General features: G+C 36.9%; 6 protein-coding genes and 2 pseudogenes across 6 annotated transcripts in view; 1 reads left to right on the forward strand and 7 right to left on the reverse strand.

Moving 5' to 3' along the window:
* Positions 1-3,483: 3,483 nt before the first annotated feature.
* Positions 3,484-10,785, reverse strand: LOC113752273 (psoralen synthase-like). Its single transcript, XM_027296393.1, has 5 exons — positions 10,695-10,785; positions 9,585-9,859; positions 6,024-6,263; positions 3,704-4,091; positions 3,484-3,620 (listed from the first exon to the last, which is right to left on the reverse strand). Exons 1-5 carry the CDS (start codon positions 10,783-10,785, stop codon positions 3,484-3,486), a joined length of 1,131 nt encoding a protein of 376 aa, XP_027152194.1.
* Positions 10,786-11,070: 285 nt separating this feature from the next.
* On the reverse strand, positions 11,071-18,421 carry LOC113752274. Its single transcript, XM_027296394.1, has 6 exons — positions 17,336-18,421; positions 16,817-17,185; positions 14,446-16,252; positions 13,119-13,297; positions 12,990-13,055; positions 11,071-11,229 (listed from the first exon to the last, which is right to left on the reverse strand). The coding sequence occupies exons 1-6, from the start codon at positions 18,419-18,421 to the stop codon at positions 11,071-11,073; spliced, it is 3,666 nt and encodes a 1,221-aa protein (XP_027152195.1).
* Positions 18,422-24,609: 6,188 nt separating this feature from the next.
* LOC113752275 lies at positions 24,610-25,284 on the forward strand. The gene is made up of 2 exons (XM_027296395.1): positions 24,610-24,735; positions 24,904-25,284. Exons 1-2 carry the CDS (start codon positions 24,610-24,612, stop codon positions 25,282-25,284), a joined length of 507 nt encoding a protein of 168 aa, XP_027152196.1.
* A 4,326-nt stretch (positions 25,285-29,610) lies between these two features.
* LOC113753008 lies at positions 29,611-31,897 on the reverse strand (annotated as a pseudogene).
* A 1,693-nt stretch (positions 31,898-33,590) lies between these two features.
* LOC113753009 (cytochrome P450 71A2-like) lies at positions 33,591-37,695 on the reverse strand. Its single transcript, XM_027297080.1, has 2 exons — positions 36,638-37,695; positions 33,591-34,334 (listed from the first exon to the last, which is right to left on the reverse strand). Exons 1-2 carry the CDS (start codon positions 37,550-37,552, stop codon positions 33,723-33,725), a joined length of 1,527 nt encoding a protein of 508 aa, XP_027152881.1. The 5' UTR covers positions 37,553-37,695; the 3' UTR covers positions 33,591-33,722.
* Positions 37,696-47,814: 10,119 nt separating this feature from the next.
* Positions 47,815-49,917, reverse strand: LOC113753007 (annotated as a pseudogene).
* A 10,483-nt stretch (positions 49,918-60,400) lies between these two features.
* LOC113751554 (cytochrome P450 71A3-like) lies at positions 60,401-63,969 on the reverse strand. The gene is made up of 2 exons (XM_027295605.1): positions 62,860-63,969; positions 60,401-61,329 (listed from the first exon to the last, which is right to left on the reverse strand). Exons 1-2 carry the CDS (start codon positions 63,787-63,789, stop codon positions 60,718-60,720), a joined length of 1,542 nt encoding a protein of 513 aa, XP_027151406.1. The 5' UTR covers positions 63,790-63,969; the 3' UTR covers positions 60,401-60,717.
* Positions 63,970-71,976: 8,007 nt separating this feature from the next.
* Positions 71,977-72,089, reverse strand: part of LOC113752276 (cytochrome P450 71A3-like) — a 3,475-nt gene continuing 3,362 nt past the window's right edge. Inside the window, exon 3 of the mRNA XM_027296397.1 lies at positions 71,977-72,089. This exon is cut by the window's right edge and continues 686 nt beyond it. The gene's annotated coding sequence lies outside the window, so the exon portion shown is untranslated.

The raw sequence follows: 72,089 nt of genomic DNA on the forward strand, positions 1-72,089 counted from the left end.
TTCTTCAACTCTAGAAATATTCGAATATAAATTATTACCTCATGAAATGTTTTATCAGGAGCTGATTAAGATGTAATTGGTCTATGTCCATAATACACTGGCTTCGGTAGGTGAGTGTGATGAGATCATCAATGATCTTACCACGTGATTTGAAGATTATAAGTATTATCTATAGTAAATCTGACAATTGTTAGGCCTCTTAAAACTAATGATTAGTCTAAGACCCTATTTGATAACTCAGTTCAGCATTTAAATTTAATGGATTCAAATCTTAATATATTCAAACCGTTGATAACAAAAAATTGAACATTTGAATAATTAAATGACACTGAATTTTTTAGACAAAATTTGCTCCCAAAATTAATTGATAAACTATTCACTTATCACTGAATGTGATATACACTCAAATGTATTATATTTAATATTTAAGAATTCATTAATTTAATAGATTCAGACTTTAAATTTTAGATTTCAGATTTCAGTTTTATCAAACAACTCATTGGATGATCAAAAGATTTTGCTTTTACTTTGTTTTATGGGATAATAACATAAAACTCCCCTAAGGTTTCTCTTAATATCATCTAACACCTCTAAAGTTTTAAAAAATATTACTTACATCCATTTTGTTATTTGTGTTACAAAATTATTGAAAAATCTAAACTGTCCTTTCGCTTGCTAAATAAAAATGCTCTTAAGCCACTTTGTTTATTCCAAGAAAGCCATCACCTAAAAAACAATTTGTAGTAGTACCACTGCATCACAATGCTACAGTCCATAAAATATAAATTTAAAAAACAAAAAAGATATTTACAAAGAAAAACATTAGCATAATTTAACTCTATATGCTCAAAATTAATTTCTTATAAACCATTGTTTATTCCAAGAAAATCATCACCTAAAAACAATCTATAGTAGTACTACCACATCACAATGCTACAGTCCATAAAAATATAAATTTGAAAAGCAAAAAAGATATTTACAAAGAAATACATTAGTGTAATTTAACTCTATATGCTCAAAATTAATTTCTTATAAACCTTAGATTTTCTTCCAACTTATTGTCAATCCATGTCCAAGCCTTTAAATTATACTGATCATTATAAAAATCAATTCAAAATAATCAAAGAAATCATACCCCCACTCTATCACAATCACAAAATTTAAAAGATAAATAAAATTGAATTTACTATTACTTATAAATAAAAAAATCATATAGTCATCCAAAAAAAAAAGAATAAGAAAGAATGTTGGAGAAAGAAGAAATAGAAGAAAGTGACTTGTGTTACCTTTTTTTTAAAATTTTTTGAGCTCCATTTATTTGATATGTGAATTACGTATTGAGAGTTAATCTAGTTTTTTTTTTTTTTTTTTTGCAATTATTAGGGGACATAAGTGATATTTTCAAAACCTTTGGAGTGCCAAGTGATATTAGTAGAAATCTCAAGGAAGATTTTTGATATTATCCCTTGTCATGTTTGTTATACAATAAAATTTCTGCTCCAAAAAGCCATACAGGGCATTTGAAGCTATGCTGTTGCTGAGATGGTATAGTCCCTTGGCCACTCTCTCTGCACTCTTAATATCGGCCCTCCAATATCATAGAGTAATCAAATTATCACAAACCATTCACATTCAAAAAAAAGAAGTTTTGCGGATAAAGCAGTTCCTTGGCGCAACTATGCACCGCAACATCCTATCAGATGAAAGTACAGTTTTCCAAAATCAATCGTAGGGAATTTGGACTGTTATTCCTTCGAAACGAGGGATTTAATTACAAGTGTCCGTTGTTACAAATTTTCAGCTGTTCCCGAATTGGTGCAAATTCTACATCGAACTCAGAGTTATCCTGCAACTCCCATGTACCAATTGCGTAGTCCTATGCTATGAATTGTTGTATAGGCATAATAAGATATAACTCAGAATACAAACCTTTTTTTGAATTATTGATCAGTAGCTTAAATACAATTTGCCAACACTAGATATTTGCTGTCTGGTTATTTGGAGAATAGATCAGTATAAGGTCCACATTTATACTTGAAAAGATAGGTAAAGAAGGCCTCTAACTAGAATGTGGAATAGCTACTGCAAATACAGGATTTTTTCTGTGGTTGGTGAGACCAGTGGCTTCAGACATGTACAAATCGTGTGGTTTAGCTCCATCAGTCCATGCAAAATCAAACTTGTATACCAATTTTGCCAATGCAAGCTCGTTGACAGCCACAACAAAGGTAGTACCAGGGCAACCCCTGCTTCCAGCTCCAAATGGAATCAACTCAGAGTTAAAACCTCGAAAATCGATCGTACTATTCAAGAACCTCTCTGGTTAAAATTCGGCAGGCTGATTCCAAGCAATGGATCTCGTAAAATTGCCCAAGCAATTACCATTACTGCTGCACCTGCTGGTATATCATACACCATTATCCTGACGTGTTTAGTTGATTCTCGACGAATGAAATAATGAGATTGGAGTATGAAGTCGTAAAGTCTCCTTGATCACTGCTTTCAAGTACTCCATTTTGTGTAAATCATCTTCAGTGATTTCCGATTTTCCTTCAGTTAATTGTCTTACCTCAGTTTGCAATTTCTCCAGGCCCCAGAAGTTCAGACATTGGCCACTCCATATTGAATCAGTCCTGCAGCAAACACGTCCTAATCATGGCATTTGAAAAAGAAAAAGGAAATGCTGTTTTATTGAAAAAAAATGACATTCAAAGTTGAAAAACTTATAGGATAAGAAGATAACCCTTATTAACGTCAAACACATCTTTTCTATTTCAAAGTTGACGTGGATTATATGATTGTTTATCTGAAAGTTGAATTGTATACCATAACAAAACAAAACTATAGGGTAGCATAATAATTTATTCTATTTTTTGATACTCTGACATTGATTTTATCTCTCACTTACAATTAAAAAAATCTAAAAAGTGTGTCAAATCATGTCTCTAGTTTAGGTGGGGTGCTTACCTTTTCCTTAGGTGTATAGACTTCAATTTTGAAGGTTCTTGATAATATCAAGGAAAGGTTTATTTCCTTAGCTAAGGGAAATGTTTATTTCCCTCTCCAATATTAATAATATCAAGGTCACTGTAAAGCTTAACTAATACGATTAAAATTAATGACAATTATTTGTTAATTAGTGCAAAGCTTAACTTATACGATTGCTTAGTGCCTTAGTTGTCTTTTGATTTTCTTATTGAGCAATAAGAACGCAAACCAACCTGCTAGTGAAACATGAATTCACGAGTAACACTCTAATATTAAAGTGATAGACCATAAAAATAGTGAGTGTAGGCAACACTAATATCATCACCCAACCACATAGCTACCATCTCAATGTTACATATTTCAGGGAGAATTTCCAAGAGCTACATGCAGGCTAAATATAACAGGCAAGACAATTTACATAAGTTCTCAACTTGATCTTGTAAACCTTGCCCTAGGACATGCTAAACTTCTCTGTTCTCTGTGCCAGGAGAGAAACTAAGGAGAATATGGAGTGGCAACAACAAGTATAGGAAGTTTTCTATGCACATCGATGCCACCAGCTTCAGTCATGTCCATGTCCTCTAGTTTTCCTCCATCAAGCAAGGCAAAGGCAAATTTGCGCCGTAATTTTGCTAATGCAAGTTCATTGATAGCCATGGCAAAGGTCTTACTGGGGCATCCCCTTCAGCCGGCAACAAATGGGATCAACTCAAACTTTGAAAATCTAGACCAACATTCAGAAATCTCTCTGGCTGAAATTCCTCGGGCTTCTCCCAAAGCAAAGGGTCTCTTCCAATTGCCGCCCATGCGTTAACGATTAGTCGTGTTCGAATTGGTATGTCATACCCCATTACGTTGATGTCTCGAGTTGATTCTCGAGGAACTAGAAATGGAACTGGGAAATGAAGCCGCAGAGTTTCCTTAATTACTAGCTTTAAACACTGCATTTTGTCAAAATCATCCTCAGTTATCTCTGATTTTCCTTGGCCTATAGCTCTGACCTCATTTTGCAATTTCTCCATGACCTTGGGGTCTCTTAGAAGCTCTAACATCACCCATTCCATGACTGTATGAGTGGTATCAGTTCCAGCTGCAAACATGTCCTAATCATGCAAAATAGAAGCCAATTGTTAATAAGTTGATGTAAAGTGCAGTTTTATATATTATATGCCTTAAAGAGTGGTGATTTTTACCATGATCACGTGGGATCTTTAATCCAAAGTTGGACTTATATGTGAATAATTATGTATTATAAACTATTAAATAAGGTTAAATTCAATTAAAATAATTAATTATGGTTTGGGTTTTAATATATCTAATAGGATGTAAGCCTTTAATGTGTAGAAATTTAAGGGTAATTTCTATTTCTATGATGGGCTGAAATAGAAATCTAAAAAATAACAGAAAAGTTATCTATAAATAGGGTTATGATCTCTAGATCACACGTGTTCTTATTTGTCGTATTTTTAGTCCCTCAAAATAACTCTTTTCTAATATCCCATCGTTAGAAAAGATTGGTGGCTGTCAAACTACAAAAAATAAAATTTATATGAAGACCTACTCCCAAAATCGAGCGAATATAGTGGTGAGTAGGGTCTCCTCAGGGAACTGGTAGATTTATCACACACAGAGAATTTGGGGGGTTTTAGAAAGGAAGATAAAGAACAAATTAAAGATGTAAGGTTACTGAATTTTCAACTGCAAGAAGTGCAGTAACTACAGAATACAATAAACAATTAATTGATACAACCTAGTTAAGGAGATAATTTCGGCACCGGCACACGCAATTGATCATAGATACCTGAATCAATTCACACGTTCGCAAATAAATTGGTTAAAGCAATTTAACAACTGCCAAACTACCAATCTCTTCTTAATTATATGGTGGTTCACAGATGCTCATAAACCACTCCCTTATAAAATAGACAACCCCAAAGACGCTTGTGGGATTTAATCTATTCACAACTTTAGGAATTAGAGAGACCCGATTCTAATTAACAAACACATGTGGGAGTTCATTTAAACTAGATTAACTATTCCGATGATCCAGATTAAATTACTTGCGAGGCAATGAAATTGTGCCGTTTGCCACTAATTTTAAGACGATCAAGTGATACGCTCCCCCGTCTTAATTGGCAGTATACTATTCAGACAATTGAATAATTGGCCACATTAATCCAATAGATCCAAACAATAATAGCCTATTGAAACAAAAAATAATTAAATACCCACGAACACAGAATTCAAAATAGCGCAAAATAATTAAAAAGATCTCACAATTGTCTGTGCACCGAACTTTGATTATTCCTCAACTAGATAAAGGAGTTTAGCCTTGCCTCATGATGAAGACACAATCCAAAGCTTTAATGTAATTTTTGTTCATGAAAAAAGTAAAGCAACTCGAAATCCCAACTCACGTTAGGAAGAAAAGAAAAAGATGACAAGTCCGTCTACTAGTCGGTTGCTTTTGCTCTTTTAAAGTAATTTCGCTGTCGCCGTCGCCGCTCTTTCCTTATTTTTCTCCTTGAGTTGTTGCCAAAAGAGTCTCTGAAGATGTTTCCTAATCCTACGTAGCTTCAGAACGTATCTCCCAACAGTAGTGGCGGCTTCCAAGAATAAGTCTGCGGTCCGTCCTTTTCACACAACTCTGCGGTCTTTGACATAGGTACGCTTTGGAACGACTAGTCTTCTGGAATTTGGCCTCTTTTCATCACTTTTGACACCAATCATCTGCAACTAACACAAATACCAATTACGAGTAGAAACCCATTACTTTACATAATAAATGGCTAAAATTGAGATCAAATATCATCAAATAAAATACACAATTGTCTCACTATCAAATCCCCCCACACTAAGACAATGCTTGTCCTCAATGGAGTAAAGAAAAATAGAAATAAAAAAGAAAGGAATGGGAGCTTCCTTAAAGGCCAAACAAGTGCACGAAAGCATTATGGGGGAGGAGGGTGAGGCGATTGAAAGCTAATGTGGGCAAAGAAGGCTACCAAATTTTCTATCTAAATAGTAGAACGGACCTGCAAGGCTGCGAGGCAATCATCCAAACGCTCAACTCGGTCGCCCAACTCATGAATGGAATTCTGCAGAGTACAGAATTGGGTGTCCCAAGAGAATGGAGCAGTGGAGAAGGAAGGACCTTCCTGACCAGTCTCTGAGGTGGGCTCAATAAGAGGGACCCGGGGTTGGGGCACACTATCTCCTGGAGGTGTTATCTGATAGGCATCACCCACCTTGCGAATAACACCATTCGCTCCAAACTGTACAGGTCCAAAGGCTCAAGCTCGCGAGCCAAGGTGAGCTTGTGGTCCTTATCAAGGTCCAGCACACCCAAATGGACCGCCAAATGCATGATGAGCGAACCCATAATCAAGGGCTTATGGCGCTTGTGAAGGATGAACTGCAACTGAGAGGCCACCTAACAGCCAAAGTTGACCGGCACCTTATTACGCATACACCAGAGGAAATAGAGAAAATAGAATTCCGCTTTGGCGAGAGTGCCAGAGGAATCCTTCCATCCCGAGAAGTTATAGGCCAGAAACCTGTGAATGACTTTCAGCACTGGATTTTTGAGATACAAGGCCCTAGACTGACTCAGGTCGTAGAACTGAGTGTCTGTGGACCACTCCCTCCATATTTCGATATAGTTGCTCGCAAAGGGTTAAGTGAAGTCACAAGCGCTATTGATATAAGTCCCAGAGGTAAGGGTGTCCTCACTCACAAACCCCAAAATCAAGTTAAACTCATTAATGGAATGCTCTTGTGGGGTACCCCGCAGCCTATATTTGATCACCCCCGGTGTGTCTAAAGCTAGAAAATCAAACTTCTTAAATTGGAAGGTGGTGTAAAATTCATAACAAAGTTACTCATACGAAGGATAGTTAATATCCAGGTATTGATCCCACCAAATGGCAGAAAGCAACTGCTTTACTTCCCTAGCAATGTTCAACTAGTCGAGAGTCGGGGGATGGAAACACTTACATGGGGTGAATGGACGCACCACTAAGGAGCTCAATCATTCCTTCTGCTTCGGGGTGAGATCCTTTAGAGGTTTCTCCCACACCCCAGGAGACAAAGTACTCCTAGACAGTCCTAATTGGGACCTAGTGGGAGGTTGAATCGGGGCCCGCTTCTTCCGAGAGTTGGAACCTGATGCATCAGAAGGGGTGGCTTTTTTTGAAGCCATATAAGGGCAAAGATGTCTATTACACAAGCACAGAGCCGACAAGAAAACACCAAATAGAGAGAAGAGACCACAAATGACAACACCCACAGTCAACGAACAATTGATGGAGAAGAAACAAAGATACCCCACTAGCGTCACCAAGGCAAATAAAAGTGATAAAGGCAGACACGGAACGCTCCCGAAATATAGTCAACAATCAAATTCACCCAATCACAACCAACAAATATCCCCAACCCAATAAGAGGATGAAATTAAACAGGAGAAACTCTATTTTCGAGTCACTAGTTGGAAAAAAGAAGAGTAGATAAGGGTACCACTCTGCAAAGCCGCGGAGATCAGCTACAGCGAGCGGATTCCAGCGACGGTCGGGGCGGCAGTTGGAGATGGCAGCGGCGGATGTCCGTGGGTTGCGTGTAGGAAAGCGAGAGGCAGGGCGGCAAAAGGATGGCGGTGGCACGCTCAAAGATAATGGGTTGCGTTGTGGGTGAGGCGGTAGTGTGCGCGAGGAGGAAGTGAGCAGTGGCGGATGTTGGTAGTGGCGGAGGGCCGCAGTCGCGCTTGAGAGAGAGAATCAGGCAGTGACGGAGCGGCGATAGCATCGACATCAATCGCACAAGAAAGAAAGAGACGCGTACAGTGGCGGCGATGGCGATGGCGACGATGGTATGCTGCGAAAATGGGGGGAACCAGGGAAGACAAAAGGAGAAAAGACAAGAAAAGAAAAGAAAAAAATAGAAAAATAGGGTTTAGAGTGGGTCCAGTCACTTTTTACTTTTGTTGTCGCAATGATTGGAAGGCGCGGGCATGCTCTGGAAGCCGAAGTCATCTGCCTCCCTTGTTGTAACAGGACCAATGCGATTCATTGTGCGGCGTGGGCACGCCTTAGAAGCTTAAGTCTTCTATTCATCAATGTTTAAACGCGCCCATTTGCATTTAACACAATGTGTGAGCACGTCTTGGAAGGGAAAGTCTTCTGCCCAAGAATATTGCCTCTAATCTAAAATTAAACTTCACAGGACATATCCATGACCTGAAATAAAGAATTTCTGTCAATAGGAACCCAAACACCCTAATTTTGAACACATAAATATGAAATAAAAACACAAACATGACTAAAAATTGAAACTTTTGGATTGCCTTCCAAGCAGTGCCTCTATTTAACGTCTGTGGCTAGACCAAAAGTAATTTAACAAATTAATTAGAATAGGGGTCGAGCAAATGGACCTCCTCCATAGTGCCAATTTCTGAAACATCAATAAACGGCTTGAGATGATGACCATTAATCTTAAAACTTTTGCCAGTCTCTAAGTTTCTAATTTCAACTACACCACTAGAAAAAACGTTGGCAATCACATATGGTCCAATCCATCGGGACTGCAACTTACATGGCATGAATTTCAACCGAGAGTTTGTGCGTTCTTTGTAAAATCGTGCATTGTCGCAAGCCTCCAAGCAGATCTTCTCCTACTCTTGAAGTTAGAGCTTTCTTTTCTTGCCGTCTCTATCCGTGTTCAAATTACACTGTTTAACTACTCAAAATGCACAATGTTCAATTGCAACAGGTAAATTACACATCTTATCATAAACCAACCTATATGGAGACATTCCGATTGGTATTTTATACGCCGTGCAATATGCCCACAATATATTATCCAGTCGGGTACTCCAATCCTTGCGATTTTGGTTGATCATTTTCTCCAAAATACTTTTAATCTCGTGATTAGAGACCTCCGCATGCCCCTTGGTCTGCGGGTAGTAGGTAGTACTAACTTGATGGTAAACTCCATACTTACGCATCAATACTTCAATGGTGCGATTGCAGAAATAAGTATCTTGATCACTGATAATCGCTCTTGGCACACCAAACCTACTAAAGATATTGGATTTAAGAAATCTTGCAACGACTCGTGAGTCATTAGTTCGGGTAACCTTTGTTTCTACCCATTTTGATACATAGTCTACTGTTAACATAATAAAAAGAATACCAAAAGAACTGGAAAACGGTCCCATAAAATCCATACTCCAAACATCAAAGATTTCACAAAATAACATAGGAACCTGAGGCATTTCATCTTTGTGGGATAAACTCCTAAACTTTTGGCATTTTTCACATCTTTTTGCAAAACAAGTAAGCATCATGAAACAAGATTTGCCAATAAAAGTCATAATCAAGTATTTTTTGAGCAGTTCTTATAGGACCAAAGTGACCGCCACAAGCATAATTATGACAATGAGTAAGTATAGATTGAATTTTTTCATTTGAAACACATCGACGAATAATCTGGTCAGAGTCTATTTTTCACAAATAGGGCTCATTCCAATTGTAATATCGAGAGTCCAATATTATTTTATCCTTCTTATTCTTACTCATACCACTTGAAAATTTGTGACTAACCAGAAAGTTAACAATATCAGCATAATAGGGTTCCTCACCTCTAAATTGAAACAAGTGTTCGTCTAAAAATATCTCAAATATGGGCACTCTCCCTTCTTCTCGAATCAATCGGCTCAAATGGTCTGCCACTGAATTATCCACCCTCTTTCGATCTTTGATCTCCCAGTCATATTCTTGCAGCAGGAGTATCCAACGAATGAGTCTTGGTTTGGACTCCTTCTTTGCCAAAAGGTATTTCAAGGTTGCATGATCAGAGAAAACTGTTACTTTCGATCCTAATAAATACGATCGAAATTTCTCAAAAGCAAAAATAAGTGCTAAAAGCTCCTTCTCTATGGTGGTGAAGTTGCATTGAGTCGGCGACAATGTTTTTTACGCATAGCAAATGACATGCCTACACTTTTCACTTCGCTGACCGAGCACAGCTCCCACTGCATACTGACTAGCATCACACATAAGCTAGAATAACATGCTCCAGTCCGGAGGTTGAATGATTGGTGTCGTGGTCAACATACTTTTTAGTGTATCAAACGACATTTTACACGTATCTCCAAAATCAAATGGTGCCTCCTTTTGAAGTAGTCGGGACAATGGCTGTGCAATTCATGAGAAATCCTTGATGAATCATTTGTAGAATCCTGCATGCCCAAAAAAACTACGAATCTCCTTGATATTAGTAAGGTAAGGTAAGCTAGTAATCAAATCAACCTTTGCTTTATCAATTTCGATACTCCTAAACGAAATGAACATGACCTAAGACTATACATTCCTTAACCATAAAATGACATTTTTCATAATTAAGAACCAAATTTGTTTCAATGCATCGCTGTAAAACTTTTGTTAAATGATACAAGTATTGATCAAACGAATCACCGTAGACTGTGAAATCATCCAATGAATATGTCAATATAATTTTCAATCATGTCAGAAAAAATACTCATCATGCATCTTTGAAATATTCCTGGAGCATTACACAACTCAAAAGGCATATGGCGATGGGCAAAAGTGCCAAATGGGCAAGTGAAAGTGGTTTTGTGCTGGTCCTCCTGGGTAACAGTGATTTGATAATACCCAGAATAGCCATCAAGGAAGCAAAAAAAAAACACTTACTTGCCAATCGCTCAAGCATCTCATTGATGAATGGTAATGGGAAATGATCCTTCCTTGTGACCGCATTCAACTTCCTGAAGTCTATACACATTCTCCACCCATTTTAGAGTCTCATTGGCACCAACTCATTCTTCCCATTCCGCACAAGTGTAATTCTAATCTTTTTAAGGACGACATGCACTGGACTTACCCACTCGCTATCGGAGATAGGAAAAATAATTCCTAACTCCAATAGTTTGAGAATCTCCTTCATTACCACCTCTTTCATGGCTGGGTTAAGTTTCCTCTAATGTTCCCTTACCGATTTTGCATCTGGTTCAAGTAGAATATGGTGCATGCAAATGGATGGATTTATACCTTTGATATCTGCCAACATCTATCCAATTGCAGGTTTAAATTCTCGCAACACTCTTAAGAGTTTTTCTTCTTGTACTGCTGTCAGATCACTTGCAACGATGACCGACAGAGTGTTATGATCTCTCAGATAAGCATACTTCAAATGCTTTGACAATTCTTTTAATTCCAACTTGGGTGCCTGTTCAACAGAGGGTAAAATTCTCTCATTAGAAATAGGTAATGGTAAAAATAAGTCTACTGACCTGTTGGAAAATGCAGGAAGTGAATGAAGTGATATAATTGCTTCTATGGTATCCCCATCATCTGCTCTTTCCACTTCCTCATTCGTCTTGCTCTATTATAACACAAATTTCAGCTTGTTTTTCACGAGATTCTGTTCAAAATAATCTTGCACAATGGAATTAGTGACACAAACACAATTAACAGACTCAGTATCATCCGGGTATTTCATTGCATCAAAAATGTTAAAAGTGACTGTTTCCCCGTTCAAATTCTACCGATAAGGTACCTTCGTGCACATTTATCTTTGTTCTAACAGTACTCATGAATGGTCTACCTAGAAGAAGTACAGCTGAATTGGCTGAGTTATCATCATTCATGTTAACAATATAGAAATTCGCAGGAAAGATAAACTCATTAACTTTCACTAGAACGTCTTCAACTACACCGTCAAGGTAAACTTTGACCTATCGGTTAATTGAATTATTACCCTTGTATCCTTTAAAGGTCCTAAGTTTAAGGCCCTAATTATGGACAAAGGCATGACATTGATAGATGCCTTTAGATCAAGCATACCTTTTTCTATCCTCTTCTGACCTATGATGCAGGATATAGTGAACATACCTGGATCCTTGCATTTGTGCGACAACTTCTTTGGAAGAACTGCTGACACATTCTCACCTACCTTCACTTTGTCTTGAAAATTCAACTTGTTCCGATTAGCATAGTTATTAAACCCAACTCGACCCGGTGGTCGAACCAGTCAAACCAGTGAATCGGCCATTGGACCGGACCAGATTTCAAAATCACATCGTTTAGGCAAGGGGACCGTTGACTAGTCGACGACCCGGCGGTCCGACCGAATTAAATTGAAAACCCGGCCAATTTTGTCAACAAATCCAATTTTGTGGAAAAATTTTAATGCCTTCTTTGGAATTTGAATCTTAGACCTCTGCCCAACACTACAACATACTTACCACCAGGCTACTTCGAAATATGCTAAGAGAATAGCTTTATTATAATATATAAATATTTTTTTAATTCTATCTTTTTTTTCTCTAAAACAAATATATTGGAATCTTTTAATAAAAACTTATTACCCTCCAAACTCTATAAGTTATAAAATGGATTTCAAAAATAACATATTACATAATTCATTTTAAAGACAAATATTATTTTTAATAATTTTTTACACTTAAAATTCATAAATAAGCTAGATAATTGCACTAAATATAGATAAAATTTTACACTTGAAATTTGGTATTTACTAAATAATTTTATATTTGATTGATTCTTATATGAATTAATTATTTTATAGCAAATTAAATTAAATGAGCTTTTGCTATTGCATTATTTATTCCAATTTATATCATATATCTTATATAAAAAATTATGAAATAAATATTTAAATATATTAAGTAACCCACCGGTTCAACCACTCATCCACCGATTGAATCAGTAACTCGTTGACCCACCTCCTTCGCCGGATTCCTTCCCAAATGGGGTTTAATAACTATGCCGATTAGTACACAATCCCTTCAAAAACTTCGCATATTTAGGCAACTGCCTAATGGCATCAAGCAAAGGGATGTTGATTTTCACTTTCCTAAAGGTATCTAAAATCTCCTTCTCAGACTCCTCTTTCTTGGCTTTAGCCAACTTACCAGGAAAAGGAAGGTTAATATTAAATGTCTTAGGAGCATTTTACTGGTGACTTACCTTTTTCTCTTCACGCTCCCCAGACACTTGTTCATCTTCAACTCCTACTGCTTCCGATTCTGAGGACTGCACCTCCTTGCCACTTTATAGAAGCACTGCACTGACATTCTTCTTTGGATTGGGAATTACCTGAGATGGTAGCTTCCCTTTGTCATTCTCAACGCTGCTCATTGAAGATGCCAGTTGTGACATTTGCGTCTCCAAATTCTGAATGCTAACGCGAGTCTCTTGTTGAAATCTCTGCGAGTCCTCCTGCATTTGACAAGTGCTATTAGCTAGAGATTTGACCATATCTTCAAAGGACATACCTGAATTAAATGCAGATGATTGCTGTACTAGTGGTCTCTGCAGGAATGAACCAAGGGATTGCGGCGTGAGCAGCCGAGGCGGCCGTGGACTGCGGCGAGCTTCGGGCAGCAGCGGCGCGCTGCGGTGGGTGGCGTGCGGTGCGAGACGGCAGCGCGCGCGAAGGAGATGGGCTGGTGGAGCGCGCGGCGGCAGTGATGGAGATCTGCTGGTTGGCAACAGAGGAGGCGTGGGTTGCGACTGATGGTTGCGAATCGAAGAGAGAGGGAGAGAGCTCGCGGCGGGAGCGGAGATGGTGGGAGGGCGGCGCGGCTCTCGGTCGGCGTGCGCAGAGAGAAGGGGAGCAGCGGGGAAGAAAGAAAGAAAAGAGAAAGAGAGAAGAAGAAAGAAAGAAAAGAAGAAAAGAAAGAAAAGAAAAGAAAAAAGAAAAATAGAGAAATTGATGTTTTTTTTTTAAATGTTTCTTTTCTTTTCCTTCCAATTATGAGGCTCTTTGAGCCACGGAAATAAATTTTTTTAAATTTGGAAACTAAAGCTACGGTGATAAGAAATGTTTATTCAAAATTTTTTTTTTTTTTTGAATCCCTACCTTTCCCGCGAACGTGACGCGGGCACGTCATGAGGGCAAGAGAGCTCCCAGAAGTTTCAGAAGTTTCTGATCGTGAGCTTCCTGCACATCTCCACGCGGGCGCGTCATGAGGGCAAGAGAGCTCCCAGAAGTTTCAGAAGTTTCTGATCGTGAGCTTCCTGCACATCACCACGCGGGCACGTCATGACTGAAGGGCACCTATAGATCAGCAAAAACGCAAATTGAAACCCAAAATCAGTCTAATTCAGGGAGAACACATCTAAACTATCACACGAAATTGAACAAACAATGAAAAGGAACAATTGGGTTGCCTCCCAATGAGCGCCTTTCTTTAATGTCTTTGGCTAGACATCGTCCAAAACTTTGCTTAAACTAAGCAAATCGAGTCTTCCAAGTGCACCATCTCCACCCGTTCAATTGGAACCCCTTCATAATACGGCTTGAGACGATGACCATTCACTACAAATTTCTTCTCAGTCTTCAAACTTTGGATCTCTACTGCACCATAATGAAAGACATTAGTCACAACAAAAGGACCAATCCAACGAGAACGTAACTTACCTGGAAATAACTTCAATTTGGAGTGGTACAGGAGAACTTTTTGCCCACACTCGAATGTCCTCCTCGAGATCTGTTGGTCATGAAAAATCTTATTTTTCTCCTTATAAATTACCGCATTCTCATAGGCCTCATTGCGAATCTCCTCCAACTCCTGTAAATCCAATTTCCGTCGGGCACCGGCCTCTTCTAGGTTCATGTTGCATTGCTTTATCGCCCAAAAAGCCTTGTGCTCGAACTCCACTGGAAGATGGCAAGGCTTACCAAATACTAACCTATAGGGAGACATCCCTATAGGCGTCTTGTAAGCGGTCCTGTATGCCCACAAAGCATCTTCCAACCTTGAACTCCAATCTTTCCTATCGGGGCGCACCATTTTCTCCAGAATGGACTTAATCTCCCGGTTTGATACCTCCGCTTGACCATTGGTCTGAGGGTGGTACGATGTCGAGACCCTGTGGAGTACACCATACTTGCGAAACAACGCAGCTATGGTTTTGTTGCAGAAGTGCGTCCCCCTATCACTGACAATGGCTTTTGGCATTCCAAATCGTACAAAAATATTAGACCTAATAAAATCTGCAACTACCTTCGAGTCATTAGTCCGAGTGGCCTTAGCCTCCACCCATTTGGACACATAATCAACTGCCAGCAAAATATACAGAAAACCAAATGAAGTAGGAAAAGGCCCCATGAAATCTATACCCCAGACATAAAAAATGTCTACAAAAATCATCGGGACTTGGGGCATATGATCCCTACGGGTTATATTACCTATCCTTTGACAGCGATCACATGACTTACAAAATACATAGGCATCCTTAAACAATGAAAGCCAATAAAATCCACTTTCTAAAATCTTATGAGCAGTTCTCTTGGGTCCAAAATGACCTCCACAGGCAAAAGTATGACAAAAAGCTAGAATCGATTGGAATTCCATTTCACTTACACATCTCCTCATTACCTGATCTGCACACCTCTTCCACAGGTACGGGTCATCCCAGATAAAATACTTGGCGTCGCTCTTCAATTTATCCCTCTTCGATTTTGGCCAACCTGCAGGAAAATTACCAGTTACCAAATAATTGACCAGGTCAGCATACCAAGGCAATTGAGAATGCAAGGAAAATAAATGCTCTTCAGGGAATGCATCCTTCAATGGCTCATTGTCCTCCCCAACTGGTATGCGACTCAAATGGTCTGCTACTAGATTTTCTGAGCCTTTTTTGTCCCTTATCTCAAGGTCAAATTCCTGTAGTAGCAATATCCACCTGATGAGTCTAGGTTTGGCATTCTTCTTGGTCATTAGGTACCTTAACGCTGCATGATCAGAAAATACAATTACTTTAGCTCCTAACAAATATGACCTGAATTTTTCTAAAGCAAAAATAACCGCAAGAAGCTCCTTCTCAGTGGTGGAATAATTCAACTGGGCTCCATTCAAGGCCCGGGATGCGTAATAGATGACATGAGCCGCCTTTCCTACTCTTTGCCCCAGTACAGCCCCAACAGCATGATCACTGGCATCGCACATGATTTCAAATGGCAAACTCCAATCGGAGGGCTGGATGATTGGGGGTGAAGTCAACAATTCCTTCAGCTTGTCAAAGGCTCTCTCACACTTGTCATTAAACTCGAAGGCTACATCCTTTTGCAAGAGTTGGAACAATGGGGCCCCAATTTTTGAAAAATCCTTGATGAACCTTCGATAAAAACCTGCATGCCCAAGAAAAGAACGCACCTCCCGCACATTTGCGGGGTAAGGTAATGCAGAAATAACGTCTATTTTAGCCTTGTCAACCTCGATGCCCTTAGATGATACAATATGACCCAGGACTATCCCGTGCTCAACCATAAAATGACATTTTTCCCAATTAAGCACGAGATTAGTCTCTATACACCTTATCAGGATCAATTTCAGGTTATCTAGACACGTATCAAACCTATCACCATACACACTGAAATCATCCATGAAAACCTCTATTATTTTCTCAACATACTCAGAAAAGATGCTTACCATACATCTCTGGAACGTTGCAGGTGCATTGCATAATCCAAATGGCATTCGTCTATAGGCAAAGGTCCCGAACGGCCATGTGAAGGTTGTCTTCTCTTGATCCTCTGGTGCAATTGCTATCTGAAAATATCCTGAAAATCCATCCAAAAAGCAATAGTAAGCCCTACAAGCTAGACGTTCAACCATCTGATCAATGAAAGGGAGAGGGAAATGGTCTTTTTTAGTGACGGCATTTAGCCTACGGTAGTCTATACACTGCCTCCATCCAGTGGGCTTGCGTACTGGTACGAGCTCACCCGTTTGGTTGGCTTCTACCGTTACTCCTGTCTTCTTTGGGACTACCTGGACCGGACTCACCCAAGGGCTATCAGATATTGCAAAGATGATCCCCACATCTAGCAATTTTAAAATCTCTTTCTTTACAACTTCCATCATGAGGGGATTAAGCCTCCTTTGAGCCTGCCTAACAGGTTTGACATCCTCTTCTAGTCTAATCCGGTGCATACAGATGGCCGGGCTGATTCCCTTAATGTCAGCAATTGTCCAACCTATCGCCTCTTTATGCTCTCTAAGGACCCGGATCAGTTTCTCCTCCTGGGTTTTTGACAGTGCCGATGAGATAATCACCGGGAGTGTCTCATTATCACCCAGATATGCATATTTCAGGTGCTCTGGTAGAGGTTTCAACTCCAGTACAGGTGCCTGCACCACAGATGGCAATACCCTCTGGTGAGGTTAGGGAGTAAATATAGGTAAGACTTCATATCTTTTCGTGGTGGTCTGCAATGAGTGTAATGCACCTATTGTGCATTTTAGATCTTCACTCCACTCCACCTCAGGAGTTGTTTCCAACTCGAGGTGCTTGGTCAAAGCTACCTCCAACTCATCCCTGCCAACAGTTTCAAATACTTCCTGCACCGCAGGGTCAATAGCACTCACAGAGAAAACTGAGCTAAAGTTGGAGTTTGAGGGATATTTCATAGTATCAAAGATATTAAAGTGCACAATTTCCCCATCAAATTCCATGGATAAGGTACCCTTATTAACATCAATTTTTGTTTGTGCTGTGCTCATAAAGGGTCTACCCAATAACAAAGGTGAGGGATCAGGGGAGTGATCATCATCCATATCAAGTACATAAAAATCAGCTGGAAACACCAAATCATTAACTTTCACCAACACATCTTCAACCAACCCATCAGGATATGCATTAGTGCGGTCAGCTAATTGAATGATTATTCCAGTTTCTTTTAATGGACCTAGCTTTAGAGAAGCATATATAGATTTAGGCATGACATTAATTGATGCTCCCAAGTCCAACATGGCCCTTCTAATCACAGTGTTCCCTATCCTACAGGGGATAGTAAACATACCTGGGTCCCCGCACTTGGGTGGAAACTTTCTCTGCAGGACCGCTGACACATTCTCCCCAACAATAACCCGTTCATCTCCCCTCAATCGCCTTCGGTTGACACACAAGTCCCTTAGGAATTTGGCATATTTTGGTACTTGTTTGATTGCGTCTAAGAGGGGGATGTTTATCTCAACCTTGCGAAAAACCTCCAAAATCTCCTTTTCCTTATCCTGCTTCTTCGATTTTTTCAACCTGCTAGGGAAAGGAGGCAGGTTAGTTTTAGCTGTAATTACTGGGTCAGGAAGTACCTTTGGGTCTGCACCATTGCTGTTCTCCCTTTCAAGCTCATTTTCGATCTTTTCCTCATCCTTATCCTTAGGGATCACAGGTTCAGGCCCCTGAATTTCCTTCCCGCTCCTCAGAGTCATGGCGCTCACATTCTTCGGGTTCAACTCAGGTTGAGATGGCAGCTTCCCTTGGTTCTGGGAATCCAAATGGTTGATTGTTGTGGCCATTTGACTTATCTGATTCCTTATATCCTGCATTTCGGAGTCCGTCCTTTGCTGACTTTGCACCATGGTTGTCATCATTTGTTGATTTTGCGCCATGGTTTGTCATCATTTGTTTCATCATCTCCTCCAAAGATGGACCAGAGCTTGGGGGCGGAGGTGGTCGGGATTGGTATTGCTGCTGGTACCCTGGTGGCTTATTTGGCACAAAGTTAGACTGCCTGTTCGGTGTAAAGTTGGGTTGCCTATTCCCTCAATAACTGAGGTTGGGATGATCTCTCCACCCGGGGTTGTAGGTGCTTGAGTAAGGGTCGTACTGCTTCCTTGGCGCGGCGCGTGGTCAGCCATGTTCACCTGTTCTGCAGTTTCTTCCTGAATCATTGGGCACATGTCTGCAGAGTGACCTATACCAGTGCAAATCCCGCATGCCCTGGCTTGTGATGCATTTCTCACAGCCTGTTGCCTAACAAACGCGGTCAACTCAGTTAGCTGCTGCTGCATGGAGGGTGTCTCTACCTCATTCACCCTGCGTATTGGACAATCCTCTCGCGTACCGAATTGTTGTGAATTCTCTGCCATCCTCTCAATCAACTCCCGTGCTTCTTGAGGGGTTTTGTTCACCAGTGCCCCTCCACTTGCAGCATCAATTATGCTCCTGTCCCCAAAAAGGAGCCCCTCATAAAAATACTGAATGAGCAACTGCTCGCTTATCTGGTGCTGGGGACACTTGTGCAACAAGAAGTTGAACCGTTCCCAATACTCATAGAGTGACTCCCCTGGGTGCTGCTTGATCCCACAAATTTCTTTCCTCAGACTTACAGCCCTGGACGCAGGAAAATATTTATCTAAAAATTTTTTCTTCAATTGGTCCCACGTGGTGATGCTACCTGGTGACAGGTAGTACAGCCAGTCCTTCGCAGAATCTTTCAAGGAGAAGGGAAATGCCCTCATTTTTATCTGCTCTTCTGTAATGCCCGGGGGCTTCATGCTGTTGCACACGACATCAAACTCCTGCAGATGCTTATACGGCTCCTCACCTGGTAAATCATGGAAAGAGGGTAAAAGAGAAATCAAACCAGATTTTAACTCAAATGAAGTGTTTTCACTCAAACTCGGGAAAGTAATGCACAAAGGCTGCTGATTTAAATTAGGGGCAGCCAACTCCCTTAATGTTCGTGCATTAGCCATGGGAATTTCTTCTTGCTCCGAGTCACTCGAAGTGTCACCAAATGAATCTGTTGGTTCAACTCCTGACTCAGGTCTCTGAGATGTAGCACTGGAGTGCTCCTCTCTGAGCTGTCTGGTTTCCTTCCTCGTTCTACGCGCGATCTTCTCTACTTCAGGGTCAAAAATCAAATCACCTGTACGAAAAGATCGAGGCATACACTAGAAGAAAACCAGAAAATTAGGACAAAAAATGAATTTAAAAAGAAACAAATAATAATGCCAGTCCCCGGCAACGGCGCCAAAAATTGACAGGTTGTCAGCCTGTGCAATAATAAAACCTGCTCAAACTAAAAGTAATTTCTGTAGACAGCGGTAAGCAGGGTCGAATCCACAGGGACTGGGAGTAATTGTTCCTTTTCAAACTCACAGTGACAAAGGGGGGTGTTTTTGTGGATAGACAACTAAAAATAATTAAACAATCCAACTAAAAACAAATAATTAACTAGCACAAGTTTAGCAGGAATTAAATCAAGCATAAATAAATTCTAGCCAAGGACGCAACTACTCTGGCACAGTCCAATCATCCGATCATTGATGCAAGAGATGTTTACTTAATGTATTAATAGGCTAGTTATAGTCTGACGACCAATTTTTCCTTAAATTATTGATAACCAAGGTACGACCGTTGATTACCCCTAATCAGCAAATACTCCTAGGTACGACCATAGGAAGTAATTTTCCAATTGCATTAATAACTAGAAAAACCTAGCCCTAATCAATAACACGCTACGAGGATTATTTAAATTAGATCGCACGTTCCCCTAATGTGTAAACACACCAGTTGCCACTAATATTAATCAATCAAACAATTACGGATTTAATTGACTAAATTGGCACGAGATTAATAAATCACATTGAACACCGGGCCCTTGACATCCAATTAATAAAATAATCCCATGAAAATTCAAGCAGACAACGTGCAAATATTAATAAATTAAGGAACACGTGAAAATTAATTAGATCTTACAGATTTTCGGGAGTGCGCCGTCGAGTTGACCCTTGACTAGATGGAAGGCTTAGCCACGCCGCATAATGAAATCACCACACGAATTAATAAATTGCAAAGGCATTGCGTTTTCTATTAGGAAGTAAGGAATAAAAGGTGTTTTTCCCGTTGGGAAATATTGTCGAACACCTGGCGTGTGTCAGAGGCCAGTCAGGAGAAGGAAAGAAAAACTAAAGACTAGGCTAAAAACTAAACTAAAAGATAAACTAAAAACTAGCCATGTCTTCTTTCCCTACGTTCCCTATTTAAGAAACAAAAGAAAGATAGACTAAAGCTATCTAGGTGGTCCCCACACATGTGGACAAAGCCTCCCAAGTACTTCTTGTTCCAAGTCTCTTTTACGTAGCTTTTTTTGAAGAGCCCAAATGACTTATAGCTTTGTGGTCCCCACCAATCCAAGGGCCCAAGGATTGAATCCCTTAGAAGTCTCCATATTCTTCATAAAATCCCTCCTTTTTGGTAGTTTTCTGTTTCATTCCTGAAATTAAGTCCAGATACCAAATATGAGTAGATATCAGCAATTAACACAATATTTATCAGGGGTAAAAGGGGAAATTAATAATAAAATTACTAACAAATTATACCCTATCAGTCTCTGCAGGAATGGTTGTTGAAAGCCTAAGGGATTTGGAGCATAGCTGAAGTTGGGGTGGTTCTGCCACCTCGGATTATATGTGGGCGCATATGGGTCATTTCTCCTTTGGGATGGTCCAGGCAAACCTCCCATGGCACTGGTTTGCTCGTGAGGGTCTTCTTAGAGGGTCGGGCACATATCGGTCGCATGTTCAGGGGCAGCACATATCCCACATGCTTTAGTTGCATGTACTTGCCCTATAGCCATTTGACGAACTAATGTAGTTAGCTCCGTTAATCTATTTGCGAGGTCAGAATGATTTACCTTATTGACCCTTCTAGTCACTGCCTCAAATCTGACTCCAAACTGTTGAGAATTCTCAGCCATGTTCGAGATAAGGCGTTTGGCTTCATCTGTTGTCTTATTTACTAAAGCACTGCCACTCGCTGCATCTACCATACTTCTATCCATGGGTAGCAGTCCCTCGTAAAAATACTAGATCAGCAATTGGTCAGGGATCTGATGGTGCAGGCAACTAGCACACAACTGTTTGAACCGCTTCCAATATTCATAGAGAATTTCTCCATTAGCCTGCCTAACTTCACATATTTCCTTCCTGATGTTGATGGCCCTAGAGACTGGGAAGAACTTCTCAAGGAATTGCCATTTCAATCTTTCCCACGTAGTGATGGACCCCAATGGCAAGTAAAATAACCAGTCCTTAGCCTTGTCTACTAGGAAGAAAGGAAACGCGCGCAGCTTGATTTGTTCTTCCATAACTCCATGAGGTTTCATGGATGAACATACTACATGGAATTCCTTCAAGTGCTTGTGTGAGTTCTCACCTGCAACACCGCGAAAAGTAGGTAACAAATGAATCAATCTTAATTTTAATTCAAAAGCCTACTCAGTGTCAGGATACGTAATGCACAGAGGCTGTTGGTTAACATTTGGGGTTGCAAGTTCCCTCAAAATCCTTTGGGCTACCATTGTTTCGTTGGGTCCAATCAAGTCTGCTTCCAATTCAACGGATGAATCACTTAAGTCAGAATTTTGTTCCAGTCCGAGAAGTATTGCCGCTGAAACTTGTTGCTTTTGCAACTTAGTCTCCCTCCTTGCTGCTTTCTCGATCTCTGGGTCAAATTCGAGTGTTCCTGTACAGGAAGATCGAGGCATAAAACATGGGCTAAACAAAGCCTGTGCAATAAATAACTTCAAACACCAGATCCCTGACAACGGTGCCAAAATTTGGTAGTTGTCAAACTATCAAAAATAAAATTTATATTAAGACCTACTCCCAAAATTGAACGAACATAGTGGTGAGTAGGGTCATCTCCTCAGGAAACTGGTAGATTTATCACACACAGATAATTTGGAGGGTTTTAGAAAGGAAGATAAAAAGAACAAATTAAAGACGTAAGGTTACTGAATTTTCAACTGCAAGAAGTGTAGTAACTACAGAATATAATAAACAATTAATTGACACAATCCAATTAAGGAAATAATTTTGACACCGGCTCACACAATTGATTATAGATACCTGAATTAATTCACACGTTCGCAAATAAATTGGTTAAAACAATTCAACAACCGCCAAACTACTAATCTCTCCTTAATTATATGGTGGTTCAGAGACGCTCGTAAACCACTCCCTTGTAAAATAGACAACCCCAGAGACGCTCGTGAAATTTAATCTATTCACAGTTTTAGGAATTGGAGAGATCCAATTCTAGTTAACAAACACACATGCGGGCTCATTTAGATTAGATTAACTATTCCTACGATACAAATTAAATTACTTGCAAGGCAATGAAATTGTGCCGTTTGTCACTAATTTTAAGACGATCAAATGATACGCACCCCCGTTTTAATTGGCAGTATACTATTCAGACAATTGAATAACTTGCCACATTAATCCAATAGATACAAACACTAATAGCCTATTATAACAAAGAATAATTAAATACCCACGAACGCAGAATTCAAAATAGCGCAAAACAATTAAAAAGATCTCACAATTATCTGTGCACCGGACCGTGATTATTTCTTAACAAGATAAAGGAGTTTAGCCTTGCCTCATCACGAAGACGCAATCCAAAGCTTTAATGTAATTTTTGTTCATGAAAAAAGTAAAGCAACTAATCTAGCAACCTCGAAATCCCAACTCACGTTAGGAAGAAAAGAAAAAGATGACAAGTCCGTGTACTAGTCGGTTGCTTTTGCTCTTTTAAAGTAATTCCGCTGCCACCTCTCTAGCCAATCAAGTGGTTTGTATCTATAAGGGATCCATTTCCTTATTTTTCTCCTTGAGTTGTTGCCAAAAGAGTCTCTGAAGATGTTTCCTAATCTTACGCAGCTTCATAACGTATCTCCCAACAATAGTGGCGGCTTCCAAGGATAAGTCCGTGGTCTGTCTTTTTTACACAACTCTGTGGTCTCTGACGTGGGCACGCTCTAGAATGACTAGTCTTCTAGAATTTGGCCTCTTTTCATCACTTTTGACACTAATCGTTTGCAACTGACACAAATACCAATTACGAGTAGAAACCCATTACTTTGCATAATAAGTGGCTAAAATTGAGACTAAATACCATCAAATAAAATACACAATTGTCTCATAATCAAAGATATCAGAAAGAAATTAAAGAGATCTCTTAAGTGATTAGCGAATACTTGTTGACTTAGAAAATCACTCCAATATCTCTGAGGATTCAAGTGTCAGTTAGTCAACATGAATCCAGGTACACTTCCGTAATTTTACTGTTAATTTATTTCTTAATAATCACCATAAAGATTTTGGACTTCATAGGTAATAGTTTTCATCAAAACTTAATATAAACAACCACCATCAAGTGGTATCAGAGCAGGATATGGTTGATTATTAGGAAATAATTTGGTATTAATAATTCATAGTTTTCAAGTTATTTTTAACTAGAATTATTTTTGTTTTGATTGTGCGCTAGTTGACAATCTTGAATTGTGGTTTTAATGTAATTTGTTTGCTTATATTTTCGGTAAATTTGCACTATCCAATTCATTGCTTTTGGTTGCATATAAATCAATGGCTTTGTCGAAATCAATAAGCATGACGCACAATCAAGTATAGATATTTGCTTTGTTTGTTATGATTAGTTGGCACATGGTTCAAATGCACGTGGTTCCAGGATTACATGTGCTTGTCTTGTTTGATTGTTGAATTTTGTGAACCTCATGATATGTTGGCACGAGTCATAATATGTGGGACCCACATACTTTCCATGATATAAGTTAACTTGGGGCTTGTTTGGAAGTGAAGTTTTTGGCCAAGTTTTTTAGCTACTAGTTTTTTAACAACTTTTGCTACAGGAACCCCAAAAAACTTATCAAAATTTTTTACCTACACACTTTAAAATAATATACAAAAAATTTCCCTTCAATTTTTCTTCTTTTTCCTCCCCACCCAACCGGCCATAACCTCCACCACCGCTTCCCGTGCCGGTAATGAAATCTCAACACCCCAAGCTAAAAATTGCACCCCGTCCACTTTTTTCTTGCGGATTTTTTCGCAACTGTATTCAAACAGTGCTCAGTCCGACCACCACCACTTCTCCAACACTCCCTTTCCCAGCCACCTCTGATCAGCCAACGCCAAAACCAACATCACCACCACCACCACCACCACCACCACCACCTCCTCCTCCTCCTCTCCCTCATCCACCGTCTTCCTCTCATCCACCACATGCACCGACCAAACCCGATTCGGAATCATCCTCATCTTCCACAAACACCTCCCAGAGCTTCACCCAATTGAGGTTCCCACTGACTAACTCCCTCATCTCTCACCATTTTATACACCCGTATCAGCAAACTCAAGAAAAGCCAAAGATTTCGGAGCCCACCCCACCAAGAAAAGCGCCTGATTCTCTGCCGCCGCCGCAACTATCTGCTACCAAGTTGGAAGAAACTTTTCATGTTGCGGAGCTTCATTTCAGCTCTGGATCCGACGAAGACAAGCTCGGCGCGCTACACCTGCTAGAAAAGTCACTCGTTCCAAACCCACGCGCAGTCGCGGACGGTGGAGATGCAGGGGCATGCCCGGCTACGGTCATGAAATGGGTAGTGGGCTGTCTAAAAGAAAGGGTCATGGCTAAGTCGGCGCAGTCGAAACCGAGGTAGTTGGGGTTGTGGTGGACGCAATGGCGGATTTGGAGGGTGCGGTGGCAGAAAGGTCGTTGGCAGTATTGGAGTGGGGGAACTTTTGCAGGGGTGGGGAAGGGGGGTGGCGGGCAGAGGGAGAGAGAGGGAGAGCTTTTGCAGGGGTGGGGGAGGGGGGTTGCGGGCAGAGGGGAGCGACGGGGGAGCTTTTGCAGGGGGCGGCGGAGGTAACGGGGAAGAAGAAGAAGAAGAAGAAGAAAAGAAAAAGGAAAGAAAGAAAAAGAAAAAGAAAGAGAAAGAGAAAAAAAAAGAAAAGGAAAAAAAATTTCACCTTCACCTTACAAAAATTTCTACAAAATTTTTTCAAAAACTTCTACAGTACACTACAGTAAAGTTTTAGACAAACTCCCAAAAAACTCAGGTTCCAAACCGGCCCTTGATTTCTGGTTTTGGTAAGTTGTTCGTTTTTTCCCTATTTCAACAAAAAGCCTTGCGGCTTGTTTTCTTAGTTTATTCATTCAAGAGTTTTGATTAACATAATATTTAGTAGGGCCCGCATGATATGTAACTTATTAATATGTTAAGGAAATTTGGGTTTCTCTAATTTGTGTCTAATTTGTGTGAACCCTAATAAAGTTAAACAACACGTTTAAACTTTTGAAAAAAAAGTCCATAAGATTGGTTCACTAGGTATATAGTCTTATAAGACATTTATGGATTTCAAGAAAATTTTGGATTTGAATGATAAATTTGGGACAAGTTATAGATATGGACTTTTAATCCAATAAATCTTGATCCATTTGACTGGTTTGACCAGAATTTGGCTGGTTTGAATACATTTGACCAGAATTGATTAGTTTGACAAGATTTGACTGATTTGACCACATTTTGATCAGAATTAACTAAAGTTGATTTTGATCGAAAATTTTGTGTACATCGTGTAATTTTAAATTTGAATATTTGTATGATTATATATATATAAGAATAAATTAATTGAAACAATATGCCACGAAAATGACCTCTTTTGTGAAAATTAATTTATTTTAAAATAGAACTAGTTGGGTGCTTGTAATTTTGTTAATATTGATCAGCCCAAATGAAGGTCAATATTTAATAAAATTGCATATGCACTTGTAGTAATAAACACGTGATGATTATTCGAATTTTTTCATGTGAATTATAAATTGACCCAAAGGAAAATTTATGTTTAACATGTTATTATTATCAGTGTTTATTATTGCGCCAAGATATCAGTTAGAAGTTAATATTTTTATTCAAAGACAAAATATTAATGAAATATTGGTATCTTGAAATGGGGTTACCTTTATTTAAATTTATTATTATTTTTTGGTGTATGTAAGTTTGTTTTAACTATTTTATGTTTTCTGTTCAGTTGCGAATGATCTTACAAATATTACTACCAATATCAATAATATTTCTATGCTGAATGGCACAAATTTCAAGTTCTAAAAAGAAAATCTCTTAATTGTTCTTGGAGTAATGGATCTCGACTTTGCGTTAAGGGATGATTTTCCTCCACCTCTTATAGATTAGAGTACATCTGATGAAAAGAGGAATAAGGAAAGGTGGGAGAGATCAAATCGCCTGTGTTTGATGATCATTAAAAAGGACGTTCCAAAAGCATTCAGAGAAACAATATCAGAAACGACAATTATGGCAAAGGCGTTCCTCCAGGACGTTAAAAAAAAGTTTGTCAAGAACAAAAAGTTTAACAAATAATATATCTCAATAATCACTTAACTAATACGATTAAAATTAATATATCTCAATAATTGCTTCACCTACTTCCAAAATATATACACAAAATATATTTAAGACACTTTTTTTCTTTTTTTTTTCTTTTTATTTTTTTCCTTCGCCTACTTCCCTCCAGTCCAATGCAAAAAATTTACTAAATATCCTAATTCTTCACACCCATTTCTGATATGTTATCATGCTCATCTAGGAGTCCAGGCAAACTTGATGTGCCTCGAATATAAGTCGTTAACTTTTAAAATAAAAACAGCCATATTTTTATAAAGGAAAATTGAAATAATTGAAATCGTGCTCATTTGATTTACTCCAATTAATCTAAGGCACAAACAAAATTATGTAATCGAAAGTGCCAATTGCAGAAGTCCTTATTCCTTGCCGTACAACTCCATGTATCCCAATTGCTAAACTCGTAGATACAAGATGACTTGTAATGAACTCTATTTGTCCGTGTAGTTGACTTGATTGTATTGGATGTTTTATTCTTTAAGACGTGATGCTGTTGCAAAAATTCAATATATATATATATATATGTATATATATCTATCTTAGGTCCCTTTTCATTAACTGTAAGGGCAAAGGGGGCCTTTTGATCATCATTTCGATTACTAAATTAGTTTTTTGATTTCTTGTCAAGAGATGTAAAATAAGCTATCTTTAGATTTTGTTCCCAATGTCTAGCAGCCAAAAATGATGCCACGGACAAAAAGCTTCAGCAATTATCTCAGAAAGCAATATTCAGCCCTCCGTAGAGCTGAATTCCAAGCTTCAGTGGCCAAAATTAATGATATTGCTTTTTGGTTGGATTTGTAGTCTTGTTCCTTGGCAATTTCAAATTTTCAATTTTCTGACGGCTAACAAGATTGTTTAAATCGATTTTATAAGGGATTATTTCATAATGTTTTGCATAATAGAGTGCTGTGGTCGATTGGAAGTTGGCATTACTCTAATCCATCCCATCACAAGTTATAATTACTATTGTACTATTCACGATAACAAGTTTGGTAAACTTGTAATAAAAACAAAAAAGCTTCGGGACTGATCTAAAATGTTTGGACTGAATTGGTAATTCCTCAATGTACCTACTTAACTACAACCCAAGAAAAAACTAAGGGCTTTTGGTTTAGCGATTTTTCATATAACTTCTCTATAATTTCAAAAACTATATATAACCCTCTCATAATTTATACTAAAGTATAAAAATGATGGAAATGACTAAAGTGACTAAAATATATAAGCGAAATATGTATGACACTTTAACTCCGTATGGTTATATATCAAAATTATCAAAATTACCATTGTTTAAAAATTAAATTTACTAAAGTGACTAAAATATATAAACATAATATGTATAATAATTTAATCCTGTATGATTTTATTTTTTACTAAATAATCCCCTTATGATTTAATGTTTTGCCAGATAACTCCCTTATATTTTTTTAAATATATACATAATCCCCCGTGGTTAATAAATATTTTTGAACTGTACATAGGTGTACTTTTGACATTTTAATTGACTATATTGTACAATGTAGATTCCATTATTTTGACATTTTAATTCAAACCATAAGTAAATTATGTACAGCTTTCGAAATCATAGAGGATTATGTGAAAAGATGCTAAACCATAAGGGGAAAAATTTTACCCAAAAATCAATGATGTGATTGTGAAGACAATAGCAGTCATCCATCTTCTCATCGAACCAAATGATTAACCAAATTTGCTGTCATCTTTAGATTAGTATTTCTAAACAGATATTCTACTCGAATTGATGTACCAATTGTAGATCCAGGAGTCCTAAAGAGTCATTAAGCATGATTGTTCTATACTTCAACTGTGAACAACGGGCTTAAGGATCGAAGGCTCTAATTGTGATCTGTAATTTATATGATCAAACAATTATTATATACTCAACAAACAACATGTCTATGCAGTAACACAACTGATCTGCATGGGGGTATCATTCAATTGCAGATTTCACCATGAATGTTATGTTTTCGCTCAAAATTTATTTCAACCATTCAAAATTGAAATGGGGTGATCTCAACCATCAATCTTACCCTAATTTCAAAATCCCATCATTCTTCCGGCGTACACTTATTCCCTTTTTTTAAAAAATAAAAATAAAAATCGAAGGTTATGAGTTGCTACCAAACTAATTTTAACAATTATAAGAAAACGAAAAGGAAAGCTTAGTTCTACCCACTGTATACCTCCAATTAGGTCCATTTGTTAATAAACACCAGCATATAGCCACTCTATGCCTCTAATTTTAGTCTAAATTTTTTGTTTTAACTTGGTCCTTTATGCCTTTGTACATTGTCCTAAAATAAGGAGCCTGTCATTTTCTATACTACAATTTTTTGAAGATGAAATGAAGTAGGATTACTGCATAAACTATGTAGTTGAGCCGGAAACTTTCAGTTCAATTGGTTGGTTTGGCTTATAGAGCCAACGAGACTTTGATCTGGTAACTAAAACAAAAAAGATTGAAGTCCCAAGAAAAATGATTCCCGTCTTTGGCATTCGAACAATGTGATTACCCTATCAATAGTCCTTTTCCGTGGAACAAAATTATAGCAGAGATGAAAGATTTTCTTTATTTTCTGTACTGTAACGGGGAAATTTGCTAAGGCCATAATTACATAAATTTACTAGTTTTTATTACAAGAAAGAAGCGGCCTGGAGAAAGAGCACGAAGAGTAAGAATCAAGGTTTTGGAACATCTGTAACCACACTGTGCAATGGACGGTCTCAGATCGAGTCGAAGGAGGCCGACTAAGTTTGCCAGTTTGGGAGGTTGATGAAAAAATGTTCCAGACTTACCACGGCTCCTAGGCCAAAGATGAGACCTTGTATTGCACAGTGCGATTGCAACCCTTCTCAAGAATCAATCCAACACTTGTGTCAAGACAAGAATACAGAATCTGCAGCATTCGGCCATGTTAAGAATTCAAGGAAGTGGGGATGGAATAACAAGAAGAGGAATTTTGCGACGAACTGCAACGTCAGGGCATTCTGTCATATCCAACTCTTTTCCCTGTGCTCCGGGAAATTGCCAATCAAACTTGCTTACCAAATTTGCCAACACAAGTTCATTACTAGCAACAGCAAAAGCGATTCCAGGACAACCCCTCCTACCAGCACCAAATGGGATTAACTGGAAATCATGCCCTTTAAAATCCACAGAGGAATCCAAAAATCTCTCTGGCTTAAAGTTCTCAGGTTCATCCCAATACGCGGGATCTCTACCTATTGCCCAAGCATTGATGATCACCATTGTACCAGCTGCAATATCATATCCCATTATTTTGACATCTTCTCTTGCCTCTCTAGGAACCAGCAACGGAATTGGAGGATGTAAAAGAAGAGTTTCCTTGGTCACTGCTTTTAAATAATGCATCTTTTCTAAGTCAGCCTCAGATATCTCTTCCTTGAGACCAACAACCTCTCTAATTTCAGTTTGCAGTTTCTTTAGGACGATGGGGTGTCTTAAGACCTCTTGTCATTGTCCATTCTGCAACTGTTGCCGTGGTATCAGTTCCAGCAGAGAATACATCCTACAGCTAAAAAATGTGCACTTGTACAGTAATTTTGTTGATTCTCTTGACCAAAGCCCAAAGCTTTTTGGCAATAGTTTTACAGTAATTTTGTTGATTGCCCGTGAGAATGATCAGAGATGACGCAATGAGTTATGACTGAGAAAATGAAGCTTAATGATTTTATATTCACTGCAGAGAAAATTGTGCTTACCAATATTATAGCTTTGACGCTGTCCCTGTCCATGGTTACACCTGTTGCGTTATCTTTATAGATTTTCAGCAAAATATCAAGAAAGTCTTCTCTGCTTTCACCATCAATCGTCTCACCACTTGGCCTGCAGGAATATTTTTCCACTGCACCATCCAACCTTTCTTGGACCACGCCCTCCAAGAACTCATCTACTTCTCTAGCAACGCGATCCACTCTGGCATCGTAACCATTAACTCGATTAATCCAGCGGAGACAGGGCACAGATTTGACTAAACTTCCTCCGTTCAGTAACTCCAAGAATTCGCCCAACAGCAGCTTGAATTTCTTTCCAGTTTCCCCTCCACCGTATTTCCTCCCAAAGCCGATCTGCATACAATATCATTAGTCAGCGAAACAAACATTTCGCTCAAATTCACAGGTGTCGAATCCAAAGAAGCGTCTTTAATCTTCTGCATCATAATCGACGTTTCCTCTTCCCTTATATTACGAAACGCCTGAACTTTTTTGTTGCTCAGGAGCTGAAGAACACAAATACTCTTTTAACTGTCTCCAATACTCGCCATAGGGTGCTACCGATATATCCTTCATGTTATAGAGAAGTTTATTAGCTGTGCTCGAAAATGGCCTATCAGAGAAAATCAAATCGTGGGTTTTCATGATTAGGCTAGCTCCATCAGCTGATGAAACTACAACCGTTGGAACACTACCAAATTTGAGAAACATGATTGGACCATATTTTTGGGCTAAGGAGTGGAGAGGATAGTGAAGCAGTGAGCTTAGCTGATGAAGATTTCCAATAATCGGAAGTCCTGGTGGCGATGGTGGCTGATTCTTTCTCGAATTTGAAACTAATTTGAAGAGAAACCACAGTAAGATTAAAGGAAAAAGCGAAAAAAAGATTGGATGAAACATATATACATCAATCTTTAGCTCCGATACCAAGCCTGAGGAGCTTGCCATTTGCTTTCATCTCCCCTGTATTTTGCTCAGGCTACAAGACTCTGATTTCAGACAAAAAATTGGAAAACAAGAACGGACAAGCTTGTGTCAGTTGGCAGGCGTGTGGTATCTATATGGATAGACTTGCAGAAAAATGACAAAAGAGGAAGAGGATGGAAAAATAAGGACAAATCTATAAGGAGAAAATTACACTTTACTCCCCTATAGTTTAGTATTTTTGTATATAATTCTCTTATAGTTTCAAAAATTATATATAACCCCTTTTACTTTGGATTAAAGTGTCAAAATGACGAAAATAGTCATTCGTAATGAAACCTTTTAAAATGTCAAAATAACCATTGTTTAAAAATTAAAATGATTGAAGTAACCAAAATATAAAACATAATATACATAATACGCTAACTCCACATGGTTTTATATTTATCATATAACCCCCTTATGGTTTAATATTTTATCATATAATCCCTTTAAGATTTTCAAAATATACACATAACCCTCCTGTGGTTAATAAATAATTTTTCAACTTTATATAGGGGTATTTTGACATTTTATATGAATTCGTTATGACATTTTAATTCAAATCATGAGGAGATTATATATAACTTTTGAAACCGTAGGGGGTTATGTACAAAAATACTAAACCACAAGGAATAAAATGTAATTGCCTGAAAAATAAGGACAAATCGAAACCTCTTACAACATGAGAACATATGAGAACAACAAGGACTGGTTTTTTTTTTTTTTTTTTTTACTACGTGCATTGAACTATAGAATTTCAGACAAAACTACAACTTAAAATTTATAACTTTGGGATAGTAAAAAAAGAAAGGGAGAGAAGCTAAAACAATTTCACCTGAGTTTTTTATATTTTTATATCTTGATTAACTGTTTGTATTCTGAATCTTGCTCAATTCCCGTCACAAATGAAAAATATGATTAAACAACAACTGCATTATAATCAAAATAATAGTACGACCCAATACTAAAGAATGGAAATCAACATACAAAATGAATCCATATATCCATAATCCAAAATGAATTTGGCAAATAAAGGGAACAAAAATAAAACCACAATTATAGGGTAAAAAAGAGGAAAATAATTAATTCTTCCGCATTGACGTTTAAAATGAATTCCGGTCTAGAAAAGCCAGGAACATAATTTGGCAACGGAAAAACAAAGGGAAACCAATAAACAATACTATTGGTCCAAAAAGTAAACACCACGGATCGTAAGCCCCGTTCTATTAGCCTCAATGGACCAAGTGAATAACTGTTTTTCGGCCAAGGTACTTCTGGACAAGAATCACAGGGCTCCACACGCGTCTCAGCCCATCACATAAATGTGATTGACTCCCAAGTCCAAGAAGTTTGCTTGTTTCCAAGCCTGTATCTCTACAGTAAATGGCCCGGGGACTTTCCTGGGCCTGGCCCCACATAGGTGTTGACCTTGACCCGGTCACTTCGTCCGCGGTGCAATGCTTCGATGGACTTCAAAACATAAATTAAACATGGGCATACTTCTTTAGAATTCACGATGTGGGCGGAGATAATTTCTACTCTTAAGCTATTGAGCTAGACCCCTAGGCAAAACCTTAAGGTAGAGAAGTAAAAGAGCAGGGGAGGGAAAACCGGCCTTCTCAGTCAATTATTCTAGCAGAAATTCAAAGATTGAAGAATCCGAGGATGCTGCAAAATGCTAAGGAGGAGCAAAGTTTAGGTACTTCCAGGATGCGTTATTATCACTTTATCCCCTTAAAACTATATTACTATTATCAATTTACTTCTTAATATTATCTTTTAGTCACTTCACTCTTATAAGTAATTCAATTCAACATGTTAACAAATTCTAAACAAAAATACCTTTTTATTTTTTTATATTATTACATTATTATTATCACTTATTAATAGTACGAGAACTTCCGCTAGAAATAAGACCACAAAAATAAAAAAGAAAGCATATGAATACGAAGCCATTAACAAAGATATGGGGTGGCAATAGCATGTAGAGGATGTTTTCTGTGAACTGTGATACCAGCTGCTTCAGTCATGTCCAGATCCTCAGGCTTGATTCCATCAGGCAACGCAAAATTAAATTTGTTGACCAATTTTGCCAATGCAAGTTCATTTACGGATATGGCGAAGTTGATACCCGGGCAAACCCTTCGTCCGGCACCAAAAGGAATTAACTCAAAGTTAAAACCTCGAAAATCTATATTGGAATTCAGAAACCTCTCAGGTTGAAATTCCTCAGGGTTCTCCCACAACAGGGGGTCTCTTGCAATTGCACTAGCATTCACCAACACTAGTGTGCCTGCTGCTATATCACACCCCATTATTTTGATGTCTTGGGTTGATTCTCGAGGAACCAGTAATGGAACAGGAACATGAAATCGTAGAGTTTCTTTAATCACTGCTTTTAAGTATCTCATCTTCTCCAAATCATCTTGAGTTATTTCTGGTTTTCCCTGGGTCACTTCTCTTACCTCAGTCTGTAATTTCTGCAAGGTTATAGGTTTCTTTAGAAGTTCTGACATTGCCCATTCCACAACTGACTCTGTTGTGTCAGTTCCATCGACAAGCATGTTCTGCATGACGGAATGAAAGAAAGTGTTGCTTTAGAACATGCATAGATGCTTTTTTTTTTTTTTTTAAATCTAAATTTCCAATTTCAAAAATAATTGGCACGTTTGCACCCAAGTAATAAATTTGTATCACACCTTTCCAAAGAAAAAGAAAAATGAAGACAAATTAACAATATTCATACTATCGCAATAAGCGTTTAATTGCCACGTACAAGACGAAACACTATGTTGCTTTTCCCTCTAAAATGTTGATTATTATTGCTCTTTTTTCCTCCAAAATCTGCAGTTCTGGTATGCAATCCAATTTTAGAAACTCAATCGTGAAGTGCAAAAACTGAAGATTTACGTAGTAGAGTTGAACTTGTCAAAAGATTAATAGGGTTAGGTACATGTAAATTTAAAAGTTACCATGTTATACATTTATTTCAGTCTGAAGTTTGATGCATGTCAAGTTTTTTGCATCACTGGACAGATAACAAATCCTTAAACCTTATCGTTTTGGAAACATTAAATGGTCTCAAGTTTAAGTGCATAAAGTTCGGTTAACCCAAGCAACCATTGAGGAATTTTTTTTTTTTTTTTGAAAATTGTTTACAAGAGAAGGTATTCAAATGCAAGGGATGAATTTTTCTTTTAATCTGATAACAAGGGAAGGTATTCAAATATAAGGGACGAAAATGAGTGTGATTACATACATTCATAGTAATTTTGATATAAATTAAATATACTAAAGAGTGTATATATATAGAGTTGTGTGGTAATTTTAGAATTTTGATAGTGAGTCAACCCTTTTTGTATGTTTACTTATTATCCTTACCTCTTGTTTGGTATGCAGTAATGTCCAAAATAAAAAGGTCTTCTACCCAAAATGGTAGGGATAAATATTTATCATTATTCATTCTTCAATATTTAGTGTGATCAATATTTAGATGTCAGGATAGAATACAATTAATACATATTTGACTTAATTATCCTAGATATGTTTATGACTTTTATTTTTTGTTCAAGTATGTTAATCTTTTGTTTACATGGAATTCGCACATTTTTTGCTTTCAGAATCTTTTGTTTACATGGAATTTCTACTATGTAATCTTTTGTTTTCATTTTTTTTATGAAATTCAAAAAAAAAAAATTCCATACAACTGTTGGACAGAATCAGGTCAAACCTGATGAATCCGAAAAAAAAACAGGTCGAATTTAGGTCACCCATAGGTTGACCTATTAACCCGTTTATGAATTAAAAATAATTTAATAAATATAAAAATGTTTTATCTAACTAAACTAAGTTATTCTTTTTTTTTTCCAAAGGCATTAACCACTTAATCCTAAATGAATTTGTTAAACTTGTGTGAAGTTGGAATCATTACATTATGTTTGGACAAATGATGTATTACATTATTTTCTACTTTTATAGTGTCTTAATTTATTTTAGATCTGGTTTGGGATAAAAACACTTTTACAGTATTTTAATTTATTTCAGATTTGGTTTGAAATTATTTTATCGAGATTTTTATTACTTCATATGTAATTAGTCTTATGTGAAATTAGTTCTGTTAAAAACTACAGTGATAAATTAGTAAATTGAAATTATGTTTGGAGTCATTCGGGTGACCTGCTAACCCGAAAATTTCGGGTTCAGGTCAGGTATCCTGACCCGTTACGAGTTGACGGATTGTATTCGGGTCAGCAGATTGTCTATTGTACATGGGTCTCAACCCGATCCGTCAACTCATATCCGACCCGATTGCCATTCACAAGATATTATGTTAAAGCAAGAAAAAAAAATAAAAAAAAATGAGTCAAACTCAAACATAAACTGATCAAACCGGACAAACCTGGTAAAACTCCAACAGTTGAACAGGCTAGCCACTAGAAATTTTTCCCTTTATATAATTGTTATTATTCAAATCTTCTAATTATAACTAAAATAAGAAAACATTTAATTGAATTAGTGGTTGAACCATGAAGGCATGAACCAAAAGCTCATCTGGTTCATTCAACCATCCAAGTTTAATAATATTGAATTCAGTAAACCTTACAAACCAAATAGATTTTGATCTTGCACATCGGAGTAAAGTAGAAGAATGCCATTTAATAAGTTGTCATGTCCAAGTCAACTAAACTGAAAACATTTGTACGATAGTACCAAACAAAATCTAAACCTTCCAGCCTAGTGCAAGTCACTACCTTCAAAACTAGTACTAGATAATTTATTAGCAGTAAACATAATTCTTTTCAGAGTTGAAACTAATTATAAATTCTCATAGTGCGATGTAATTAAAGAGATGGAGAGAGATTCAATTTACCAGGATGATAGCTTTCATATCATCACGGCCAAGAGCAAAGCCGATAGTGCTTTCCTTATTAACCTCGATCAGAATGTCCACAAAGTCTAGGCATCTTGCCTCAACGGAATGGTCATTTTCAGCCTCACCTTTCCTCTTATTTATGTGCTCTTCTATTACACCCTCAAGAAATTCATCAATCAGTTTAGCAAATTTCTCCACTTTCAAGTCCAAACCATTGAAACGATTAACCCATGAAAGCCAAGGAATGTAGTCTCCTACATCAAAAACACCCAGTAACTCAACAAAAACCATAAAAGTTTCCATAATTTTCCTTCCTTTTTCTTCCTCACTATACTTCCTCCCCAGGGCAACCCTACAAATTATATCATTTGCGAGAGTTACAAATATTTCAGTTAAGTTTACAGCTGAAGAAGAACACATCTGGCTGATCTTTTCGATCATGAGTGATGTCTCTTCTTCTCTAACATACTGATATGACTGAACCCTTTTGTTACTCAAAAGATGCAGCACACAAATGCTTTTGGCTTGTCTCCAATACTCACCATACGGTGTAAATCCTACGTCCTTACTTCCGTAGAATAGTCTATCTTTAATGCTCGATTTAGGCCTGTTTGAAAAAACCAGATCATGGGTTTTCATGATCTGGCTAGCTGCATCAGCGGAAGAGGCTACCAGCACTGGCTTGCTTCCAAAATGAAGTAGCATGAGTGGGCCATATTTTCTTGACAATGATTGGAGGGATCTGTGCGGAAGCAAGCCAAGCTGGTGAAGATTTCCAATTATTGGGAGCTTTGGTGGAGATGGTGGTAGCTTTTTTTGGGGTTTAGAAGCAGCATAGAACCATTTCAAAAGGGCTAGAAGGAATACAACTGAGGAAACTGAGAAAAATAAAAGATCAAAAGAGAACGCCATGGTGTATATGATCTTATGTTTGCCTATTAATGGGCGACTCTTCTTACATAAGATTACAGACTGCTTTTAGAATTGAAATCCCAATAATACACCTGACAACATTAGGACCAGAAATGTATATTTAATTATTTAGTACAAGGGATGATTTAAGTGAGATAGTGCAGATAAATGCGCGTATTACATGTGATTGGAATGGATTAGATAGTGCAGATAAAGGGAATTTAAGTGAGTGGTGTCAAATTCAAAATTTTTTATCTATGTTTAAAAGGAAAAAAAGGGGCCACACGTTACACAGGACAAAATTAATTGATTGGTCTCTGATTTATCTTTTATCTCTTTGTTGGTTGTGGGCCATCATATTTGTGGGCCAAATCACGCAAAAACAAACACGTAGGTTTTCATTCTTAAAAGGAGGAAAAAAGCTTCAGCCACAAGACTGGAAAACCGAGAAAAATATAAGGAGCAGCCACAAGAAGACTTACCTTCTTGTGAGAAGATTTCCAGCCGCATAATTCAAGAGAGAAACAAAGAGGGAGAAAGGGTGAGAGCTAGACTGAAAGTTCTTTGCAACTTTGAAATCTCAATTGAAATGTGATTTGAAATTCGATTGAGATGAAATTTTATGCACACGATTCTCTTGTCAAATTCTACTCATCTTTGATAGTTATAATTTTTAGAGGTGATTTTATAGTAATTTCGCTTGGTTGATATTGATGATATTATTGTCATTCGAATATTTTCAGATAGATTTGTGTATTTCTATTATTGTGATAGTAAAGATTTTTAACTGAACTAGGTCCAGTGATTTTTTCAATTTAGATTTTTCACGTAAAAATGTTGGTGTCCTGTGTCTTTTATTTTTCTTACATTTTATTATCACTATTGGCATTATTACTTGGTGATTTGATTTATTCCTATTTTAACTAGTACTTGAAAAAAGTGAAATTTGTCTTGAGCAAATTCTAACATTATGTGCGTGTATCGGTACCCCTTTCCCAACGCTCTTGGACCTATGGTATTGGAATCATGGAGAAAACTCCTTCGTGAAAAAATAACCATTCATATTTTGCAAAATTTGATTCCAAGAAATAGGAAAAAGACGTTTAGCATGGCATATCTTTTTCTCCTTGGATGAAGAAAGCCGGAACATCGAATATTCCCTTTCGGCCATAGTCCCACAGCCGGCAGTTGATTCTCCTTGTTGCCACGCACATCTTATCAAATGAGCTCTCGCGCAAGAGGGCAAGCCCAAACAAATGCCTATGAAATGTCACTGGAATTGTCGAAATTTACAGCATAATCAGTCTATCTGCCTATGAAACGCCACCGAAGTTGTTCAAAATTACTGAATAACCTGTCCATGAGCACTGTAGCAACTCCAACTCGCACTTTTAGTATAGTGAGGATATCTCAATAATTGCTTCACCGACTTCCAAAATATATACACAAAATATATGTAAGACATTTTTATTCTTTTTTTTTTTTGGCTTTGCCTACTTCCCTCCAGCCCAGTGCAAAAAATTTACTAAATATCCGAATTCTTCACACCCATTTCTGATATGTTATCGTGCTCATCTAGGTGTCCAGCCAAACTTGATGTGCCTCAAATATACGTCATTAACTTCTAAAATAAAAACAGCCATATTTTTACAAAAGAAAATTGAAATTATTCAAATCGTGCCAAATTAGTTGTTTTGATTTCTTGTCAAGAGATGTAAAATAAGCTATCTTTAGATTTTGTTCCAAATGTCTAGCAGCCAAAAAGGATGCCACGAACGAAAAGCTTCAGCAATTATCGCAGAAAGCAGTCTTCTGCCCTCCATGGAGCTGAATTCCAAACTTCAGCCGCCAAAATTAATCATATTGCTTCTTGGTTGGATTTGATTATCATGTTGTGATTGTAGTCTTGTCCCTTGGCAAGTTCAAATTTTCAATTTTCTGACGGCTAACAAGATTGTTTAAATCGATTTTATACGACGGGATTATTTCATAATGTTTTGCATAATAGAGTGCTGTCGTGGCATTACTCTAATCCATCCCATCACAAGTTATAATTACTATTGTACTTAGGGGTGGGCACGGGTCAGGTATCTGTCCCTAATAAGATATGGCTGACCCGACCCTAAAATATCGGATCAGTCATTTTGCGACCCTAACCCGCTCCAATAATCAAACCGATTTCATAAATTTAGTACATATTAGAATTATAATATCTAATAGATAAAACGAAATTTTATGATAATTTTGAGTATATCACCGTTCTCACGCATTTCATCCTTCTATAACATAACAAACACAAGGATAATAAGTATATGACAACTTTTCCAACTTTTCCAAGTATAACAAACACAAGGATAAAACGAAATTTTATGATAATTTTGAGTATATCACCATTCTCACGCATTTCATCCTTTTACAACATAACAAACACAAGAATAATAAGTATATGACAACTTTTCCAACTTCCTTAAGGATATTATGGTACAAGATTGCATCCAAAATGAGTCGATTGTGGAATAAGTTCGGAAAAGAATTGAACAGAGCTAATAATTTTTGAAGAAAGTATAACCAAAATAATCTTGAAAAATTTTCCCCAACTTTCTTACATCTTTGGAATAGACCTTGTTGCATTAAAGGTGATGAAAAAGAAAAATAAATTTCTTGCACTAAAATAAAGGAAACAAATTTAAGAGACACAATTGCAATAAAATAAATAAATAAATGAAAGAGACAAATGTTTTAATTATCTAGCTAACAGAAAATTGGAGCTCCAAACACAAATTTTTGATTGAATTGATCAAAATTTTGCAGAAAAGATCGATGGAAGTAGAATAAAAATGAAAAAGGATGAAAGGGATGAACAATTTTTATGATAGAGTTTTACAAATTTTTCTTTGTTTATTCATTTGGTTCAGGTTTCACCAAGAATATTCAATTTTTTTAGACAAGATGAGGAGAGGCGGATCATATGAGATTAAAATATGAGGTTGTGAACCACTTTACTTACAGTTATGATTAAAAATTATAAAATTATATAATGAACCCTTATTTTTTTAATATTTATATAATATACCCTGCGGGTCGGGTATCCGCGAGTTTTTATTTTACTGATCTGTATCCGTATCTGTTTTTGCGGGTACTCGACCCGCATCTACCCCGCCAAGAAAAATATGATCGGATATCCAATTTTTCGGATCGGATCGGGTTGGTCGGGTTTTGGATCGAATCGAATTTTTGCCCACCCCTAATTGTACTATTCACGATAACATGTTTGGTGCCTCCTCATTTTCTATACTACAATTTTTTGAAGATGAAATGAATTAGGATTACTGCATAAACTATGTAGTTGAGCCGGAGACTTTCAGTTCAATTGGTTGGTTTGGCTTATAGAGCGAACGAGACTTTGATCTGGTAACTAAAACAAAAAAGGTTGAAGTCCCAAGAAAAATGATTCCGGTCTTTGGCATTCGAACAATGTGATTACCCTATCAATAGTCCTTTTCCATGGAACAAAATTATAGCAGAGATGAAAGATTTTCTTTATTTTCGGTACTGTAACGGGGAAATTTGCGAAGGCCATGTTAGAGCGGTAATTTATATCAACCTTTGGTGAAAGCCATCACCTATTAAACCCAAAATCTATATGGCGACTATTAAGAAATAAATTAACAAGAAATAGCGGAAGCGTACCTGAATCCATATTCATAAACTTGATACTTGAATTACCAGAGATTTGGGGTGGCCTTCCAGGTCAACAGGTATTCACCGATCCTTAGAGAGAGGCCTTTAGTTTCTCTCTGGTATCTTTCCTGACGATGGGATATCAGGGAAGAGATATTTTGTGGTATTAGGAAATACTACAACTAAAACGATGCCTGTGACCTGGGGACCATAACCCTATTTATAAGTAACATTCCTGTTACCTTTGGAGCCCTATTTCAGCCCATCATTGAAATAGGAGCCCATAAGTTTCTACACATAAAAGGGCCCACATCCTATTAGACACATTAAACCCAAACTATATTTGATCACTTTAATTGGGTTTAACCTTAATTGACAGTTTGCAATACATAATTATTCACATATAAGTCCAATGTTGGATTAAGGATCCAACAATCTCCCACTTGGACTATATGTGTAACCTTATAATTATGTTTTGCAATTAACCGTATGAGCTCAACTTTACTGTCATTATCACAATGTATCTGTAACCAATTCGGTCCATCAATTACACCAATATAGGATCAAAGCGGCCTTTATTACAATTTCGTAACTCGACCCATCAATGGTCACATATATCAATGCAATTGAATGACATGAATTATGATGTGGATGTGTAGCATGAAAATTTCATGTAATGTGATCAAAACATGCCTATTTCCAACTGGTCCACCTTAAATTTTATGAAATCAAATCATACCAAAATTAGAGTGCAAAAAAATCCAAACTTTATTTATGCATAAAATATCCTTAAATCCTTAATAACTGAAAAATATCATAAGAGCATTTAAAATAACAAACTCCCACTAAAACTATACATCGTTTAATACGACACCCATATGAGCAGTATGCTCATGAAACATTTTGGGTGGCAATCCCTTAGTAAGCGGATCCGCAACCATGGAGTTTGTCCTGATGTGCTCTATTGATAACTGTCCATTCTGCACTCTTTCTTTAACAGTCAGGAACTTGATATCTATATGTTTAGATTTGGTCGAGCTCCTATTGTTATTGGAATATAAGACTGCTGACTTATTGTCACAGAATAATTTGAGTGGTCTTTCAATGCCATCCACTACACGTAATCCTGTGACGAAATTTCGCAGCCAAATTCCCTGGTTGGATGCCTCATAGCAAGCTATAAATTCTGCAGCCATAGTGGAAGATGCTATGAGGGACTGTTTAGCACTCTTCCAGGATATGGCACCTCCAGCCAACAAGTAGACATATCCTGACGTTGACTTCATAGTATCTTTGCATCCATCATAATCGGAATCAGTATACCCAATGATCTCTAACTCATCTGACTTCCGATACGTGAGCATATAGTCCTTTGTTTTCTGTAGATATCGTAAGACCCGTTTGGTTGCTTTCCAATGATCTAATCCAGGATTACTCAAATATCTACCCAACATCCCAGTAATGTACGCAATATCCGGACGCGTACATACTTGAGCATACATTAGACTCCCTACTGCTGAGGCATAAGGAATCTTTTGCATCTCTCTTTCCTCAAAAGCATTCTTGGGACACTGCTCAAGACTAAATTTGTCTCCTTTAGCAACAGGGGTGTCACCTGGTTTATAATTTTGCATGCCATACCTTTTGAGAACCTTTTCGATATAACCCTTTTGTGATAGTCCTAAAATACCCCGAGAGCGCTCACGGTGTATCTGTATGCCTAACACAAAAGATGCATCACCAAGATCTTTCATCTCAAAATTCTTAGTTAGAAATTTCTTGGTTTCATGCAATAGACCAATATCGTTGCTGGCAAGCAAAATATCATCAACATACAATACCAGAAAAATATATTTGCTCCCACAGAACTTATGGTATATACAATCATCCACTAAATTCATCTCGAAACCAAATGAGATGATCACCTGATGAAATTTGAAATACCATTGTCGAGACGCTTGTTTGAGCCCATAGATGGATTTTTTAAGTTTGCAAACCATATTCTTTGGATCTCCTGATACAAAGTTTTCTGGTTGCACCATATAAATTGTCTCATCAATGTTACCATTGAGAAACGCTGTCTTTACATTCATCTGATGTAACTCAAGATCGAAATGTGCCACTAATGCCATGATAATTCTAAAAGAATCCTTTGAAGAGACTGGAGAGAAGGTTTCTTTATAGTCGATACCTTCTTTTTGTGTAAATCCCTTAGCGACAAGGCGAGCTTTGAATCTTCCCACATTGCCTTTCGAATCCCTTTTAATTTTAAATATCCATTTACAACCAATGGGTTTCGCACCTTCTGGCAATGGGACAAGATCCCAAACATCATTGTCCTTCATGGATTTAATCTCCTCATTCATGGCATCGATCCACTTTTGAGAATTTGAACTTTCTATGGCTTGACGGAAGTTGATTGGATCATCTTCCATCAATCCAATGTCATCCTCATGTTCTTGGAGAAAAATAATGTAATCATCTGGCACTGCACTTCTCCTTTCTCTAGTGGATCTTCTTAATGGCACTGGTTCTTGGAGAGGAAGAGTTTGTTCTTCTATAACAGTTTGTTCTTCGACATTGTCTTGATTTGTTATGTCATGATCTTGTTCAGGAATAGGGTCCAAAACAAGATCAATGACACCTGTGGGAATATTAATATATTTCTCTTTAAAGACAATGTCCCTTACTGTATTTTCTCCCCCAAACTCGACATCCTCAAAGAACCGAGCATTTCCCTTCTCAAAAATTGATTTGGCTGTGGGATCATAAAATTTGTAACCTCTGGATCTTTCAGAGTATCCAACAAAATAACAACTAATCGTTCTTGAGTCCAGTTTCTTTTCATTAGGCCTGTAAGGCCTTGCCTCAGCTGGACACCCCCAAACATGCATATGCTTTAAATTGGGCTTTTTCCCTGTCCAAAGCTCATAAGGGGTTTTGATAGTTGCTTTAGTTGGAACTCTATTAAGGATATATGCTGCAGTCTTAAGTGCTTCACCCCAGAGTGACTCTGGTAAGGTAGAATGACATATCATACTCCTTACCATATCCTTAAGCGTTCTATTTCGTCTTTCAGCTACACCATTCATAGTGGGTGAACCCGGCATAGTGTACTGTGGAACGATACCGCATTCCTCTAGGTATTTAGCAAATGGTCCTGGACGTTGTTCACCTGAACTGTCATATCTACCATAGTACTCACCACCACGGTCAGATCTGACGCTTTTAATTCTTTTGTTGAGTTGATTCTCAACTTCAGCTTTAAAATTTTTGAACACGTCCAGTGACTGTGGCTTTTCAGAAATGAGATATATGTAGCCATATCTTGAAAAATCGTCTATGAACGTTATAAAATATTGTTGACCATTCCATGCAGATGTAGGAAATGGTCCACAAATATCTGTATGTATAAGTTCTAAGACGTCTGAGAACCTATTGGCTTCAAATCTCCTTTGATTGGTTTGTTTCCCTTTTATACAGTTAATGCAATCATCAAAATCTGTAAAATTCAAGGGGCCGAGAATTTCATTTGACACAAGCCTTCCCATTCTCCGTTTGGAGATATGTCCCAATCTCTTGTGCCATAATGCAGCTGAATTCTCATTGGCTAATTTTCTTTTAACTCCTCTAGTACTCAAATGCAGAGATTCATTAAATGAGGTAATTGTGTCAATTAAATATAGATTATCGTAGTGCATTAAAGAACCAGAACCAACCAATTTTGAATCATGAAACAATTCAAATTTTCCATTTCCAAATGAACAAAAATAACCAAATTTGTCCAAAGCAGAAATAGAAATTAAATTCCGTCTAAAAGACGGTACAACAAATGTCTCATTGAGATCCAAATAAAGTCCGGTCTTTAACAATAATCTAAAAACTCCAATTGCCTCAACTTGAACTGTTTTGCCATCGCCCACGTAGATATATCTTTCACTATCATTAGGCTTTCGGCAATTCAGGCAACCCTGCATAGACACACTGATGTGAGTTGTTGCACCAGAATCTAACCACCATATGTGTCTAGGTACCGAAGTTAAATTAACCTCAGAACAAACCAAATTACTATATTTCATTGAAACAAGGCGTGTCAAGAGCGTACTAACTTCAGCCTTTTCGTTCTTGACAAACCTTTTTTCAATGTCCTGAAGGAACTCTTTAGCGGTTACAGTCGTTTCTGACATTGTTCCCCTGAATGCTTCTGGAACGGCCTTTTTAATGATCATCAGACACAAGCGATTTGATCTCTCCCACCTCTCATTATTTCTCTTTTCATCAGAGGTACTCTGATCTGTAAGAGGTGGGGGTGAATCATTCTTTAACGCAAGGTCGAGATCCATTACTCCAAGTACTATCAAGAGATTTTCTTTCCAGGACTTGAAATTTGTGCCATTCAGCATAGGAATATTATTGATATTGGAAGTAATGTTTGTAAGATCATTCGCAACTGAACAGAAAACATAACATAATTAAAACAAACTCACATAAATTAAAACAATAATAAATTCAAATAATAGCAGTCCCATCTCAAGATACCGATATTCCATTAATATTTCGTCTTTGGACAAAAATATTAACTTCTGAGTGATATCTTGGTGCAGTAATAAATACTGATAATAATAACATGTCGAAAATAAATTTTCCTTTGGGCCAATTTATAAATCACATGTAAAATCCAAATAATTATCACGTACTTATTACCACAAGTGCACATGTAATTTCATTGAATATTGACCTTCCTTTGGGCCGATCAATATTCATAAAATTACTAGTGCCCAACTAATTATATTTTAAAATAAATTAATTTCCATAATAGAGGTCACTTTGGTGGCATATTATTTCAATTAATTTATTCCAAAATATATATAATCATACCAATATTCAAATTTAAAATTATCTAAATTAAACAAAAAAATTTAATCAAAGTCAACTTTGGTCAACTTTGGTCAAAACGTGGTCAAATATGGTCAAATCAATCAAATTAAATCATGACTTATTGGACCAAAAGTCCATATCCATAATTTGACCCACAATTAACATTTAAGCCCAAAAATTTTCTTGAAATCCATAAGTACTTTATAAGAAAAAACTACATATTTAATGGGCCACACATATGGATTTTATAGGGCTTAAATGTCCTATTTAACTTTATTAGAGTTCACTTTAATTAGAGAAACCCTAATATCCTTAACATGAATAAATACATATTGGTTCTTAAATAAGAAAACAAGTAAAAATTCAAGTTAATTGTCCTAATTTTATAACCAAAAGCATACCCATAACTGAATTCCAGCGATATAAACAATTAACTAGGCAATTAGACAATCGGCCAACTTAAAATCTCATAAAAAAACAATGGAAGGCCAAACAGTGAATCAATGAAACCAAAGTGGGACCGCAGAATTCAATGGTAACCAAAACAACATATAGTATAATTCGTGGATGAACTACTGCCATGAGCACTAACATATGCAAATAATCAAGACCGAATAGCATTTGACCAAGAAAGTCTTATGAAGACTTGTTCTTTACATTCGTGGAACCCACGAATTCATGGTCTGAGTTGACCAAACCTATGAAGATAACATGATTGATACAAGAAGCATTCAGGTGGACTACAAGAACTCACGTGGCCAGAAAAGTGATGGCCATTCAAGTGCGTGTTAGCTAATACCAAACAAACCAAAGCTTTGTTACCATGGGGCCCGAAGTCATAAGAAGGCAACATATCAATTATGACCAGACAATTCATCACGGATGCTGGATTCATATTGTGATTTGGCCAGACCCACGAAACCAGAAACTAAAAACATTAACAAGTAAAAAAACTTTACCGATAACATAACTAAAGCACTGGATTCTATGTGCCGCTTCGGTTCATGTTTCAACACAAATTAAAAAATATGCATACATCCACAGCCGAATTCAAGAGGCACATATATGTGTGTGTAACCATATGTATATATATTAACATAAATTATGAAATCCAAATTATTTCCTAATAATCAACCATATAGGCTCTGATACCACTTGTTAGAGCGGTAATTTATATCAACCTTTGGTGAAAGCCATCACCTATTAAACCCAAAATCTATATGGCGACTATTAAGAAATAAATTAACAAGAAATAGCGGAAGCGTACCTGAATCCATATTCATAAACTTGATACTTGAATTACCAGAGATTTGGGGTGGCCTTCCAGGTCAACAGGTATTCACCGATCCTTAGAGAGAGGCCTTTAGTTTCTCTCTGGTATCTTTCCTGACGATGGGATATCAGGGAAGAGATATTTTGTGGTATTAGGAAATACTACAACTAAAACGATGCCTGTGACCTGGGGACCATAACCCTATTTATAAGTAACATTCCTGTTACCTTTGGAGCCCTATTTCAGCCCATCATTGAAATAGGAGCCCATAAGTTTCTACACATAAAAGGGCCCACATCCTATTAGACACATTAAACCCAAACTATATTTGATCACTTTAATTGGGTTTAACCTTAATTGACAGTTTGCAATACATAATTATTCACATATAAGTCCAATGTTGGATTAAGGATCCAACAGGCCATAATTACATAAATTTACTAGTTTTTATTACAAGAAAGAAGCGGCCTCGGGAAAGAGCACGAAGAGTAAGAATCAAGGTTTTGGAACATCTGTAACCACACTGTGCAATGGACGGTCTCAGATCGAGTCGAAGGAGGCCGACTAAGTTTGGGAGGTTGATGAAAAAATGTTCCAGACTTACCACGGCTCCTAGGCCAAAGATGAGACCTTGTATTGCACGGTGCGATTGCAACCCTTCTCAAGAATCAATCCAACACTTGTATCAAGACAAGAATACAGAATCTGCAGCATTCGGCCATGTTAAGAATTCAAGGAAGTGGGGATGGAATAACAAGAAGAGGAATTTTGCGACGAACTGCAACGCCAGGGCATTCTGTCATATCCAACTCTTTTCCCTGTGCTCCGGGAAATTGCCAATCAAACTTGCCTACCAAATTTGCCAACACAAGTTCATTACTGGCAACAGCAAAAGCGATTCCAGGACAACCCCTCCTACCAGCACCAAATGGGATTAACTGGAAATCATGCCTTTTGAAATCTATAGATGAATCCATAAATCTCTCGGGCATAAAGTTCACAGGTTCATCCCAATATGCAGGATCTCTACCTATTGCCCAAGCATTGATGATCACCATTGTACCAGCTGCAATATCATATCCCATTATTTTGACATCTTCTCTTGCTTCTCTAGGAACCAGCAACGGAATTGGAGGATGTAAGCGAAGAGTTTCCTTGATCACTGCTTTCAAATAATGCATCTCGGCCAAGTCATCCTCGGATATCTGTTCTTTGCCACCAACAACCCCTCTTATTTCAGTTTGCAATTTCTTTAGGATAATGGGGTGTCTTAAGACCTCTGCCATTGCCCATTCTGCAACTGTAGCCGTGGTATCAGTTCCAGCAGAGAATACATCCTACAGTCAAAAAGATTTACACTTAAAATCAATGATTTGTTGATTGTTCGTGAGAATGATCAGAGATGAAGCTTAATGATTTTATATTCAGAAAAAATGATTTTATAGAAGCTTAATGATTTTATACTCAGAAAATGAAGCTTAATGATTTTATATTGACTGCGCAGAGAAAATTGTGCTTACCAATATTATAGCTTTGACGCTGTCCCTGTCCATGGTTACACCTGTTGCGTTATCTTTATAGATTTTCAGCAAAATATCAAGAAAGTCTTCTCTGCTTTCACCATCAATCGTCTCACCACTTGACCCGCAGGAATATTTTTCCACTGCACCATCCAACCTTTCTTGGACCACGCCCTCCAAGAACTCATCTACTTCTCTAGCAACGCGATCCACTCTGGCATCGTAACCATTAACTTGATTAATCCAGCTGAGACAGGGCACAGATTTGACTAAAATTCCTCCGTTCAGTAACTCCAAGAATTCGCCCAACAGCAGCTTGAATTTCTTTCCAGTTTCCCCTGCACCGTATTTCCTCCCAAAAGCCGATCTGCATACAATATCATTAGTCAGCGAAACAAACATTTCGCTCAAATTCACAGGTGTCGAATCCAAAGAAGCGTCTTTAATCTTCTGCATCATAATCGACGTTTCCTCTTCCCTTATATTACGAAACGCCTGAACTTTTTTGTTGCTCAGGAGCTGAAGAACACAAATACTCTTTTAACTGTCTCCAATACTCGCCATAGGGTGCTACCGATATATCCTTCATGTTATAGAGAAGTTTATTAGCTGTGCTCGAAAATGGCCTATCAGAGAAAATCAAATCGTGGGTTTTCATGATTAGGCTAGCTCCATCAGCTGATGAAACTACAACCGTTGGAACACTACCAAATTTGAGAAACATGATTGGACCATATTTTTGGGCTAAGGAGTGGAGAGGATAGTGAGGCAGTGAGCTTAGCTGATGAAGATTTCCAATAATCGGAAGTCCTGGTGGCGATGGTGGCTGATTCTTTCTCGAATTTGAAACTAATTTGAAGAGAAACCACAGTAAGATTAAAGGAAAAAGAGAAAAAAAGATTGGATGAAACATATATACATCAATCTTTAGCTCCGATACCAAGCCTGATGAGCTTGCCATTTGCTTTAATCTCCCCTGTATTTTGCTCAGGCTACAAGACTCTGATTTCAGACAAAAAATTGGAAAAAAGTATGGACAAGCTTGTGTCAGTTGGGAGGCGTGTGGTATCTATCCATATAGGCTTGCAGAAAAATGACAAAAGAAGATGGAAAAATAAGGACAAATCTATAAGGACAAAATTACACTTTATTCCCCTATAATTTTGTATTTTTATATATAATCCCCGTATAGTTTTAAAAATTATATATAACCCCTCATGGTTTGAATTAAAGTGTGAAAATGACGAATATGGTCATTCGAAATGAAACCTTTTAAAATGTCAAAATCACCCTTGTTTAAAAATTAAAACGGTTGAAGTAACAAAAATATAAAACATAATATACATAACACACTAACTCCGCATGGTTTTATATTTATCATATAACCCCCTTATGGTTTAATATTTTATCATATAATCCCCTTAAGATTTTCAAAATATACACATCACCCTCCTGTGGTTAATAAATAATTTTTAACTTTATATAGGGGTATTTTGACATTTTATATGAATCCGTTATGACATTTTAATTCAAATCATGAGGAGATTATATATAACTTTTGAAACCGTAGGGGGTTATGTACAAAAAAACTAAACCACAAGGAATAAAATGTAATTGCCCGAAAAATAAGGACAAATCGAAACCTCTTACAACATGAGAACATATGAGAACAACAAGGACTGGTTTTTTTTTTTTTTTTTTTTTAACTACGTGCATCGAACTAAAGAATTTCAGACAAAACTACAACTTAAAATTTATAACTTTGGGATAGTAAAAAAAAAGGGAGAGAAGCTAAAACAATTTCACCTGAGTTTTTTATATTTTTATATCTTGATTAACTGTTTGTTTTATTGAATCTTGCTCGATTCCCGTCACAAATGAAAAATATGATTAAACAACAACTGCATTATAATCAAAATAATAGTACGACCCAATACTAAAGAATGGAAATTAACATACAAAATGAATCCATATATCCATAATCCAAAATGAATTTGGCAAATAGAGGGAACAAAAATAAAACCACAATTATAGGGTAAAAAAGAGGAAAATAATTAATTCTTCCGCATTTCAGCTTCAGGAACATAATTTGGCGACGGAAAAACAAAGGGAAACCAATAAAACAAAACTATTGGTCCAAAAAGTAAGCACCACGGATCGTAAGCCCCGTTCTGTTAGCCTCAATGGACCAAGTGAATAACTGTTTTTCGGCCAAGGTACTTCTGGACAAGAGTCACAGGGCTTCACACGCGTCTCAGCCCATCACATAAATGTGATTGACTCCCAAGTCCAAGAGGTTTGCTTGTTTCCAAGCCTGCATCTCTACAGTAAATGGCCCGGGGATTTTCCTGGGCCTGGCCCCACATAGGTGTTGACCTTGACCCGGTCACTTCGTCTGCGGTGCAATGCTTCGATGGACTTCAAAACATAAATTAAAGGGTAAAGTACATAAAACCCCCCTGTGGTTAAGGAAATTGACACGAAACCTCCTCATTATTTAGAAACTCCCACTTAACCCCCCTGTGCTTTGGCCTTGTTTGGATTTTACCTACTAACCGGCTGAGGAGCTAGCGAGTGATATTTACGCGACTTAATGGTAACTTGTATCTAGCAGAAACTCATTTCATTCAAATGTTGTCCTCCATGTCTCTTCCAAGCTTTCACCCACCATAGTTGTAGATCTGCAAATGAAAAATTTCGACAGAGAGATGCAAAACGAAGACCCAAAAACGTAAAGAGCTCAGCGCAACTTTGGATGGATCAAGAAAAGCTTTGGAGGGGCTAAATCAGCTATCATTTCAAGGAAGAACCCAAAAATGTCAAACTCCCAAAATTTTGGCGGTGGATCGAGAGACCTAAGGTACCAAAATCGGCGTTGTTTCTGCAACAATAAAGCAAAGATTAAGGTAGTAGAATCCGAAAAACCATCAAAAGGTATGTTGTATTATGTATGTGAAACTGGTGCTTGTTCATTTTGGGCATGGTGCAACCCAATTAGTAGAGAGGGAGGCACTAATGAATCATCCTGCCAAAGTCCATACGTGGAAGGGGTTTCATCAATTCGACCTGCAACCGCGGAAAGATTTATCATCTCTGGGCAAGGAATAGAAAGTAATAACTATAACATTATTATGGGATTACAATCGAAGATTCACAATGTCGAAGCAACGATGGGGCTGATGAAGATGATGATGATGCTGACTGTACTTGTGTCTCTTTTGTCACTGGTCGTTATATGTATGAGATGAATTTTGGGCAAAAAGTGTAATGTTTGGTTGTTTGGCCGTGTAATAGAATCTGGAGTTGGGAAATTGTAGTGAAGTTGTTTCAATTTGGAGTTGATTTTCATGTTTGAATTATAAATGAGCGACTGAAGCTGCTTTTGTTCAAGACATTGAAAAAGCCTGCTTCTGGTGTGGGACATATACAGAAAAACCTGAGATACCCAATTAAATGCAATGAAGTTGTTATATTAAGTCATCAGATGCAAAGATATAACCAGCAATATTGATCTCTAAAAACACTTGTCAGATTTAGTCATCTTCAGCAAAGATATGGCCAGTGATATTGCCATCCATATTACCACAGCCAGACATGATAAATAAGCGAAGACGTGCCATCCATAAACACAAAAATCAACTCATTACTATAACCATACCACAATAGTATCCTACCATAACATGATCAAAAGGTTCACCAGCATAGCTATACAGTCACAAATGCAACAGTCGATCAAAACATAGCCAATTTATCTGAGTACAATACCACAATGGCATCAGTCAACCAAACGATAGCCACAGTCAACGAAATCATTCACACAAAAACCATAATACAATATCCACGAGAGCAACAGTCAACCAAAAAATAACCAAAAATCTGAGTACAATGAAAAATACTGCAACATCCATCCATACCATAATGGCATCAGTACAGTCAACCAATAAAATGACATATTCTACTTGGCATAAGCAGTATTGTTAATCAACAAAATCAGGAAAACAGGTTTTCATTTTCTTGGTCTCTTGGAGCCACAATGTCGCAACCTTGACATCCTTGAAGTTGCAGTAGGTTGTTTTCTCTTTGAGAATCTGCTTTGCTGGCTTTCTTGGTTGGTACCACCTATAGGCTGATTTGGCTCCTACACGTACCTCGTCATGGTTAGTATATATGTAAGTATTTTCCAGCATCCAAAAATGTTTGGCCAGTACTCTCTAGTACCTGTGAAAGTGTAGTAGCAGTACTTGAGACGCTTGCCTGAGCAGCAGAAGCTACGGATGTTGCATTTGAAGCTGTTTGACCAACTTTAGGTGCCTACAGTCCAAATCAAAATGAATTAGTATATAAGTAGCAACAAAACACACTAAACCATATTACAGTAGAGTGTAAAATGTTACATTACTTTGTAAAGTTTAGACTTAGGGTCAATCGCTGATTTACAAGTACGTATGTTATGTCCAGTTTTCAAACATCTCCGACAGTAAACTGCAAGTCCTTTCCTACTTGCTTTCTGCTGATTTGTAGGCTCTTCTGGACCCTTCTTTCTCTGTTTTTTTGGCCTATCAAGCTGTTTTTTCACCAATGGTGGGTTCAGATATTGCATCTTGCTATCTACCCAGAACTGCTTCGAAGGAACGGGACCAATTGTGAAGTTGTAGGCCCTTAAATATGCTTCCCTATGGTAACAAGCATCAACATATTCCTCGAATTTTAGCTTTCTGCTCTGAATGCAGGCAACCGCATGCACGCAAGGAATGCCACTAAGCTGAAAATGACCACAGGTACAAGTTTTCAACTCCAAATTGACAACATTTGTCTTTCCATAGCCATCAACTTCCAAATTTCCATTTCCTCCGTAAACCGCAACACAATTTAATTTCTTGCCTTTATCTTAAGTTTCTCCAATTTCTCATAAATGTTTGGACATAAAGTTCCACCATGTTTCAGCATGCCCTCTCGTTTGGTTACCAACCTTTGCATTAATCTCCTCCGAATCCACTCTAGCATTGATCTTATTGGCTCCCCTTTAGCTTTTAAAATGTAATTATTCCATGACTCACTCATGTTGTTAACGCAAGTGTCACTCCTACAAGCTGTACTAAAATGAGCTCTATACTATAATTTTGGAGACAACCGTTTGAACCATCCCGCAGCTGTTAGCTTATCACCTTCCTGTGGGTCAGCCCTCTCAAGATTTGAAAGGGCAGTTTCATGCTCCGGCCTGCTTGCTGCTGCAGCTACCTCCCAAAACAGATCTCTAAGGTCTTGATCCTTGAATCTTTGTTTGAAGTTCTCGAACATATGTTTCAAACATAATCTGTGCTCTGATTCAGGAAATAATTCTTCAATTGAATGGACAAGACCCTTTTGTCTATCTGAGATGAAAGTGTAAGCCACTCCTTTGTTTCCTCTTCCAATTTGGCTAATTAATTCCCACAAAAACCAACCCCAACTGTCGTAATTCTCAACCTCAACAACAGCAAAGGAAATAGGGAACATATTTTCATTGGCATCCCTACCCAAGGCTGTAAGCAGCTGACCTCCAAAGGGACTCTTGAGGAAGCAGCCATCTAGACCTATGATAGGTCTACATCCTTGTAGGAAACCATTTTTCAACGCACCTAAACCATAATATATCCTCTGAAATGTAGCCCTTTCCTCAATATTTCACCTATCAATTTGCAATGAAATATGACTATTAGGATTGGAATTTTTTACAGTAGCTTCATAATCCCAAAGTCTGTGGTATTGCTCCATGTCATTGCCCCTGAGTGCCTCTAATGCTTTTTGCTTTGTCCTGGCAGCTTTTTTTTGACTAATGTCTAGCATGAACAATCTTCTTGTCTCATTCACCATATTTTGACGACTTCAGGGAAGTTCCGTTGCCCTTCGCCTTGCTATTACTATTTATTTATCACATTGAGGGCAATGTGTCATTTAGGTGCCGGGGGGGGGATCAGTTGGGGTGCTAGTATTTTTGTTTTTAGTTTCTAAAGGCTTTTCCTTTATTTTTAGTTTGATATTTATCTCCCTTTTCGTTTATTTTCTTTTCTTTTTTCTAGTGGTCAGCTCTTCTATAACTACCAAGTTTTGATGCTGGATTGTTGCCTCTAATTCTGCTATTGCCAAGTCTTATTAATAAAAGGTATTAAGTTAATGTGGTTGAGTTCAGGAATATCTCTTTGGTGAATATCGGTAATTGCTTGACTTTTCCAATTTTTGGTTAACTTTTCTAGGCATAGGGAATGACTGTTGGCATTTCTCATGTGAATTGGTCCGGCTATTAATTTTAGTTCTCCATGTTTGAAAATTTGAGGCTGGCTGCTGTTATTTTTGGTGTTATTTTTAGTTAATGTGTTATATGATTGTCAATAAGAGTTGACTGTACTCCGCTAGTGATTACTACTGAGTAACCGGGGATCTTCACCTAAAGTGTCGATTCTCGCGTCAAAAGGTAGTAGTTGCTATGAGTGCGTGGTCCTGTAGCGATCGGAGCTGAGTAACCGGGCTCCTCCATCTGACAAATGTTGGAGTTCGCGTCAAAAGGCGCTAAATGGCTAGAGACTAAGTCTTTTGCTATTCCCAAAAAAAAAAACAAGTAAAGTTTGGGTTAGTATTAAAAAAAAAAAAAGAAAGTCAGCTTGCCTATTTGTGATCTTAATGTCGAGATTTTAGTTAATAGATGGACCATTTGCTAATAAATATGAGCAACCATTCCTTTTCCTTAGATTAGTTTACTTTAAATTGGAGGAGTCAGCGGTTTGAAAGCTAACCGAGGTGATATTTCTTGAATTTTGACCATTGAGACTTGATATATGTTTTAATGGTCCCTTGGCAATACGGCAGTTGGAGCAATGCCCATTTTTAAATATTGGTGTTATTTGTCGTCCCCATGCTTGAGGGCAAGCATGATTTAGGTGTGGGGGGAATTGATTGGGTGTTAATTGTTGGTTATTTTATTATTAATTTCCCCCTTTATCCTTGCCAAATATTGTTTTAATTATTAATATTTACTTATATTTGGTATTGGACTCAATTTCAGGGAGTGGAACAGAAAAGTACAAAATAGGAGGGACTTTCGTGAGACAATGGAGACTTCAAACAACCGGGCCCACATGGTGCTACAAAGGGATTGCATGTCCTTTGCTGACTAGGAGATTGGAGTACGAAGGTCAATAGGAAACAATAAGGGAATTGGGCAGAGTTTGACTTCTGGTAACCTTGCACTCAATTCGGCGGGGACCACGGAGTATGAAGCATTAGTCATGTTGGGCTTTTAAGAAGAAAGAAACATACAGAGGCTGAAAACAAGGAGTAATTCGGCAGCCTTGTTACTAATTTGTGGGGACCACGGAGAAAAGTTAGGCAATTGTTTTAGAATAGGGAACTTCGTTCTTTTGGGTTTGGTCCAACTCTTTTGTTTATTTATTTTGCCCTTTTTCCGTTTCTTCGGGGACAGCTTTTAGCATAGTTTAGTTTTATTCTTTCTTGGTTCCTTTGATGGCCTGGATCTCAATTAAATTACGTGGAGATTTTCTTATGAGGCGTGGCTAAGTTTTTCTAGTCAAGGGGACAATTGACGATTTGGTTCAACAATTACTGTGAGATCGAATCTGTTTTAATTATTTTCTTCATTTATTGGTATTTATATGTTCCTTGATTTTAATTGCTATGGCCTTGTGTATGATTGATTAGTGCGCAATAATTAATTATTCATATAGGCTATTTTTGCTAAATAGGGATAATTGAATCTGTAATTGTTCGTTATTTCTACCTCAGTAGCAACTGGCGTAATTGGGTTTGTGTCAGGGGAGCATATGATCTAGTTTAAACAAACCCTCGTAGCGTGTTTGTTGGTTAGAATTGGGCCTTTCTAATTATTAATGCAATCTAGGAATTAAATCCTACGGTCGTACCTAGGGTTATTTTTGGGTTAGAGAAATAGCTAACGGTTGTACCTTAGTTATCGAGAAATTAAGGAAGGGTTGGTTGTTTATCGCGTGCATGACAACTATAACTAATCTATTACTAAATGTTGGAATTATTTCTGCATCAATGATCAGTGCATGAACCATTTCTGAAGTGTACCCTTGGCTAGAGTTTTCCCTTAATTATTTCTTTGAATTAATTACTTCCTGCATTTAATTTGTTTAATTGGCACTTAATCTCAAAACCCCCTATACTTTGAACTATAGAAGAAACGAATTATCCCCAGTCCCTGTGGATTCGACCCTGCTTACCACTATCTACAGAAATTATATTTTATTTAAGCAGGTATTTATTATTGCACAGGTATCTTTTTGATCAAGGTACGTAAGTTTCAAGAACGAAACTTTTTGTAAGCGGGGTAGAATGTAAAACCCACGATTTTTGGCACCGATTTTTGTTATTTTATTTTCCCAAGTAATTAAAAAGATAAAATTACTAGATAAAATAAAATAACTATAGGATGGGATAACCGTTCCTAATAAACTGAAACTCTTATCCAAACCACCTACTAGTGGGTAGTGCTAGGTTTAGGATTTTATTGAAACCCTAGCAAGAAAAATAACACCCTCCTTGCCTTTCTTTCATCTGTCTCCCTAGGGCAAGAGCCGTCAGAGAATAGAGAAGGAGAAGCAGGCGACACCGTCAATCGATCAGACGACTAGGCACCTAAACCTGTAAGTCCCGAGTTCACGCAAAATTCCTCTTTTAAGTTTTAGTAGTTGAATTAATTGCCCTAGAAATTTTACGAATATGGATTGTTGCTATATATATGTAGATATATATATTTTTAGGAAAATTCATAGGTGCATCTGAATGAATAGGGTGTTAGATTTGAATCTGTGAGTAAATAGGTTGCCCAAATCTGGTGCAAGAAAAACAAAAACAAAAAAAAAGGGAAGAGAAGAGCAGCGGCTGCTGCCGTTGCTCTGTTTTGGCTAGGCGTTGCAGCAACACCGCACACACAAAAAGGGAAGAGTGGGGGGCTGCCATCTCTGGCGACAGAGAAAGAATTTGCAAAAGTTGGCATTTCGGCCAACCCAAGACCGAAGCAAAAAAAAAAAAAAATTTGATGAGGATGTCGCCAACACTTGCTGGCAACAATGAACAAAAGTCATGGTTGGCCTTTTGGCCAACCAATGGAAGCAAACGGTCGCCAGACTTTCTGGCGACCATGGTCAGACAACTGGTTGGCCTTTTGGCCAACCATGGGTTCAACCCGAGGACGGAGAAAATTTGGCAAATTATACAGGGGCCAAAATATAATATAAAATGTAGTAAATGTGTAATAAATTATAAATTATAGTTTATCGTGGGTATTAAAAATTCAGAACCCAATTTAAAATAATTGTTAGAATTGAAAGGTTAGTCATGTAAAATTATACTTATTTAATTACGTATAGGATACTTAAATGGAAATATAAAAACATTGTAATTTAGTCGTATTAAGCCAAATTGGACAAGGTGAGATAAGTTTTAAATGGTTAAACGAAATGCTTAAAATAATAATAATAATAATGCTGATAATAATACTAATAATAACACTAATGATAATAATCCTAGTAGTAAATAATAATGTTGACGATAACACTAATAATAACGATAACAATAATAATGAATAATTATAAATTATAAATGTGTATAATAAGATAATAGTCAAGATAATAAACATGATTAGGAATAATTATTTTCTTTTAAATTATAAAACTTTACAAAAAGGCGAACTTTCCAAATTAAGAAACTTTCTAAAAATAGAAACTTTCAAAATTAGGAAACTTTCCAATAATGGAAATCGTCCAATTTAGGGAAAATGCTGTTAGGGTTCATACAATGGTCTAGAAACGAATCTTCGACTTACTCAGAGTTTGTATGTTAGGTATTTATAGGAAATAACAACTAATTAGGAAGCCCATGCATTTGATAGGTACGGTACCAGTTTAAGAGACATATGGTAGTTCCACTCGAGCAGCCAGACGAAGGTAGGTGGTACTTACCCTTTTGAGATTTCAAAGGTGCAAAAATGAAAGTTTTGTTTTCAATCTTGTTTTGTTGTGTTGACTCGAAACATATTTGATTAAATGTTTTACTTGGGTATTGATGAAGGTTATATTTTTACTATACAAAAATGGACCATGTGACTTATTTGAAATGTTTTGATATGTTATTATATACCAAACGAGTTGAATCTTTTATGAAATCAAAGATTTATGTATATGACGTGTGGAATGAATTTTTGATAAGTAAAGCTCAAAACAGTCATGGAATAGACGGTAGGGGCTATAGTCTTGCTTAATCGTCATGGTAGCCTGGTATAAAATCCGATCGATTGACAAGGTCATGGTAGCCTGGTATAGAGTCCGGCCGATTGACAAAACCATGGTAGCCTGGTATAAAGTCCGGCCGATTGATCCATGTATGAAAAGAGGCCAATCGGTAGTCATGAAACCTATTGGTCGCCCACCTAGAAGGGGTTTAATCTCTAGGCTGAGTACTCAGTAGCCGGTCATCACATGTACTTGTTATGAGCTAATATGAAATGATTTATGAGCTAATATGAAATGATTTATGAGTTGATATGGAAGAATTTATGAACTGATCTGAAATGAGACCTATGAACTGATTTGTGAATTGATTTATGAGTGGATATGAAGAGACTTGTGAATTGAGATGAAATGATTTATGACTTATGATTTTCCATATTCATTTATCAATAGGGTGCTTTTAAATTGCTTGCCACTTGTTACTACTGATTGCTTTATAAACGACGTTACTTTCAAAATTATGGATGTGATTGATACGCAAATGATTTGCTACGTATCTTTATGTATGTATCTATAAAATTACGAGTACATGGTCCAACAGAGGGGTAGTTATTACCTACTGGGCGATTTGTCGCTCAACCCACTTTTTACCATCCTTGCAGATTCTGAAGAGTATGAGTTGGTTTACGTAGAAGACCCTGAGGACGACTTTTATTAGCTTTAAGTGAATAGAAGTTGACAGGCTAGCTACTTCTAGTTGTTAGTCTTATTTATTTTCGATTCCGCTATTTCCATTAGAAAATAAATGTACGAACATATTGGATATTCGTAGACTACTTTTTTATGAGATTTGTACCACACTTTATTTTAGTTATATTATTTCGTACTTTTGAAGTTTAGACTAGTTAAATGATGCCTTGTATTCTTGAGCGGGATTTGAGAATACGGCGGATGTCATGTGACGGGCACGTGCGGGCTCGGGGCGTGACATGAACTATCATCCGAAAGAATATACAACTCAAACTATTAATATTAAGTTATAATTCAAAAAGATATACAGAAGCTAAAATGAATTTGGCTTAATGCCATTTCTCACCAAGTAATTTAATATTTTGTCCTTCCTTCCATGTGATCGTGGGGGAGGTTTAAGCTTCAAAGGTCAAAGCTCAAAACTCCAAGTTGATTGACTATTTCAAATTTTCAATTGCATGCTTTGCATATCGATGCAGATCAAATCTCTTTTTTTCTGCAATTAAAGGTAGAATATCATTCGACTATTACCATTATCATCAGCAGATAACATTCTGATAAGCATTGCTTTGTTAATTGTGCTACCACAACTGAGGATAATGCTAATTGGTGTATACAATCAATGCTTCATGCCTCCTCAATAAAACTAGTTACAGGGGGGAGGTGGGAGCAAAGAGCAAATAACAGAAATTTATTGTGGTACCTAAGGATAAATTAATATACCAAACATCAATATTAGATATCCACTGGCTGGATCTTTACTGAATAAATCAGTATAAGGTCCATATTTATACTGGAAAGGATAGGTAAAGAGGGTGTCTAACCAGAATGTGGAATAGCTACTGCAAACAGAGGATTTTTTCTATGGATAGTGAGACCAGTGGATTCAGACATGTCCAAATCCTTTGGTTCAACTCCATCAGGCAATGCAAAATCAAACTTGTGTACCAATTTTGCTAATGCAAGCTCGTTAACGGCCACAGCAAAGGTAGTACCCGGGCAACCCCTTCTTCCAGCTCCAAATGGAATTAACTCAAAGTTAAAACCTCGAAAATCGATTGTACTGTTCAAGAACCTCTCTGGCTGAAATTCTTCAGGCTGATTCCAAAGCGATGGATCTCGTGCAATCGCCCAAGCGTTCACCATTACTCGTGTCCCTGCCGGTATATCATACCCCATAAGTTTAACGTGTTGTGTTGATTCTCGAGGAACGAGTAGTGGGATTGGCGTATGAAGTCGTAAAGTCTCCTTGATCACTGCTTTTAAGTAGTCCATTTTGTCTAGATCATCCTCAGTGATTTCTGGTTTTCCTTGAGCTACTTGTCTCACCTCAGTCTGCAATTTCTCCAAGATTTTTGGGTGCCTCAAGAGTTCGGTCATTGCCCATTCCATAACTGTGTGTGTTGTATCAGTCCCAGCAGCGAACATGTCCTAATCATAGAAAGTGAAGAAGAAAAACAGATGTTGCTTAATTGAAAAAGAAAATCTCATTGAAAGTTGAGAAACTAATATGAGGAAAACATTTGTAAGAAGTTTAGCTCATCAATGGTGAACATCATTAAATACAGATAAAACAGTTTGGTTTGGCATTGTATCAATTGATGTGTTAAAGCTGAAGTATGTAATATTCCTCAGCCCGCTAATATACAAATAAGTGGTGCATAATACATACTGCATACTGAATTTTAGTTGTATACACAGTTCATCAAATAGTATAATTTTGTTCTACCTTCGAACAAGCTAAAAACCTTCATGGTTGAAATTTCTGTAGGAAAAGCTATACTTGTTAATGCCTATGATCCTTTATCCAAATGTACTTATCCGTGGAATGAATTACTATGAAAAACCGTCCAACATGCAAACCAGTAGAGAGGAAAGTAATTCATTGAAAATTCTTTAGCAGACCCATCTGCTTGGCAATAAATTTACACTTATTTTCAAAAGTGTGTTCAACTACACATTATTGTTATTGTACTGGCTTCTAACATGTATGTGTGAGATAGAAAATAATTGGAGAACGTATTTTCAAGATTAAATTTGTGAAAACCATCGCCATCCAAACTAACCTTTATTCATTTAAAAAATTAGACACAAATTACACTTTAACTCCCTGTGATTTAGTACTTTTTTATATAACTCCCCTATAATTTCGAAAACTATACATAACCCCCCTCATGATTTGGACTAAAATGTCAAAGTGACGGAATTTGTAATCCATAACGGAATCAACTAAAATATAAAAAATACTCCAATGTAAAGTTAAAAATTATTTATTAACCACATAAGGGTTATGCATATATTTTGAAATCCATAAGGGGGTTATATATTAAAGCACTAAAGTATAATGGGGTTATATAATAAAACATAAAATTATATGGGGTTAAAGTATCCTGCATATTATGTTTCTATATTTTGATCATTTCAACCATTTTAGTTTTTAAATGAGGCTAATTTTGATATTTTCATAGGTTCCGTTATGAATGGTAATTTCTTTCACTTTGAAAATTTAATCAAAATTATGAAAAGAGTTATATATAACTTTTAAAACTATAGGGAGTTATGTGAAAAATAACTATACCAGATAGGGGCAAATTGTATTTTGTCCAAAAACTAGTTTGAATAATTGGTGCTCATTAAGAGGGGGTTCAAGTATTAGTTCTTTTTAAAAAGTGTAGTTAATTTGAAAAAGTGTCTAAATGCAAAAATATGCAATAATTGTGATTGTGTAAATTCACATGATAAATTATTTGTAATTTAAATGTATTAAATCAATACTCACTGGACAACCATTAGAAAAATCTTTAAAATTTAATGCAAATTGAATAATAAAATGAAGGTATTCCAAGTTTAGATCAGCTATACACAAAAAGATTTTCAAGAAAAGAGAGATGGCATTAAGCGAGTACGGTAGGATAGCCTAATGAGTTTATGGTTGGAGTACCTATAAACAAGATTTCTTACCAAAATGATTGCTTTGAGACTGTCAAGTTCGAGTATAAAGCCTGTCGACTTTTCCCCCTGAATTTCAAGCAAGATATCCACCAAATCTGAGCCTTTTCCCTCTATACTATCATCAGTGTTAGCCTTTCCATTTTTCATATCTTTGTGCTCCTTAATGACACCCTCCAGAAATTCATCAAGTTGCTTAACAACTTTGTCCACTTTATCATCCAAATCATTAAGATGTCTCAACCATCCAAGCCATGGAACAAAATCTCCTATATCAATAGTACCTAACAACTCAATAAATTCCTTCATGATTTGCATACTTTTGCTTCCATCTTCCCTATCACTGTACTTCCTCCCCAAGGCCACCCTACAAATCACATCATTTGTGAGTGTCATAAGAAGATCACTCAAGTTTATGGCTGATAAAGGTGGCGAAGAAGCTGAAAAATTTCTAATTTTTTCAACCATAAGTGAAGTCTCTTCCTCTCTTACATTTCGAAATGATTGAACCCTCTTATGACTTAGAAGCTGAAGCACACAAATACTTCTCACTTGCCTCCAATACTCACCGTAAGGTGAGAATGCGATATCCTTGCTGCCATATAGAAGCCTATCATTCATGCTTGTTTTAGGCCTGTTAGCAAAGACTAAATCATGGGTTCTCATGATTTCACAAGCTGCATCAGCTGAAGAGGCAACAACCACGGGCTTGCTACCAAAATGAACCAGCATGAGGGAACCATATTTTCTTGATAATGATTGAAGTTTGCGGTGAGGATATAACCCGAGTTGGAAAAGATTTCCAACAACTGGAAACTTTGATGGAGAAGGTGGTAGCCTTTGTTGGGGTTTAGAAGAAGCATAGAACCATATAAAAAGGGTTAGAAGTAGCAAAGCCACGGGAAGAAGAGAGGAAAATGTAAGATCCAGAATAAACGCCATTACATGCTTCTCGAAAATTGGAGAAAGGGCCAAATCAAGAAAGCAGAATTTGTTGTTGCTGCTACAATTGGCTATATATATGCCTACTTGATTAAGTCGAAAAGGATCAGCAGAATTCTGCTTCTGTTCTGATGATCCTTGAAATTTCAGTTTGTGTCGGTGGCCAATGCTTCCTCAGTAAATGAATCAAAGCCACACATTGGAAACAATATCTGTAGGGCCTGGCCGATTATTTTGACTCGAGTGGCTGTAGTGGAAGAACAAATTTTGGATTATAAGTCCTACTCCTAGGCAAATTCCAAAAATTGGATTGGACTTATATTCGCACCATCATACATGTCGAAATTGATTAAGTACATATCATTTGAGCCATTGGTTCAGACATTTTACACCTAAAGATTAAATGACGTGTCACTTTGCTAGCATAATTTACTCGTTCACAAAAAGTTTTGGGGAAAAAAAAAATCTCGTGCAATCTTAGGATTCCCATTCAATCTCCAAAATCATGCTTACAGAAATCTCACAGTGATTAAAGCTAATACTAAACAGAAATCTTTGTTCTGAAGTTAACAAAGACTTTGGGGCCGGATGTACACTTTTGTATGCTAATTCGAAATATACTATGAATGAATATGATTACCAACATAGCTTCTGGAGTCCAGAAGAAGCATAGGATATTTGAAGAGGTCAGGGAAGATTAAAACCAAACGAAGAATTGAAGAGAGCAAATTAAAATATCCAAAACTAATGGGATTTTGCTATTTGCAATTAATTTTACACGATATTTTTTAGGGATAATTTCAGAAACCTCCCCTGAGGTTTCTGACAATTTCACTGAGTTCCCTTGAACTTTTCAATATTATACTTACATGCCTTCATGATAGACAATGACTATAATAACCTTCATAATTTTTCAAAAGATAAGCCATTGATAAAAAAAAAGGGAAAAGATAACAAAAAAAAGGAAAATGAAAAAAGGAAAACAATTCTTCTTGACCAAACCATATATTATGGCCAAACTATTTTAACCATAGCCATTAAATTGTAATCTTGTATCACATAAATATGCTAATCAAGATAGATGTTTCCTTCCTTCTATCACTCAAATATGTTGCTGTTATTGATGATGATGGAAGCAATCATCACTGCCAACAACCCAATTGTTCATATTATTGAGCACAAAAAAATTACTGAATTACGGAAAAGTATAATTTGATAAACTGTACTAAAACTACTACCCAAAACTTGCACTTTTTTGATATTTTGCCTGGTTCTTCTTAATAGACATCAAACTTGTTCTCAATAAAATTGTGTCAATTCAAAGAAAAAAATGTGGATTGATTTAGAATGACCAATCCAAATGTTGAGAGTAGGTTAGAATAATTTTGGTAACTGAGGGCTTGGCCTTTTGAGTGGAAAAAAAGATAAGGATTGTGAGTTTTATGACTCGATTTAGTAGGCAATATATGAAAGAAAGCTAAGAGAGGTAAAGATTGTGAAGGTAAGAATTACGAAGATGGATTTTGACATCTAAAACAGAGTTTGTTCAGAAGAAAAAGAAGTGATAAGAGTTTGAAACTTTAGGTGGATGTAAAAAACCATGGAGATAAAAAATATCAAGACATTGAGTAACTAATAAAACTCATAATTTTGCTAGTATACAAATGTATTATAGACTTTTAAAAAGTTTTAATGATTATTCATATTAAGGAAATTTAGATGAGGGCAATTTTGGGCATTCATATACTTTTTTGGTTTTATATCATCAAGGTGAAACCCAAACCTATGTTAAGGTATGTGTAATTTTTAAAACATGAGGGGAGCTGTCGAAAATTACTAGAAACCTCAAGGGAGGTTTCTGAAATTATCCCTTTTTTTGAGGACGATTCTTCAGTGCCATTGATTTGAAAGATCAGCAATAAAACTGAAAAGGTCGTTGATAGGCTTTTCGATTGTAGTTGTGAATAATTTGGACGAGAAGCCCTTAAGGGTCTGTTTGTTTCAATGTAGAATATTTTCTCTAAGAAAACATTTTCAATGAAAATTCTTTCCTGGAAAATATCTAATTTTCCCTTCATTTTCTAGTGTTTGGTGCAATTTTAAGAAAATGTTCTAAAAAAATTAAAATCCTCCAACGATAATATCGTTCCCGGATTTTTCTTTTGCTAATTGCTACTACTAATTATCATTATCTCTACCCACCTCATCAGCCACCACAAACAATCCCCAATCCAAATCCTTTCAAGTCTCAAAAAATAAATCAAAGACCAGAACCAGGAATTCACAATCTCCCCAAGCCAGTTGAGTGCCATTGTAATAAAAAGTTTAAATTGTATGCCTACAGCTGATTGAACCATTATAATAAATTAACAATTGAAATTTGATGTTTATTGTACTAACTCTTCTTTTAAAAATGTTCCTCCTGCCTCCATTGGCTTCACATTTTTTCCTTTTTTCAAAACTTCTCAATGCAAGTCCAATCTAGATCTAGAGTTGTATAATCCATAAGTGTGTTTGTGTGGCGCAAGAGAACGGGAACAGTAGAGAGGAACATGAAAAAGAGGAGAGCGCGAAGAGGTGCAAAGTTGTGGGATTTGCAGAAGCAAGTGCAGGAACATAGCTCTTGATTTGATCTCTATGGTATAGTGCTTGATGGCTTTGTACAATAGCCAAGTGCCGAGGAAACTGATAAGTTGTGATAGTTGTCGGAAATTAACTTCCGTATCTTAATTCCGGAAGTCATTTTACACCAAGTTATGTAAAAGATTTTCTACCAGAGAAAATTTTCCTGACCTCTTTTGCAGCCAAACACCAGAAATTGAAGAAAATATTTTCTGGAAAAGATTTTCAGTCCAAACAAACAGACCCTAAGTGTGGGCTCACTCTTGACCCCGCCAAAAGTTTTGTTTCATATGTCTTTCGGAAAATGGCAAAGGTTGTATTATTGATTGGCTTTCATCCGAATCCACACACCTAGTAACATTTATGATCTTGAAATTAGCAGCAAAAATAACAGAAAGAAGGGAAAGGTTTATTTCCCTCTCCAATATTAATAATATCAAGGTCACTGTAAAGCTTAACTAATACGATTAAAATTAATGACAATTATTTGTTCATTAAGCAATATTGCTTAGTGCCTTAGTTGTCTTTTGATTTTCTTATTGAGCAATAAGAACGCAAACCAACCTGCTAGTGAAACATGAATTCACGAGTAACTTGATATTAAAGTGATAGACCATAAAAATAGCGAGTGTAGGCAACACTAATATCATCACCCAACCACATAGCTACCATCTCAATGTTACATATTTCAGGGAGAATTTCCAAGAGCTACATGCAGGCTAAATATAACAGGCAAGACAATTTACATGAGTTCTCAACTTGATCTTGTAAACCTTGCCCTAGGACATGCTAAACTTCTCTGTGCCAGGAGAGAAACTAAGGAAAATATGGAGTGGCAAGAACAAGTATAGGAAGTTTTCTATGCACATCGATGCCACCAGCTTCAGTCATATCCATGTCCTCTGGTTTTCCTGCATCAGGTAAGGCAAAGTCAAATTTGTGCAGTAATTTTGCTGATGCAAGTTCATTGATAGCCATGGCAAAGGTCTTACCCGGGCATCCCCTTGGGCCGGCACCAAATGGGATCAACTCAAAGTCCAAACCTCAAAAATCTATACCAACATTCAGAAATCTCTCTGGCTGAAATTCCTCTGGCTTCTCCCAAAGCAAAGGGTCTCTTCCAATTGCCCATGCATTGACGATTACTCATGTTCGAATCGGTATATCATACCCCATTACTTTGACGTCTCGAGTTGATTCTCGAGGAACTAGTGATGGAACTGGGGAATGAAGCCGCAGAGTTTCCTTAATCACTAGCTTAAGATACTGCATTTTGTCAAAATCATCCTCAGTTATCTCTGATTTTCCTTGGCCTACAGCTCTGACCTCATTTTGCAATTTCTCCATGACCTTGGGGTGTCTTAGAGGCTCTACCATCACCCATTCCATGACTGTGTGAGTGGTATCAGTTCCAGCAGCAAAAATGTCCTAATCATGCAAAGTGGAAGCCAACAGTGAGTAAGTTTTATTGATTATATGCCCTAATTAGTGTTGGAATGGTTTGTGAATAAAGTAGAAATTAAACTTGTTAAAACAAAGAATTTGGTTAACTTAAGGGTCTGTCGGAAGTTAAAAGTTTCTAAAATATTTTTGGCATTTTCCATTGAAGGGGTTTAATGGTACCTTTCAATGTCCATGAATGTCCATGAATGTCCATAAACATGTAAAATAGTGGCTAAATACCTTATGACCTTGGGATTGTGTTTTTACTATAAAAATAACAAGTCTCTAACACATAAATTAACTAGAATTTTGATCCTTTTTTATAAGAAAAATCTTAACATGCATGAGCTATCAAGTTTCTCCGAAATCTTGTTGTATCCTAAAGTTAATTTGGCATAACCGTATAACAAATACTATGTATAGTAGAGGCAAATAATACCTTAAAAAATAGTGTTAAACACGCCTCATGAAAGGCTCTAATCTCTGAATTATATTCTATTTATGGATTAAGAAAATGAACTAGAAGTTTTTATTCTTTTCTGTAGATAATTGCACAAAAACAGGCTCTAGCTTCTTCTTTTTTTCATGTGCTGACTTTTTTTCTTCACAACCAGTCAGAAAACGAGTAATAAAGCATTTTCATATGAGTCTCAGCCTGGCTGATGAGTGATAGATCAATCTATTCTTCCTGTTTTAGTATTTTCATATGCAATTAGAAAGTGATAGTTTTATGACAGGAATCTTTTAGAGATGTGTAATATTTGTGATTTCTATTAAGATAGCCTACGTAGAAAGGCCAATAAATAGGTTTGCACAACTGGATTTATTCTATCAATGTTTGACAAGGATGAGAAAATAAGATATTCGAGTATAAGTATTTTTTGATTTAATTTTATGTTTTTTAACGGGCATCCTTATTACTACACTTAAATTACACTTAATTTATCATGTGAATGCACATACTGCCATCATTTACATTTACCAACTTACCTCGTTTAACTTTAATTTTACTAAAACTTAACACATAAGCTTCACCTTGATAAGTGCCCATTAGATCGATCTACCTTCATTTGTCAATAGCTTTTATAGACTAGCTAAGATTAATTAAATATTCTAAGGGTTTCGTTAATTGGTATCCAATGGGTACTCGTTAAGAGAGTTCAAATATTAGTCTTTTACAAAAGTATTATTGATTTGGAGAACTGTCTAAATATAAGGAGCGCAATAAATATATTATGTATTTTCATATATTAAGTTTGGTAGAAATGAAATGTGCTAATGAGTCTCTAATGAATGCCGCTAGAAAAATCCAATGATCATATGTGTGCAAAAATTGTTATACATTAAGCACACTCTAGCATAAACATGTACAGAGGTCATGCATACTTTCTATGATAACCTGAAAAATTCCGAGATTTGATATACTAAGAACATTCCACCTGTGAAACTAGTGCCTGAACACGAGAGGACGTATAAATCATCTTTTGTAAAGCCAACCGTCTTGAAATCCCCACACACCAGGAGTTTATAAACAGCCCACATGCATAAAGAGGCGCCCTCCAAAGCTTTTGGGTGCTTCAAGGCTGCTGAGTGAAAATGATTCATATATTTTACCAATGCATAGATGAAATAAATTCTTGTTTCCCCTTAATGTCGTCTTCTTGCTTCTCGCTATCTAGGAATATTGTTATGCTTTGAAATGGGAGAGTTTTGAAATTTTGGTCAAGCAAAATTAGTGGGTATACAAGATACTGAAGTTTATTGAGAAATTCACGCAAGCCCTTAAGGCTTAGAAAACTCCAATTTCCATTGCTTTGATTTCAATTTCTAATCGCCTATGCATTGATAAGATTGATTCTATGTTTTGGCTGAACATTGCAGCATTGTTGCAAGTTGCACTCAAGAATGATCAAGTTATTCAAAGATGATCGAAATCCAGAGCCAAAGGTTTGGAGTTCGAGTATTAACTTGCAAAACCAATTTTTGGGATGTAATGTATCTGAAACCAAAAAAAAAAGAGATAAAAAAATTGGAAATATGAAAAAAATGATTAGAGACGTACTTAAGAAACATTCAAAAAGAATTAGTCAAAAAATAGATGTCCATGATTTTGGGGTGCCTCAGAAGTTCAGTCATTGGCCACTCAATATTGTATCAGTCCTGCTGCAAACACGTCCTAATCATGGCATTTGAAAAAGAAAAAGGAAATGCTGTTTAATTGAAAAAAATGAGACATTCAAAGTTGAAAAACTTATAGGATAAGAAGATAACCGTAGTAACGTCAAACACATCTTTTCTATTTCAAAGTTAACGTGGATTTATATGATTGTTTATCTGAAAGTTAATGTTGAATTGTATACCATAACAAAACAAAATAATAGGGTAGCATAATAATTTTTTCTCTTTTCTTGATACTCTTTGATTGATTTTATCTCGCACTTTGCAATTAAAAAATCTAAAAAGTGTGTCAGACCTCCTCTTATCTCATCTTAGGGTGATCCTTTGTTGCCGGATACTCCTATTATACTCGTAGTCTTTGAAGAATGAGAACCAACTATATATGTAGTATCTACATCGAGAATTCAAGTATTTGTATACGTCATTAGTTTGATCCTTTGCAGGAACAACCTGTAATAATGAACTTAAAAAATAGATTTATTTATCATAAAGAGATTCGATGTTCTTGACCTGTTTCACCTTAATTGTTATTTGAACAAGTAAAAGTTCTGTCTTGATCCGAGTAGGGATAGCATTTCTCATTTGCATTTCCATGGAGTTTTGAAGGCAAGTAGCCCCGTTCCCGTTAAAGGGATATTCCCCGTTGGCTACTAATTTTGCAGGAAGGTTCAATATGTCAAGTCTCGCAAGCAAGAATAAAAATAAAAGTAAGGATTAATTTTTGCTACATTGACAGTGTATACACTATCAGCATTGGATCAATGACAACAATACAAATTTTGAATTTGAAATTCAACTTTTGCACACATGTCATGAATCAAATGATAATAGTGTATATAAGATTTACTCAAAAAGTAAATAGAAAGAATTTGTTAGTTTAGATGGGCCTATCTTCTATCTAAACAACCCATTTAGATCCCTCTCTTTTCTAGAACATGATAGTATAAATGTTGTTAATTGACAAAAAAATATTCTAATTACACAAAACAAAATGTTTAACTCCAGGTACAAGTACAATATAACTTTTAGTCTTCTACAAAATACTAATTATTACTAAGGTTTCGTATGAATTAGATATGTTTAGAACTGATTTTCATAAATTTTATTACAACAGTATATATGAAAAATTTGTTACTAGAGTTTTTTATTGGAGTGTTTATAGAATTTTAAATATTGTTGGGATATTAAAAAAAAAAATCACCCCTACCACCACCCCTTCTCTCTCTCTCTCTCTCTCTCTCCTGACTCCTTATTTCTCCTCCCTCTCCCTCTTCCTCCCCTCCTTCCTCCTCTCCTCTCGCTCTCTCTCTCTCTTTCCCTTTCCTTCCTATCTTCTCCCTTTGCTTCTTCAAAATTAGGAAATGGAAGAAAGCGCAATTTTATTTTTCTTTTTTTTAAGTGTTATAATTGGTTATTTGCCTAATCTTGAAGAAGCATAGGAAGAGTAAAACCAAGATAAGGAGAAGAGACAATGAAAGATCCAAAATGAACAATTAGCAATGAAAATGTAAAGGTCCTTGATTAGCTTCTTGAGGTTATGGTTGTGTTTAAATAACAAATCCATACGTGTGGCTTGAAGATTACCGCAAAAAACAACAGAGTAAGTTGCTTGAAGATTACCAACGGAATTGAACCCAATTAAAGTTTTACTTACACATAGATACTCCTTGTTCAAATTATGTTTGGTTAAATAATGGAATTACTTCATACACGCGAACACAATAGAGAAGTACTTAAAGGTTAGTATATGTGATGGTGGATAATAAGAATTGAACACTACAATAGAGAAGGAAAATAAACTGAACAAAGAAGAAAAGAAAAAAAAAATAAAGGATAAGAAATTACAATTAATATATGTCTATAATAGTTGTGAACTATCATCCGAAAGAATATACAACTCCACAACTGAGGATAATGCTAAAAATCAATGCTTCATGCCTCATCAATAAAACCAGTTACAGGGGGGAGCAGGGAGCAAAGAGCTAATGACAGAAATTTATTGTGGTACGTAAGATAAGGATAAATTAAAATACCAAACATCAATATTAGATATCCAC

Source organism: Coffea eugenioides, chromosome 11 (assembly GCF_003713205.1).
Source record: "Coffea eugenioides isolate CCC68of chromosome 11, Ceug_1.0, whole genome shotgun sequence".
NCBI lineage: Eukaryota > Viridiplantae > Streptophyta > Magnoliopsida > Gentianales > Rubiaceae > Coffea > Coffea eugenioides.

Excerpts from the sequence above, each read along its gene's own strand:
- LOC113752275 (XM_027296395.1), top strand. The coding sequence starts at position 24,610 with ATGAAATCTCAACACCCCAAGCTAAAAATTGCACCCCGTCCACTTTTT. Across the intron at positions 24,736-24,903 it reads CTCCAACACTCCCTTTCCCA|AGCTTCACCCAATTGAGGTT; the intron begins GCCACCTCTGAT and ends AACACCTCCCAG.
- LOC113753009 (XM_027297080.1), bottom strand. The coding sequence starts at position 37,552 with ATGGCGTTCTCTTTTGATCTTTTATTTTTCTCAGTTTCCTCAGTTGTA. Across the intron at positions 34,335-36,637 it reads ATATGAAAGCTATCATCCTG|AACATGCTTGTCGATGGAAC; the intron begins GTAAATTGAATC and ends TCCGTCATGCAG.
- LOC113752273 (XM_027296393.1), bottom strand. The coding sequence starts at position 10,785 with ATGTGTATAGACTTCAGGAAGTTGAATGCGGTCACAAGGAAGGATCAT. Across the intron at positions 9,860-10,694 it reads GATGCTTGAGCGATTGGCAA|GATCGAAAGTAACAGTTTTC; the intron begins GTAAGTGTTTTT and ends CGTATTTATTAG. Across the intron at positions 6,264-9,584 it reads CTGATATTGTTAACTTTCTG|TTTGGAGCGAATGGTGTTAT; the intron begins GTTAGTCACAAA and ends GGACCTGTACAG.
- LOC113751554 (XM_027295605.1), bottom strand. The coding sequence starts at position 63,789 with ATGGCGTTTATTCTGGATCTTACATTTTCCTCTCTTCTTCCCGTGGCT. Across the intron at positions 61,330-62,859 it reads GTCTCAAAGCAATCATTTTG|GACATGTTCGCTGCTGGGAC; the intron begins GTAAGAAATCTT and ends TTCTATGATTAG.
- LOC113752274 (XM_027296394.1), bottom strand. The coding sequence starts at position 18,421 with ATGGCGCAAAATCAACAAATGATGACAACCATGGTGCAAAGTCAGCAA. Across the intron at positions 13,298-14,445 it reads CAAATTGAAGTTATTTCCAG|GTATGTCCTTTGAAGATATG; the intron begins GTAAGTTACGTT and ends CATTTAATTCAG. Across the intron at positions 11,230-12,989 it reads GGGAGCGTGAAGAGAAAAAG|GCACCCAAGTTGGAATTAAA; the intron begins GTAAGTCACCAG and ends TCTGTTGAACAG.